This window comes from Anabrus simplex, chromosome 5 (assembly GCF_040414725.1).
Source record: "Anabrus simplex isolate iqAnaSimp1 chromosome 5, ASM4041472v1, whole genome shotgun sequence".
Taxonomy (NCBI): Eukaryota; Metazoa; Arthropoda; class Insecta; order Orthoptera; family Tettigoniidae; genus Anabrus; species Anabrus simplex.
The window spans coordinates 174,631,449-174,703,537 of NC_090269.1; the positions used below are offsets into that span (position 1 = coordinate 174,631,449).

Genomic DNA, 72,089 nt, shown 5'->3' on the forward strand with positions numbered 1-72,089 from the left:
CTCGAATTCTCCACGAGGGTATAAAAACTGCTGATTTTCTTGTCTCGGGGCCACTAGTATAACATCTAACTCAGTGTGTGAGTATGTAGCAGGGGGCGGGAAGTGCCTCTTTCTTCAAGCAGCAGCTCTTCTACAAGGTAATGGCCGTTTAACATCTTCATTTCTTGCTAGCTCAGCAGTTTAACTCTCTGGGAGGGTTCGAGACCTTTAGTATGTAAACTACCTTTTAAAATGTAAATTCCTTTTCTGTCTATGTAAAATCTACAAATCTCTTTTACTGTAAAGCGGGGATAGAGAGTGCTTTACCCTCTCGAACTCCCCTTCATTTTGAAACTGAGGTGACTACGTTTTTATAACCGTTTCTTCTCTTTCTTAATATATTAAAGTTTTCTCACACGGGTCACCTCCTTAGCTTGGGATTAGCCCCTGTGTTTCGGCCTCGCGCCACATAGGTTTTAAAATTTAAAAAAAACTTTAGTGGAGGAGTGCAAGTAATCGCCTCCATTCAAGTTTGTATTTTGGGCCATTTATTTAACTCGTTTGGTTTTCCTTCCTGAGAAGGCCCAGTAGATTGGGTACGAGGTACCCCTGTACCATTATATGTGTGCCTTGAGGGCAGTTAGGAGTGAAGTTTGTCGTGGCCTTTGATAGGCTTGTAAAATTGAGAGCGGGTCTGCTCTTTCCTAAATTTGATCTCTGCGTGCCTCTAGGAGGCTTAACATTGTAATTAGGGGCAAGTGCTCCTTGGCATGATGGGTTTTCTGCCCCTTTGTTTAATTTTGTACCTTGGTAAAGTTGGGCTAATAGCTCAAGGATTGTAATTGTGGGGCTCGAAGCCCAGACCTTGTAATTGTCCCCTAACACGTATAATTTCTTTGTACCTGATTTTGGCTTGTTGTTGACTTGTTACGTTTTCAAATTCTATGTCACCACTGTTAAGTTTTGAAAATATAACCTTTGTTGAAATTTTAATTCATTTTTAAGACTTGTAGTTAGACCCATTCCAGCCCGCACCTTCTTTCACCTCTGCCTTCCGCGGATAACTCCGTAACATATAACATCCTATATTTATCGTTTCACGTTTAAAGAGCATAACACTGCAACAACATGTTATTTCTTACGTTCATCTCACCTCTACATCAACAGCACGACTCTTCATTAGGAACAACACAGCTGATAATAACGCCGTGGATAAGTGAAGAACTACTCTCCCGACTTTCGATAGTTCAGTCTGTTGTTAACAGGTATAAGGGATAGTACAAGAGCTGCCATCACCAGAATATATCTTAAACTACTTAAATAACTACTAACGTTCCTTACTTCGAAGGAGCGCCAACATGATAATGACAAATATTGCGAAATAAGGAATGCGATACTACGAATTAAAGAACGTAGTGAGGTGGTGTTCCCAAACGGATAGAGTTTGCCGTATATTTACCAATTTGTCGTAACTCATATCTTCCCACCACGACCTCCAGCTGCTAACATACAACATACGCACCACGTTTGAAATACTACAGTTTGGAATATTGATTTTTCTCCCATTAAAATTATTGATCGTTGACAACAAGTACCCCGCTAAATTGAACTGATTTAACACTGCTGTGTTAGCGAATGAAACCTATAAAGCTCTGTCTGTCGATTTCTCCGTTTTTTAATAATTCCACGGAAATTGGGAGAATAATGCTCCATTAATCCTTCAAATATACAACCTGTGATAATAAAGTTCGGTGAATGAAATCAGAACGGTCGATCCGGCAACACTGGCGACACACAACGCTGCACCTGCGTAGCAGCAGGTTTTGATCACCTGCTCCCAACGTTGTTCAATTGAGCATCGTGTGTGTGTCGTGTAAGAACTCTTTGACACAGTGCGTTGGTTCTGAACTATGAACAGGAACATGAACGACTAAAAGATCAGTGTACAGTTTTGTTTTAAGCTTGGCAAGACACCGAGAGAAACGCATGCGATGATGGTACGTGTTTATGAAGATCAAGCACTGTCCTTGAAGTGTGTGTACGAGTGGTACGCCCGTTTTCGAGGAGGCCAAGAAAGTGTTTCTGACAACCTCCTAAGCGGAAGACCGGCGACCGCCGTCAGTGACGAAAACATTCAGGTGAGGATATTAATCACGAACGATCGGCGATTAACTGTGCTCATGATAGCGGATGAACTGCACATTAACCGTGAATCCGTGTGACAAATCGTTACCCAGAGGTTAGGCAATAGGAAAACGTGTTCTCGTCTTGTGCCACATCACTTGACTGACAATCAGAAGCAGGCACGTTTAGAGGCTTCACAGGATTTTGTCGAAACGGCGGATGCGACACCAAATTTCCTGAACTGTATTGTCACCGAGGATGAAACCTGGTGTCTCAGATACGGCCCCAAAACGAAACGGCAAAGCATGGAATTGCGTTCTCCGGGATCCCCTCGTCGGAAAAAGGTCAGAGCCGAAAAGTCAGGTATCAAACTCACTTGGAAAGGAAAGAGATTTGACGATATTCCTGACATCCAACGAAACGTGACGAGGCTTTTGAACACCACCCCAAAGGAAGCCTCCAGAACATGTATCGCCGTCCTCAGCAGCGCATAGCAAGGTCACTGTCGTGCGTTCTTCATCTATGTTGATAGATTCACCGAACTTTATTGTCACAGGTTGTGTTTGGAAAAATTAAAAAAGAATAGCAATACCTTGAACGGTTCTGGAGATATTTGACGTGGACGTTCTTACTGACTCACTCTATACAGTAATGCATTCATCCGCTGTGTTCCAACAACAGCAAGCCGTGTGGGTAAACTTGGGGTTACAATAACATTTCCTTTATCTTCGTAATAATACTTTATTTATATTGGCACAGAAGAATACATTTCAAAGAAATATATAGTTTAGAACTGAAGAGCCTACTTTATTTATGCACTGATGTCATTTTTCAACATGACAACATAATTTAAAGAGATATATCTAATGAAGAAATAGGAACGCTCACAACATCCAGACATTTTTGTGTAGACATAACTTACACAAATTCTAATTTATAACATCTCTGATCACCGGCATTTTTTCTCTGATTTGATTAAAGATTTCTGCTGTCGGTAATCTACTGCTTTTCTTAGCTCGTGCAAACATTTAAAGTTTCGTTTTTCAGTTACAAATTGTTGATAACATTTTTCATTTTTAGTTAATGTTATCAGAAGTTCGTACCATTTACAGAAAATAAGTTGCAAATCTGACAGTTTCTTGGAACTATATATTCTTGGAATGTGACTTAAAATTGTACTTATTAATGGATTGTGTTCATAAGAATGGCACATGGTTTCCTCGCGCACTGCTAACACTCAACACTCACGCTACCTCCTGTATCGCAAGTAATGTCTCTTGTTAAGGACGGACGCTGGAACACTCAGTACATCAGACGAAGAGCTGATCACGTCGATTGCTGCTGCGCAACTTGGGCTGGGGTGGGTCCGTCACGTACGTCAGTTCATTCAAGTAGTACCTAGGAGGAAGAAAATTCTGCGTGAACTTCACCATACTCAGGCATAACAACAAGGCACAGATTATTTCAAAATAGAACTATGTTCTCTCTACAACGTTCTTCCAGTTTGCAACTAATATCAGAATGGAAATTAATTAATTAATTAATTATTAATGACATATGCCTGTAACAGAGCTGTACTCCAGTTATAAGAGGCATAGGATAGTGTGTTAATACAATAATAAAAATTAGAAAACATATGACAAAGTATTTTAAAAATTGATGTATGTATCAAGGGGATTCTATCTAAGTTTGCAATTACTAGCTACAATTCTATAGGTAAGAATCATCTAATATTTATGTTCAGGCATGGGAATATTCTGACAGATAAGATGCCATGATTATTTCTAAAATAAAGTACTGAAGTTTACAGACAGTTGAAGTTCATTTTGATTATTTGCAAGACTATTGCATACTCCATTAATTAACCAGGAGAGGAGAGGGAAATTCCATGACCGGTTAAATTGTTTATTTATTTTACTAATGATGATTTGCTCTAACACATATGTTACATTTACTATTCGTTATTATCAAGATCTGTGAATGTTTAAATCCAGCTGTTTATTACAACAACGGGTAACCAAGGAGACAACTACTGATCTTCCACAACATTATTGGTAATAATGTTTAATTTGGTTAAAGACGGTAATACAGCAGTACGTTCGGTTCTCGCGCTTCTGAAAGCCCGAGCATTCACCAATGCGACGTCACCACGACGACACGGTACTCGCCTCTCGCTTTGAAACCTCGGTTATATTCAGTTCTGCGGTACCTGTATTAATTACGTTTTGGTGGAAATATTTAATTACCCGTTCAATGGTTGATGTATTTCCTAAGCACTCTGAATATTTATCAAAAATATGGTTAATTGTAACAACGAGCCACAAAGAAGTAACTGGTTAATTCCGTTCAAACAAACGGACAAACCAAGAATATATTTCGAACAATTTGTTCCAGAGGACTATGTACCGGATTTTAAAAATAAGCTACTGATTGTCCCAATCAGGAATATTTATATCGGACACTGCTCTGTCTCTGTAAATAAAGAGGAAAGTGTGGTTATTCTACGACATTCCTCACTGCTGAAACTGTCACGAAATCACGTCTTGATGAAGGAACCACTGTTACAAAAAATCTAGTAGAAAATCTCTTAAAGCACCAGAAAAACGTCCGTTGTTCAATGTCGTGCTCTATATTAGACGCTCATCTGAGTGTTACTTTACATGTTGTTCGAAAAGTCGAAATGACTGAACACAATTTTCTCGTCCTTCTCCTCAAGCTATGAAATATGTTGTAAACAAAGATCCTGAGGGAAATATTATTGAACTAACAGGCGATGTATTCCTAAGGAGTAAAAAGCTTCCCTTAGAAGTGCTAGGGTTCAACTTTTGAAGTAAGAAGAACCCTTAAAAAGGGTTTAACACCTGTGTTGAATTATGCAGATGGGAAAATGGGCAGTCTCCTTCCATTTCAGGAAGAAATTTTTAAGTCCATTTACTCAATTTTGGACTCTTCGGAGATATGAAAAGCGCTGAAGCAAACTATTTTATGACTTCGAGACTGCCTGGAAAGTAGTTGGTTGTTATTTTCGCTCTTAGAATTAACTGCTACCTCTATCTTGTTTAGCCTTAGTTGCTCAGGACAGAAGTCAACCTTCTGCCTCCTCTGATTTCGAAACACATTCGGATTAAACCGAAAAAGAATTCAAACATTTCCGTACCAGTACCAGTGGTTCACTCAGCGTGTTTTCTATCCATTATCTTTCCCCCTGTGGGTAGGGGAGAAGAACATCCACGATGGTGGTGGTTGTTACTGTTTTAGTAACCATCCTTATTGCCCATTATGTTGTTTTTCATCAGATAAAACATGGATAAGTTCAGTAAATACCTGCATGTTAATGGCCCCCGTTTTGAAATTGTTACTTCAGTACTGAACAATCAAAACATGCGTTGCGCTGAATATCTGAAATATATCCATACCAAATTTGAACGCAATTATTTTCGTAGTTACGGCGTGATGGAGCGAGAAAGAAACAGACACCCACTCATTTTAAGCTACTACACGGCTTCCTTGCAAATACAGTAAGAATAAAATGAAATAATTTGTTAATAATTTGAAATAAAACATAGTTCATCACGCGACAGTTCCTTCTGAGAATGTTAGCGCGAAAAGTTTAATTCTGTCCAGCGTTTTAGACGTGATGTCGTTTTAGAAGACGGACAGAGAGACTTAATTTCATTTTTATGTCATATAGACTTTAAAATACTCCTTCTTTAATAGTCTGATGGGCTTGTTATTTTCTAATTCACGGATGAGGATGCGTCTGGCATGGAGTATAAAAGGTGACATGAACTTCTCCACAGAAATTAATAGCACATAGTGTACTAAGTGGTGCCGCACTGGACTATGATTTCAGCAACTTTCGGCCCTGGGAGAATATTCCATTCAATTCTATTGTATACTGGAACAACTTATTTCCTTGTAAATCTCTCTCCAAAAATTGACGCCTAGTCGTGCGACTACGTACATCGGATGTGTTCATTAAAGTAGTCCACCTCTCCACTAAGTGGAAATAATAACGTTAAATGAGCAAAATATATCGTATAATAATAAATGCATCATTTCTCTTTTAAAATGGCAACTTCATCCAGTGCGTGTGCCGTACGAACAGGATGCAGGGGAAAACCTCAAGAAAGTGTGAGAATACTTTTCCACAAGTTGGTCATTCAGTAGTCATTCTATTGTCGTGGCATGCACATTTCTGCTTCTACCTTTCTTAGTCCGTTTATCCTCCACCTCTACCGCCTCAGGGCCAGTGTCCTGGAGCGTGAGACTTTGGGTCGGGAATACAACTGGAGAGGAGATCCAATACCTCGCCCAGGCAGTCTCACCTGCTATGCAGAGCAGGGGCCCTGTGGAGGGATGGGAAGTTTGGAAGGGATGCACAAGGAAGAGGGAAGGAAGCGGCCATAGCCTTTGCTTAGATATCCTCCCGGCATTTGCCTCAACTCAGTTGATCTCCTCAGGCTGAGTGAACCAAGTTCCAGCCCTCGTACGACTTTTCAAATTTCGTGGCAGAGCCGAGAATCGAACCCGAGCTTCCGGGAATGGCAGCTAATCACGCTAAACACTACATCACAGAGGCATACATTATTATTATTATTATTATTATTATTATTATTATTATTATTATTATTATTATTATTATTATTATTATTATTATTATTATTATATGAATGTTGGATATGTCAATGTAAAATACCCTATTGCATAAATATGCCAAATTATAAAAATACTAACAGGATTACACTGAACTCGCAGACTGCGATTTCCAACATCTTGAACATTTGTGACGAAAGTAGGCTTTTGTTTAAATTGTCTTTAGAGTTAAAAGAGCAATCTGAATTAATAGAATTGTCAATCAGTTAGTAGTTTTGTACCTTTCAAACAGAGCGAGTTGGCCGTGCGGTTAGAGGAGTGCAACTCTGTGATTACATTCGGGAGATTTCGTCGCCATAAGACCTATCTGTGTCGGTGCGACGTAAAGCCCCTAGCAAAAAAAAAAAAAAAAAAAAAAAAAAAAAAAAAAAAAAAACATTCGGGAGATAGTGGGGGTCGAATCCCACTGTCGGCAGCCCTGAAGATGATTTTACGTGGTTTCTTATTTTCACACCAGGCGAATGCTGGGACTTTACCTTAATTAAGGCTACGGCCGCTTCCTGTTTACTCTAAGCTCTTACCTATCCCATCGTCGTCATAAGACCTATCTGTGCCAGTGTGACCTAAAGGAAATTGTAGTAATTTTTCAAGTTTCACCATTCCTCACACAATATAAATACTTTCCCTGCGCATCATGCTTATTCGTAACCGTCTCGGCACAGACAATATCCTCGTACAAAAAAAAAAAAAAAAAAAAAAACACTATTAAGCTACAGCCCTGATAGGGATTGGCGTACCAAGCAACCGCTGCTAGGTAAGAAGACCTTCAGCGTACCAGGTGAAGCGTGAAAAGCGCGACGAATAGTCTCGGCCGTCATTCTTGGCTTTCAAGACTAGGGCGGCTCTTCAAATGTTCTCTATTAATGGAACTCAAACCAGCCGACATATTCAGGTTAAAATCCTTGACTTATCCTAAAATCAAACAAGGGTCTTCCGGGCAACACCCCTGTAAGTGGAGGTAGTAGAATATATTGAAGATATCCCGTGCCAGTCGCAAAAGGAAACTATAAAGAGTATCTTAGCTGGCAACCACGAGCCTCCTAGGTGATTTTTCACCTTCCTTGTGCCACCATCTTTACTATCCGACCTTCTTTGGCCAACTCTTATTCTAACCCCGATTAATTAGGTTTGCGACGCCTGTGGACCGATACCTTCATACTTCGAAGTGTCTGACCTCTTGGTCATTTTCTCTCTAATATGTTTTAACAGGGGAGTATGTCTCCTTGGCTGAGTGGTCAGTTTACCAGCCTTCTGTTCAGAAGACCCTGGATGTGATTCAGGGTCGGTGCAGGGATTTTAATTGCATGTTGCGGCTAATTCCTCTGATGCGGGAACTGGCTGTTGGTGCTCGTCTTAATACACTGTTCGTCATCACACCACCAACCACAACGAAAACACGCGTTTAGTGAATATATCCACCCAAGTAAGTTTGGCGTCAGGAAGGGCATCCGGCGGAAAACTAGACCAAAGGGTAATATTAATTATAATAATAATCATCATCATCATTATCATCAACATCAAGTGCCTATCCCAAGAAATAGAAAGAGGCCAGGAAGAAGAATTGGTGATAAGAGAGGACATTGTTCAGTTGTACTTCTTCTTTAATAAAACAGCACGACCATCCACACTTCCGCTACCCCTAGACTTCTGGTCCGTCTCCTTGTATAAGATCCGTATAAGATTGAAGTAAGACATCTAAGAAAATAATAAATGGATGTGAATGTTCGTCAGTTGACTTATTTAAGCATTTCTGCTATAGAAAGAAGTAAAGCGTTTGAATATCTTTTTGAACGTGAGATGGAGAGGATCTCTACACAAGCACTGCGTATACAGCACCAGACACGACTAGCCGACAAGAGACTTTACTTCTCCCCTTACCTGAATTCGTTCCAATTATCCTAGTATAGTTCAGTGGCTCAGTCGCAGTTGTGGCCGGTCGAGTTTCTCTTCAGAGGGGGCAGAGTACAATCTTCGTGAATCGTAAAGATTCCTTAGAGTTTGCCTCGTTCATACAAATAAATTGAGGATAACATGGCAATTAACAAAAGCAAGAACCATGTTTTAGCGTATTCCTCTTCGGCTGCTTCTTGACCTTTTCTCAATGATTTGAGATCAGCACTGCATGTGGGTCAAACTTAGTTTTGCGACCAGATCCCTTACTTGACGCCAGGGATGTGTTCACTTTTGAATGTTTCTGTGGTGGTTGGTTGTGTGGTGTGGTGTGTTGTGTTGTGTTGTGTGGTGTGGTGTGGTGTGTTGTGTTGTGTGGTGTGGTGTGGTGTGTTGTGTGGTGTGGTGTGGTGTGTTGTGTTGTGTTGTGTGAAAATGAAGACGTGCATTGAGATGAACACAAACACTCAGCTTCGAGCAACAGGAATTAACCAGATGCAGCTGAAATCTCCGATTTAAGCGGCAATCGAACGTGAAACGCTCTGAACAAAGGCCACTTCGCTGATCACTCATCCGAGGAGAACAAAAGTAATTTAGCTATGATACAAGTATTTTGACTACAAATGTCAATAGTATATTCATTGCTCACGATCCTTTAAGTCTACCGGTTTTCCCAATTGCTTTTGATCTTAGTTTTGGAATGATTGTTGGCCTATTACTATTCCTAAAATATTAAAAAGAGCTTCAAATTATATCTTTAACCAGTTTTGAACACGACCTTCCCAGGTTCATATGGGGTCGGTGGAGCACAGAGGATCTGATGGGGTCTTAAGAGCGGATGGCAAGTGTAACTCACCATTGAGGGGTCTCCTGGCACTCGAAGTTGTAGTCCCAGTCGCAGATACGGTACTGCTGGTTGAACGAGGTGTCGTTCGCGCAGATGTATGGAATTCGCCGGCCGTCTTCGTCGCACATGTGGAAGATCTGGCAGTGATGCTCCACATCAGCGTAGAAGCCTACCGCTCGGTCGGAGCAGTCAAAGGTGAAGGTGACGTTGGGAAATTCCTCCCATCTCTTAGCCTGCAGGGACGAGGTCAACAAACAATTAAAATACGACTTATAACGGTATCGTTGATAGTTGATAATACTATTAATACTGTAATACTTTAATACTGGTTTTCAAAGAGCAGCTTTGTGAATACCAACTGCAATGGGAATATTTACTAAACAGTCTTGAAAATATATTACTTGTTCCAGTCTTGTATTTGTAAGGTGAACGCTGTTCACAAACATGTGATGTAATACAACATTTCACCTGTAAATTACAAACTCAAATACGTGTTACATATTGCAGAAGATCGCTTAAAGTGAGTTGGATAGATTGTATTGCAAGTGAAGAGATACTGAATGCAGTTGGTGACCGCAAGAAGAGAATTACATTACGCACTTCCACAAACATCCAGAACTTTTTCACTTCCTTTTGAAGGAGGACAGGGGTGGTAAGTAATAACAGTAAGGATAGACCAATGCATGAATGTGGCAAATATATGGCAAAAAGTACATTAAATATGGAGCAGTTATGTAAAAGTTGAAAATGTTAGAGCAGGATAGAGTAGGATGGAGGAACTGTATCAAACCAGTCTATGGATTAATAATCCATAAGAAAACAACGGAAACTTTTTTATTTCAGCTCTTGTGTCTTCACTTTTCGTTCATTTTATAAATAATATTTGACTGACTGGAAAGCGTTTTCAAATTCTCATCATTAACAAGCTGAAACTGAAAAAGACGGCGTGTAAACTATCCGAAGCTGTCAAGTATTATTTACACGTGGTACTGATTTTCGTATGTTGAAATATCAACAATGAAGCATGCATGAGATAAAGGATAAGTTCTTATTCCTGGCCTTTTTCCAGTTATGTGGGGTTGGCACTTTGTATTGGATCAGTTTAGTTTTACGTTCAGTGCCTTTCCCGACTTCAAGCTAACATTGCAGTAGCGGTGGTGGTTTCTAGTGCGAGATGTTGTGTGTAGATGAAGATGTGCACAAACACCTAGTCCCAGAAACAGGGGAATTACCTATACGCAATTAAAATCCCTGACTCTGCCGTGAATTGAACCCGGGGGTCTGTGAATCAAAGACCAGTACGCTGACCGTTCATCCAAGGAGCCGGACAAGATAACAAAGAACAATAACGGATATAACGATATTTACAACGGGGTGAAACCAAGTTCAGACAATACTTGGACTATAACAACGCTCAAGTACAAGCACATCACTAATGCAACGTATATACGTAACTACACTACCGCTCATTAAGTGCAATACACCTAATAATTTACATGATATTGCTAGTAAATCCTGTATAAAAACCACTAGTTATGGTGAATAAGTGAAAGAACAGTAAAACATTTGTAAAAATGTCTGATTTACGTGTCAGTTGGAATGTTATGCAAAACATATAGTGTTTGCGCCTAGAAAACCCGCTGTGTGATAAAATTTCAACATAGAACTCTGACCTGAAAGGTTCAGTAGGCCTACTGCATGTGCTCCTCTCCTCAACATTGTCACGATCATGTGTTGTAGACATAAGCAATAGCAAACTGAACTGGTATGGTTATTTTTACCTAGCTGAAGGCTGAAAGCACATTAAATACACCTCTGTTGCTCGTTGTAGTTATTTGAAATTCAAGGTGTTCATCAAGCATTCAAAATATGCAGCACTTTGTTCACTGCGCTTCAGTCTGTTAGTGACACTTCCAAGGAATGTCTCATTAGAATGGCTCCAAAAGCGGAGATATCCACAGACAACTGTAACGAAATTATACCACTCAGAGAAGCAGGTTTATTAGTCTGTCAAACTGTGAAACAATTTGGCGGTTATATAGGGAGAGTACAATACACCCTCCACCACCAGAAGACAATAAGGCTTACGACGGACAGGATCGTACAAGAACTACCAGTAATTATAATTTAATCACAATTACTAGTAAAGGTAGATTCAAAACTGCGCCACAAATACGCGCAAACTTAGTAGAAATTAAGTACATCATATCTGATGCAAAGGACACTCAAGCTTTCTTGAAAGGACGCGTAGCAGCCAGGAAACCCTTTCTGAAGCCGATAAAAAGGAACCGAAGACTCGGATGGGCTAGGAAACGCCGTAATAGGTCATCAGAAGATAGGAAGGAAGTCCTATTAACAGATGAATTTAAATTCTAATTCTTTGATACCGGAAGGATAATGTTAGTTCGACTATATGAATGAGAAAGGGTGGCCTAGCAGTGAACAGTCCAACATGTCGGGGTTCAATTATGGTTTGAGGATGTTTTTTCGGTTGTAGAGTTGAAGAAAATGTTAGACTAATACTACGTATGGACCAGAAGTCATACCACAACTTACTTCAGTGTCTTTGCACCTAATGGGGAAAGAGTTTACCTAGCAACAGGAAAATGATCGGAAACAGCGGTCAGTGTATTGTACAAAGCAGTGAGATGGCTGACGGACGTATCCGGGGAATTCATACATCAAGCAAGGAACAGTTCTTTAACGTTGGTAACGATGTGTAGAACCGAAATACCAACAAGAACCGCACGCCTCCAGTTTGCGAGATAATCATTCAACCCAACGGAAGAAATCGAAGAAATTCGAAGAATTCGAAATGTATTTTTTCTGTATGTACTGAATATACTTTGACTGTATTTTTGTTAAATAAATGTATTTTCGTGTTCATATTTGAAATGCCAGATAAATGTTATATGGCGTATTGAAAATAACATATATTACCCCTGTGCTCTCCTACACTTCCACACTTCTTATCATCAAATCATTAAATATTGAGTCCGCCAATGTCACCTTTGTCTGCCAAGTTTTATCTCCTCCACCATCACCACAGCGGGCTTATTCCTACAATTTCATCCATCGAGTTAATTCCTTACTTAGCCTTTTTCTCCTCACCTCAATTAACCTCCTGCCACTCTTTATATCTACCTGTACCAGCAATCATTCTCGCTATGTTAGGTCTGTTATTTCCATGTTATGAATGAGATATCCTGAGTATACTCTGCTTCCACTCCCATACAGCTAAGTCGGCCTGAAAGTGAACTCGTGTCCTCGCGCTGCTCTTTGCTATGGATGTGAGCTACATGTAACCACATATCAGCCCTCATTTTCTTTCTTTCCTTCTTTCTTTCGTTCTTAATAAGTTTAAACTCCAGGGTTGGTTTCTTCCACGGACTGAGAGAGGGATCCCACCTCTACTGCCTCAAGGGCAGTGTCCTGGAAGCGTGATACTTTGGGTCGGGTGAATACAACTGGGCAGGAGGACCAATACCTCACCCAGGCGTCCTCACCTGCTATGCAGAACAGGGGGGGAATGTTAAGATTGGAAGGGATAGACAGGAAAGACGGGAGGAAGCTACCGTGGCCTTTAGTTGGGTAGCATCACGGCATTTGCCTGGAGGATAAGTGGGAGACCACGGAAAACCACTTAGAGGCTGGCTGAGGTGGGTAACGAACCCCCTTCCCCCCTTCTACTCAGTTGACCTCCCGAGGCTGAGTGGACCCCGTTCCAGCCCTCGTAGTACTTTTCAAATTTCGTGGCAGATCCGGGGGCGCCAGCTAATCACACAAACCACTACACCACTGAGGCGGACATCAGCCCTCCTGCCATTCTTAAATCTTTATCAGTGCCGGGAATCTCGAACCCGGCCCACTGAGGACGACAGCTAATAGTGATAACTGTTGCGCTACTGAGGCGGACGAAGTCGGCCTGGAAACAGACAAATGTAAAGGTAGTTTACTGTAATGTTGTAGAAATAAGTAAATTCAGAACAATTTGTGCGTGAAATTCGTGAGGATGATGGATTATTATCATCATCATCAATATCAAGAACTAAAATCAAGGCTAGCCTAGGAAGAGAATGTTATAAAACCCCTCGTTCGGAACACCTATACCTGCCCGTAGTCAGTAATTGTAAACCCCTGAAATATTTCAGTTGCCTGGTATATTATGAATAGGGGCTGCCTGGCCGAGGCGGTAAAGGCGTGCTCGGTTCGCCTGGAAGGACGTGGGTTCGAATCCCCGTCAGGAAGTCGTAAAATTTAAGAGACGATGTTTCCACTTCCGGAGGTGCATATGGCCCTGAGGTTCACTCATCCTACACCAAAAATGAGTATCAGGTTAATTCCTGGGGGCAAAGGCGGCCGAGCGTAGAGCTAAACACTCTACCCCATCACGTGCCGCGGTTAACAATGGTGGAAGCCTTTACCTTCCACTCCTCCAAGGGCCTTCATGGCCTGTACGGAGGTGTCTTTGTCTTTGTCTTTGGTATATTATGAGCACGAAACACAGTCTGAAACCAGTTAAAATGTATTCTTGTTCCTCATTTATGGAAAGAAAAAATGATCACCAACATCATGTGTTATTACTCACTCTGTGCAGGACGGGTAGTGGCACACAGCACACATAGGCGAGCGCTGGAATCAAAGAGAAGAATAGTAAATATCAGCAAACATATGAACACAACTATTCTGAAATACAGGTACTATTTATAGGAACTCACCTGCTAGCAGGAAGCCGACAATAACGTGACGTAACATGTTGAGATCTGGAACAAGAAAACACACATCGTAAGTCTTTACTGCTGAAACCTTGTATGAGGAAGATTAAATAAGTTGTATTCTCATTTCTGTAATCATGCGTTAATAATTTATATGTGTATGTTCGGAGGCTTTAATGTCACATCGGATGGGAATCCAAAATATGAACAACGAGATTGTTAAATTTTAAGAGTTCCTTCACTAATTTGAATTTTAGCTCATAAATTAAAATCACATTTAATATTAAATTATAGTTTAATTGTGGATGAATGTCCAATGTACAAAATTGTAAGCTATCAAAACGACCTGTGAAAATCGACAGCCTATTTCCAGTCACTCGACCGGGTCAGGAATGGAATGAATGAAGCCTCATCAGCGGCGAGGATAGTAATTGTGCTCCTCTGGGAGAATGCTTAATGAATGCAGATGAAATGAAATGATATTCGAGAGCGTTTCTTGAAAGAATTATTACAGGGAAAACCGGAATACCCGGAAAAAACCTGTCCCGCCTCCGCTTTGTCCAGCACAAATCTCACATGGAGTGACCGCAATTTGAACCACGGAACCCAGCGGTGAGAGGCCGGCGCGCTGCCGCCTGAGCCACGGAGGCTCTATCAGAACCACCCATTCCTGCTTTTTGAATTCAAGTTTCGAAAGAAGCTAATTTGTGATCTTACGTGATCGACTTCACTTCGAAGTTTCACCATAAGAATGGTATTGAAAATTAGTCCTAATGAAAAGGCATGGCGCATAGAGCAAATATTTTCAAGAAAGTGTACCTTTGCGTGGGAAATACAATTTACACTTACTCTCTTAATATACGAACATGAAATGCTTTCACTTCGGTTAGATTTATTAGTGAAAGTATTACTTATTAGGCAGGAATTCCAAATGCACTGCTTCCGTCTAATATGACAAAGTAAACACTATAACATGAACAGCCCACCTACATCTCACAGAATTTAAGCAACGCTGCGAAAGGCAAGAAGCGGTATCACTTTCGATTGTATGCTCAAGGATAAGATCCTGTTTGATACATCCACACTTGGTCTCTATTGTAACATAGATTCACAATGTAGAGTTTAAATACATTCAGCGGTGAATGGCAAGACTTTTGGCAAGCTGAATTTCAACATCCTCTGGGACGAAGAGAAGTAGGGAACGGACGAAGAACTGAGAATCTTATTTAAATAACACATATGTGACGACATAAATCAAGAACAAGATAATTAATTAGTTGGGATATGCCAAACCAATGGAAGAGGAAAAAGGAGTGAAGGAAATATTTGAAGAAAGAGAGGATGGCCAAGGAACAAAAGCTTATCGGAATGGAAGAAGAGGAAGGAGGGAGTAACAAGATGGAGGCCGAAAGATTAAAACAGAGAAGGATAATCAAGGAGGCTAAGGTTTTTCAAGGACTGCGGTGCCAATGACTAATTAATATACATTTACAGTAATTCCTTCCCTTCCCCTATATTTATTTGTACTTATTTCAGCGAGTAAATAGTCAACGCGACTTCTTATGACGGCACTTACACTAAGATGTATACTTAATGAGTTATAATTAGGTCTAATTATCTCTAGATTTCGTGGTAGAGGTTCTCTACTTTTTATTTCCACTCAGCTTCGTTCTCGTGTAACACCGTGACCTGAGACAGAGCGTGCAGCCATCCTCCTTATCAGACTGTGACACTATAACGCACATAAAAAACACCGACTTCCTGAGGACGGAATCACTTTACAATGTCGAGTAGAATAAAATATCGTAACCGGGAATTATTATTTGAAGGAAACAGTTTAGTGGTTGGCTCTATGGTGTCGGTCGTGTATCAGTAGCTCGTGGGTTCGAACTAGAACTCGACAGTCCTAAGAATGTTCTTGCAAGTTTCCCAATTTATATCCCTAACTGTATTCACAGCTTCCATCAACATTGGGCACAAAGAATAAGTAAAAGGGACATGGTTTCAACGGAATTCCTCAACTATATCCAAACGGACGATAGACACTCCAGTGTCTCGGAAGAACCGGTCAGTTCCTACTTCACTGCAGTTGCGCATGGAGTGGTACATTTCCTATTCATGAGATATTCTGCCTGATATTCTGGTATTAGGCATATGAGAGACATGATCGTAGAACATGAGACGGTTCCCGCTCATACAGCTTTGTCAAATTTAGAGTACAACTCAGGATATTTGGCCTGAGCTGATATTCGCTCACAGAATTTTGACTGGGCACAGTAGCCTATCTTTCGTAACAATGTACTCCCTCTTTTTCTCTATCCTTTCTATCATCCGTGGTGAGTGATGATCAAGCGCTTAACGGTATATAGCAGCTTCAGGACATACTGCCGTGATGTAGCCCTAGCATTTGTTCTGACTGAGATCGACTAGGACTGATGAGTGGATTTACGGAGGTGAAAAGCTGTTTCGATGTATTTGGTTCGATATTTCTCTGTTGTTTTATTACTGTTATTATTATTGTTATTATTGTTACGGGATTTCCGTGCTTTAAAGAGGTGTAAGACGGTGCCTGGGTGAATGGATGGACAGAGAAAAGATCAAAGTCTAAGTTGAAACACTAAATATGAAATGTTATTTTATTTTGAACGATGAAGTCGACAGCTCTGATAACAACGATGACTTGAAGTCAAAAATCAGGTAAAATGGAGAAGATTATCAATAAAATAGTTTACAAATGAATGAGAATGATTGCTCTGAAGGTACATAACTACAAAAAGCATATTAGCTCCACTCACTTACAGCATACAGTACTTTGAGCTTCAAGCATTAATACAATCCAGCCTCTTCGAGGCACCAATTTCTTATCAGAATTCACACTAGGTGAACTTCAAAATCTGTCTTTATTGTCATTTCAACTCGATATTTAAGTAATTAGAATTTAACTGGAGCAATAAGTGCCCATTCTAAATGGCTTAAGGTTTAGGACGATCGGCCATAAACAAAATGCTAGGAGTCGAAACACTTGCACTCCTTTTGTAATACACTAAAAATCCTACAGCGACTTATGGCTCGAAGTTATAGCGGGGTGACTAGATGGCGACATATTAAGTACCAAAATAGTTTAGAAGAATTTAGAGGTTTAGATGGATGGGAATTAATAGAGGGTGAATTCTCTTTATTCTCTAAGTTACATATTTCCCAGCAGCGATTGAACAAAGTCTTCAGACTTGCCTGAAAATTTACACTTAAAAGGCGATATTAACCTTTAGAATTTTACATTAAGAAGAAGTTTGAAATCTTCCCCTAACGTTGTTGGGTAATCCGACGACGGCAAGCCTTCCCCTGCCGCCTACTATGCCGTACACACACTTAGACCGGAGCAATGAAGATGACAATACGTTCCTAAAGCGCCCAGCTTTCATAGGAACTCAGGGGGAAGATTCCCCAACTCTCTTGAACTAGGCAGAATGCCTGTATACACCCCTAATTTTAATTGGCTACAAAAAAGTTATACGAAACTGTCTGACTGGTTCATAACCTAAGGAAGAAGGAAGCCGTAGTAGTGCTGACAACCTCAGCAAATAAAAGAACAATTTACAAACACTTAAGCTTTACCAACTCAGACAATAGCAGATTCCTTAAAGAAATGAATTGTCCGTCCTCCCATCAAAGGGGGCATATAGGCCGATAGTAGAGACATCTGAAGATTAAAGGTACAAGTATCTCCAGATACGTAGTTCAGGGTTCACAGCACAGATGGCCTTCTAGAAGGCGAGCAGTTCAAATGGACGGAGAAGTTGTACCTCCGGTAATTATTATTATTATTATTATTATTATTATTATTATTATTATTATTATTATTATTATTATTATTATTATTATTATTATTGTCCTACTCCCTAGATGAATGGTCAACGTTGAGGTCCCGGGTTTGATTTCCAGCAAGGTCGGGGATTTTAATCGCGCCTCATTAATTTTTCTGGCTCGGGGACTGGTTGTTTATGTTTGTCTGCTCTTCAAATTCAGACAACACACCATACTACGAACCAAAACAGAGACATGCAATACTAATTACATCCCTCTACATGGGGTTGGCGTCAGGAAGAGCATCCGGACGCAAAACAGGGCCAAATCTACATGCCAGACACAGTTCGAGCCCGCGTCCCCACAGGTGTGGTAAAGTCGGTATTATTATTATTATTATTATTATTATTATTATTATTATTATTACGATTATTATAGATGTTAAAACCAACAAATAAGGTAAATGAAGCCGTCATTATGATAGAGTTTTGCTCACAAAGTGGATGCTGTAAGTCTAGATGTAAAAGGGGCACCGCACACTATGTCATGTAGTCGGTGTCAACTGAATGATGTGTAGGTAAGGTCGCGGGTCCTGGAGAGCTGTTGACCTCTAAAACCCACCGGAGAGTCACGACAGTACTACGGTATAGTTAGTGAATACAAAATACATATCACGTTGTTTCCTTTCTAAGTCAAAAAGTGCATAAATTAAGTACCGGTTCTAGGAAATTAAGTCCTTGGCATTTCAGACTCACCACTTGCTACTGGATTTGACAGACACTTTAGTGGTTAACCTGAAGGTCTTTGTATCTAGCATGTGGTCATCTTCAGGGTATCTGCAATTTATCGTGCTAAAATATATTCCGACCTGCGTTTCACCCACTAACGGCCTGTACCTAACACTTCCTTACATTTCGAAATATATATATCGTATGGCTTTACAAGTACACAAACAAATCTAATATCAAATGGAAATGTCCAAATTTGACAACCAATCTAGAGCACTCGGAGTCACTTGGTGTAGAAGCCTCAGATTACCGTTAAATGCTCGAAGTGGGCACTCCTTAACAATGTGTTCCATTGTCTGCTCCTCCGCTCCACAGTCGCAGTCAGCAGACGAACGGAAACCCCATTTCTTCAACATGTAGCCACACCTCCCTTGACCCGTCCTAATTCGGTTCAGCTTCGACCAGGTTTGACGCGGCACTTGGAATCCTTCAACCTTCTTTGTTGGATCTTGAACCAAGTGAGCGTTGTTGGGTGGATGTTCATGCCAACGTTGCCCCCACTCAGAGGTCATATCGAAAGAACTGATACTTTTAAAATCAGTCCAGGGTGGTTTGCGTGATTTCAGACGAGTTGTTGGTGGGTGTTGTAGGGCATCGTACAAGGGAGAGTTCTTATGAGAAGAGATCTTCTTGAGCAAGTTTACCCTAGCTGCTTTCCTCCTTAGATCTGACGGGGCAATATTAGCTAAGACAGGTAACCACTGAATGGGAGTAGATCTGACAGTACCAGTGATAACTCTCATGGCTTCATTAAGCTGTACATCAATCTTTGTTGTGTGAATGCTGTTTTGCCATACAGGAGCACAGTATTCACCAGCAGAATACACAAGAGCGAGTGCAGCACTGCGTAGGGTATTGGCGTCCGCACCCCAGCTACTTCCGGCAATCTTGCGGAGTAGATTCATTCTCGAGCCTAGTTTCTTAGATAATGTGATGCACTGTTGTTTGAATGTCAAGGACCGATCCAGAGTGATTCCTAGATGTTTGGGATTTCGAAATATGACAAGCTAACAAGCTTCTAGTTTTACGTGGTCACAACCATGGGGCCTATAGGGACGTGATGCACTGTATACATGTATGTGTGTATGTTTGTTTGTTTGTTTGCTTGTTTGTTTGTATGTTTGTTTAGTCCTCAGCCCGAACGTGAGTTTGATCCTCAACAACTCCACCATTTGCTGTCATAGATGGCCTAGGCATCACTGAAGGACCGTACTAGGGGGGAAAAATAGTGATGTAGTTTCCCGTTGCTTTCCTCACTGAGCCACAAATTTTCCATTGCATATGTCTGCCAAGCCCACTGAAATGCGTACACCAACCCAACCTTTGAGCAAATTTTTCACACCATTCAGAGCAGGGACTGGCTGCATTAGGATTGGCATTACTAGCATCGCTCATACCTCAGTCACTTTTATATTGACAAAGGCAAAGATAAGACATATTTAATTTATAAAATCCCACATGCCTTGGACTCCACCCACTATTGCCTTGCTGAAAACATCATATGGAGACATTCATTTTTATATTTCTGATATCGATTTGGTTGTTCTTGTCGCTACATTTTAACGCTAACCACTCATTATACTGGAATCGCACATATATCCAGACTTACCACAGTGGCCATGAACTTTATTTTTTGTTGTGCCTCCCTCTAAGTGTCTCCCTCCCGCTGTGGTGTTATCGACTAACTTGATAAATTATATCATATCCTAGAAGTTATTCGTAAATGGATTAGCCTAGATGTCTATAGTGCTGACTTTATAGTGCTACCTCGTGTTATGTACTGTAATTAACTTATTGAAAATGTTTATGTTTGGAGGTTTGCTAGCCTCGTTACTCTTCGGTTGTGCATTTGTTAGTTTGGAGTTGTCACCACTGTTCTTAGGTTTATTAGCCAAGTAGAATCTGCCTTATGATATTAGATTCCACCACTAGGAAAATACATTGCGTCGTTGTTCTTGAACTGTCTCCTAGCCGCAAAACAAATACTGTGAAGTTAGGACCTATGTTGTCAATCCTCATCGCGACTGTAAAGATTGCAACGTAACTGAGGAGACCCCCTCGGGAGATGTTGGACTATAGAGATGGCGTAAGGTGAGGGCATAAACTTTTGTCTAATCTTGTGAAGTTGTCCTACGTTTAATGAAGGGAATTTACAGAGTTCTTTCTTGGCATGTAACGGTTAGATCGATCTGCGTTTACTTGGATTTTAATTTAATATGCGGTTTTCCTTAATTTAAATGTAATATGTAGGTTTTCTTGGCAGTCTTCCGACTTTAGGTAATCCCCTTGTTAAGGTGTAAGGGCGCATGAGTGCGTACCCTCGTTTTTAATGCTACTTCTCGTTTGCTGGTGGCTAAGTTTTCAAGTTTTAAATTTCTAAATTTCCCTGCTTCCCCTTTTTACTCTATTCGTTTTTCTTAGTCACCAAATTGTATGACTTATCCACTGCGTCTATGAGCCATGTGCCCTATTAGCTATTATGTTCGGTACTGTACTCCGAGTGCTTAGAGTTTTCAGCCTCCGCTGTCCATAATTTCCTTTCGACTTTTTGTTAACCATTGTCTCACATTTCCTGTTTATGATCGTGTAGTATGGGCTTCGACTCCTGTAGAGATTTCTAGATCTTTCGATCCACGCCTCGGAAGTAGCTTCCCTATCAGATAAGTGTAGCGAAGGTGTTAGCTGCTTAAATTTATAATTCAGAATGTATTTGATGCTTCTAGTGTCAGAGGTGTTTGACTATAAATATGAATGTAATCTGCTGGCCCCAAAGACCTAAAGGTAGTTTGTAATGTACAAATTGCAATCTGTGCTTCAGGTTTCGAGACCCGTAATATGTAACTTTCTTCCAGAAGCTATGGCTTCCTTTCCTGTACTGAATTGACTCTATTTTCTCTCTGCAATTGTACGGACCAGCCTCTTTCCGAAAATTGTATGAGTCTCGAATAAAAGACAAGATGATATGAAATTAGAGAAGAATTTATGAGTGCCACATATGCAAGAAAACTAGGATGAATATTGAAAATTGAATACGTGTTGAATACGTGTTGATCGTTGGAATATTAGCGACGTTAGAATGAACGAAACCACTGTATCGTCAAGAAGTGACCGATTGACTAACTGAACAGACACAGATTTAGTGCGCTACTCTACCTGTCAACAGAAACGAATAACAGAGACCCAGATGTAAACAATCAATTGTTCCTGTATTTTAAACACGTAGTACTTCCCATTAAAATAATAATAACCAGCATCATACCGGGCAGGCTGGTATCACGAGGCTACCTGAACTTTGTTCCAGTATTCAGAAAATAATTAACATCCTTAGAGTAGCCTGGAATTGAAACCAGGGCATCCAGCTAAGAGTCCTACACTACGCAGATGGCCCATGGTTTCTCAATAAAAACCGCTATGTGATGCCACTACTACTACTACTAAACGTTTTAATTCCTCCCCTGAAGGGGGAGGCGAGCTTCTTAGACCGTGACGCCGTCTCTCAGGCCGGGAGATTTGTTAGGCGAAGGAGCTGTATGGAGAATGTGGGGGGATTTGCGGCCGTGGCCTATACTACGAACTGTCCCGGCATTCGCCTTCGTGCAGGAGAATGGAAAAACACGGAAAACCATTCTCAGAACAGCCGACGGTTGGGGCCAGCCGTGACGTCCCGCCCTGTCCCGTCTCCCGAATGTAGAGGCGTAGAGCCACGGCAGAGCCGTGGCCACCTCTCCTCTGCTCGGTTGGTCGGTCAGAGTACAGATCTGTTGGACCACGGACCAACCGAGGCCACTTAAGGGACGAAACCCAAGGGCCGAAACCCACTATGTACGTACCGACCGTGATGCCACACACCTAAGGGAGGTGACCTGCACACATCAACCCTCCAAGGACGATAGTTACTAGCACTAGAGAGGTGGACAGTCCCCTAAATTGTGGTAAATGTTGAGGACTTTCTTCTTTCTTCCTCCACTGGAGAAGACACGGCGTGATGAGGGAGGACACGGATATTTTCAGCTTCTCAACCTAATCAAACACAATTATTCACGACTTAACACGATTAACGGGAAGATACTTTCTCTTTAGTACTTCGTCCTTGAGGTAGTGATGGTCAATTAGCGCTGCTCACCAGACCTTGGCGGTTGACCCATAGGTCACGGTCCCATTACGATACACCGTGAACCGCCGACAGCAGGTAAAACGAAGTTTGTGCACGTCAAATTTGTGGTGGAGAGATAAAGAAACTTCTTAAATTAAGGAGATAATCTGTTTTATCATCGAATATAAGTCAAGAATTTTTCCAAGGTAAGTTAACATTCCACATCATTTGCTATGAATGTTTCTTATCAAATTTCGAGTAATTGTTTCCTGTAATGTCTTGGTTTAGCCTAATATACTAAGAATGTAGGAGGTAGAAATATTATACCGATATTGTACAATACATGATATCACAGATTACGATTTTTATTATTATTATTATTATTTTAGAGACTTACACCCTTGAGTATTCAGTATGAAATTCCTTGTGATTGTACAAACGTATCCTTGTACGTGTCTCAACATTCGCTCACTAAATACCCCGCCCCCTCCAAGAAACGCGCCATATCTCATCCCCATGGCTTCGTATCAGAAGAAATGGAGGTTAGTTTACCAGGGACCAATAGTGGAATAATTTGATACACGAGCTTGAGTAAAATTGGTATATATCTAACTCGTTACGCTACCTAGAAACTTTTCATATGAGAAGCTCAGACGATGGAGTGTCGGCCTTCACACCTCAAGTTGCTCAGTCAAGTGATTAGAGACGTCTAATCCATGGCAGGTAAGAGAACTCCTATGGGATAAAATGATGAATCCTCGGCGTCTCCGAAAACCGTGAAAAAGCAGCTTGTGCGACGTAAAACCAATAACATTATTATTATAATTGTAATTTCTCCGTGCATTTGAACTGAGTGCCTTTTAGAAGGCCATCTGTGATGTAAACCCTGAACTGTGTAATGGAAGAAGTTTGGAACTTTAATCTTCAGATGTCTCTACTCTCGACTTATGTGTCCCTCTGGTGAGAGGACGGACAATTCATTTTACAAGGAATTTTATATTATCTAAGCTGGTTAAACTGAAGTGTTTGTAGATTGTGTTTTGTGTGCTAAGGTCGACCTAAAAAGAACTTTTGCCCCTACTTGCACCATACGTGGGGAACCTGCGTGTATTTTGTAAAGTGTTGAATGTGAGGAAAGGAGCGTTAAGGATGATGCAAACACCCAGTCCCCTGGCCAGGGATATTAATCGTTTACAATTAAAAACCCCTGACTCGGCCGGGAATCGAACCCAGTGCCGCCAGGTGGCAGGCGGACGCGTTGCCCCTACACCGCGAGGCCGAACGTGTGCTATGATTATTAGCACTTCTATCAAAATTGAGGGTGTGTACAGGCCATCGGCCTAGAGGGTTCTGAAGCCCTGCCCCCTGCTATAAAAGCTGGGAGCTTTTGGGCCTTGTTGTCTTCTTCTTCGCTCCAGTCTAGAGTGCAAATGTTAGTGAAGGCAGGCGAAAACTTCGCAAGCCGTCGGAAGGCCCACCAGCTCAAGGTTATGGCATACATCTTTTAACTATGTGATAGTTCCAGAAAGCTGACTTGAGGAGAATATTTCAAAATTCATTCTTAATGTAAATTTCTAAAGTTTAACATCACCGTTTAAATGTAATTTTCAAGCAAGTCTAAGGACTCTATTCAAATCGCTTCTGGGAAAGATCTAACTTAGTGGATAAAGAGTGAACACTCTCTTTTAATTCCCATTCATCTTAGTATGGGGGTGACTATCATTTTCTAAAACACTTCGAAACATTTTTGGAAATTAAAATTGTTGCCATCTAGTCACCCTCTGTAGCATAGGCTCAACACCTGTAACTTAGGGCCATAAGCCCGTACAGGATTTTGTAGTGTTTTCTAGTGTATTTCAAAAGGAATGCAAGAGTTTCGCCTCCTAGCAGTTTGTTTACGGCCGATATCTTAAAAATATATTCTTTGGATCACTAATGCCATTTAGAATGGGCACTTATCGCCTCTGTTTTAATTATAATTAATTATGGATGAGTGTGAAATGACAGTGAACTCTGTTTTCTAGGTTTATCTAGTGTTTTAATAAGAAAGCTGTGCCTTTGACAGGTTAGATTGTAGTGAGTTTTGGAGCTCAGTCTCCTAGAATGGAAATTGAGTGGAGAAAAGGTGCTCTTTGAAAATAGTGTAACTTTGGAGCTACAAGCACATTTTGTAAATTATTATAACTAAATTTTGACTTTAAGTCAATGCTGTGATCAGAGCTGACGATCCCACCCGTTGTCTATTCAACTGTTATTTGTTGTTGTTCATCAAAGTTTAAAGTCAGAAAAAAGGGAAAGAAATACAATTTTAAATTTTAGAGTTTTAAATTATGCTCTCATATTTTCTCTTTCCACCCATTCAAGCCCACGCCTTCTTATGCCTCTGAAACCTACTGAAACACGGTGACGAAGGAATTAACTTTATTGGAGAAATTTTGTATTCATAAGTTTTGTCTTTACTAAATTTTGTTCTTTCATTTGAGTGTTGACAATATTAAGCTTCCTTTCCGCCTGTTTTGAATTTAACCAATCCTAAATTTCTGTAATTAATTTCTCACCAATAAGGTGTTTGTGTGTAACTTTTGCTGTTAGCCAATAAACTTTTGTGGGCGGGTCTTAATAATTCATGAAAGGTCTCGAAGTTTCCGCGAGGGTATAAAAACTGCTGATTTTCTTGTATCCGGGCCACTTCAATAACATCTAGCTTAGCGTGTGGATATGTAGCAGGGGGCAGGAAGCGCCTCTTTCTTCGGGCAACAGATCTTCAACAAGGTAATGGCCATTTAATATCTTTTCTTGCTAGCTCATCAGTTAAACTCGCGGGGAAGGTTCGAAAACCTTTAGTATGTAACCAACCTTTTTAAAATGTAAATCCCATTTCAGTCTAGGTACAAACTACAAATCTCTTTAACTGTAAAGCGGGGATAGAGAGTGCTTTTCCCTCTCGAGTTCCTTTTCATTTTGAAGTTTAGGGGATACGTTTTCATAACCGTTTCTTCTCTTCCTTAATGTATTAAAGTTTTCTCATACGAGTCACCTCCCTAGCTTGGGATTAGCCCCTGTGTAATCGGCCTAGCACCACTTAGGTTTTAAAATGTGTATTTAGGAGTGCAAATTCACGCCTCCATCCCTTTTGCGTTTTGGGCCATTTAATTTAACCTAGTATTTGCCCACTACGGCCCAGTAAATTGGGTACGAGATACCCCTGTTTCTTTATAAGTTGTGCCTTGATGGCAGTTTAATGTAATAGTCTGTTATTGCCTTTATAGGTTCGAAAGATTGAGAGCGGGTCAGCTCTTTATGGTGTTGTGGTAAAAGTGCCTTAGAGAGGCTTGAGATGTGAAGTTGGGAGCAAGTGCTCCATGTAATGAGGGGTTTTCTGCCCTTTGGTAATTTGTGGTTGTGAGCTGAGAGCTCAGACTTTGGGGCTCGTAGCCCAGAATTTGTAATATCCTCTTAACTTGTGCTTTCGTTTGTAAAGTTGCATTGTACCTGATTTTTCTTTGTTATTTCACCTAGTGAAAATTGTTAAATCCTGTTATCAGTTGAAAATATAACTTTTATTTAAATTTTAAAATTCATCTTTCGGACTTGTAGTTAGACCCATTCCAGCCCGCACCTTCTTTCACCTCTGCCTTCCACGGATAACTCCGTAACAATTATTATTATTATATTATTATTATTATTATTATTATTATTATTATTATTATTATTATTATTATTATTATTTTACTATTATTACACCGTCTAGTTCGATACGCACTAAAAATGAGAGTCAGTGTTTGTTGAGTGTTTGCTTGCTTGTTCCACAGTGCACGCTACTGGTCTTGGACATTGTTTTATAGCCGCTCACGTGATATATAAACCTCTCACTGGACTGGCACTAAAGTACCTCTGATTACCATAAACAACTGGTAACCACGTGGTGTCGTCATTACTCTAACAATAGTGTACGAGCGAAGCTCGGGAGTAGTCGCATCTCTCGCCACGCCAGTTGTAAGACGGCCGTTTCAATTTAATGCACTAAAAAGCTTTTGATTATATTTAGGTAGTAATAAGAGGAATAAGAAGAAGAATAATTGTTCCGGTGATTCTGTGGAACACAGAGGTGAACGAAGGTGCGGGCATGAATGGGTGCGTACAGAAAAGATAGAAGATTAATTTAAAACTTTAAAAGTTTGTAGTTATACTTCTTCCTTTGATCTTTTGTTACTTTTCAAATTTTAAACATTAAGTTTTGCTAAGAAAATAACCATTAATCATGTACAAGGTCTAGCTCGTGAGCTTGAGTAACAATATTAGAAAAATCAACAAGAATTTAACAACATGAGCTTTAAGCTCACTAGTTACCAATTTAACAAGAGCAGCATTGCTCCCTTCAATACGTACTCCAGGAGATTTAGCTCCAAATTTTACACCAGTAGCACGAGTGTCTTTGCTCAACACAATTACTTCCTAGGAGACTATCCTCCAAAACTACAAGTTCCAGGCCTTTAAAGGCACCTACCTACATTTAACAACACCAAGCAGTAGACACTGTCCTAATCACTCAACAGTCTCATTTTCCAAGACACAAAATGGAAAATTTAGAAGTTGACTTTAACAGGGGTAAGAAGTACCCATTCTACGTGGCCTTATTTAAAAACAAAACGTTAAAGTTATTGGCCGAAAAGCAAAATGTTAGGGGGCGAACTCTTGCACTCCCTTGGAATTCACCACAACATCATTAAAACCCTATGTGGGCTTATGGTCCAACGTTACAGCGGCTAAGCTTATACTACGGAGGTGACTAGAAGGAGAGAAAGTTTTAATTTTAATTATAATTTAAAGGTTACAAAATCATATTCACCTCAATATCAAGTTGAAAGGGAATACAAGAGGGTACCACTCTTTATTCCCGAAGTTCGATTAAGATCTTTAGACTATTTTGAGAATTTACATTGAGAAAAATAAGTTACAATACAAAGGAATTTGAAACCTTCCCCTCGAACTAGCTTTCAAAGAATATTACTCTTGATTAGACGGTGTCTGTTATTACTAGGGCCCGGATGTATATGCAGTAATAGGTTAGAATGCAAACTTACTGAAGCGAATCATCATCATTCGGTGTCCGGTCAGCGAATAATAAGTAGTGTCTACCCGCACGACGGCACTGTTCTGAGGTTTGCATAAACATTAGGGGTTGGGCCCATTAGAACCACTAGAGTTTATGTTACTCCAACTACACTACGTTAGAGCGGGCTAGTCGACATTTCTTACTAACAAAATTATTTATTAACAAAATTACTTAGTAGAAAATGTCGACCAGCCCGCTCTAACGTAGTGTAGTGGGAGTAATATACATTCTAGGGGTTCTAATGGGCCGAACCCTTAATGTTTATGCAAACCTCATAGCATTATCGTCATGGGGGTAGACTCTACTTATTACTTGCTTCAGTAAGTTTGCATTCTAACCTATTACTGCATAAACATCCGGGCCCTAGTTATTACCTTGAGCTGGTGGACCTTCCGGCGATGGACGAGGAAGCCCTTTCCCCTGCCCCCGCTACGAGCACACTCTAAACCTCTTGACCAGAGCGATCACAAGGACAATATGGCCCGAATGGTCCAAACTTTATAGCGGAGGGTAACGTTCCAGATTATTCTGGACCGAAACCCTGACACACCCCCAATTTTCATTGGACAATCAAATAAATATTAGAAATATCTGTTTGCTTACTTAAATAAATGTACACAATTTCTTGTTGGGTGAACTATTAAGTTGACGGGAAGAGATAGAAGTGTTGATAACCTTACAACACCAAAAACAAACTATAAACAATTCAGTTCAGGAAACCTTAACACACAATATTACTTTGAAAATTAATAGTTCATCCTCACCCTAGCGGGCGCACATAAGTAGATAGTTGCGACATCTGCCGCTAAATGTTCAAACTATTTCTGAAATGAATTTCAGAGTTTCTGTTATACATGGCCTTCTAAAGGGCATTTATTTTAAATGCGCGGGGCGGGTGTACTTCCGGTACAATAATAATAACAATAATAATAATAATAATAATAATAATAATAATAATAATAATAATACGGAGGTAATAACATTTATTTTTTTGCCGGACTGAGTGGCTCAGACGGTTGAGGCGCTGGCCTTGTAACCCCAACTTGGCAGGTTCGATCCTGGCTCAGTTCGGTGGTATTTGAAGGTGCTCAAATACGACAGCTTCGTGTCGGTAGATTTACCGGCACGTAAAAGAACTCCTGCGGGACTAAATTCTGGCACCTCGGCGTCTCCGAAAACCATAAAAGTAGTTAGTGGGACGTAAAGCAAATAACATTATTATTATTATTATTATTATTATTATTATTATTATTATTATTATTATTATTATTAACATTTATTTTTAAGTTGTGATTTCGTGCACAATAGAGGACGTGATTTACGTTTTATTCATTTAATGTAATCATAGGATGACAAGATAAAGGACGAAATATAGTATTTGATACATATGTAAGCATATGCAGCATTTAAATTAACATTTTATATTTGAACACCGCCAACGTAAACCGGACCTGCTTCACTGCAGTGCTTGCTCTCTACTCACTGAACCTTCTATTCACGCGTGCACTGCATGCGTTCTGGTGGCATTTTAGTATGCCGTAGCTGAAGGAGTCGATCCTTATATACCTAGCAGATGTACATTCCTAAAAATGGCATTACTTAAGAAAATATCTCATGATGTGGTGCTTCCTTTACGGGAAAAACAACGTGATTACCAGTCTCTCTCTTAAATGAAGACAAAAAGATTTAACATCAAAATGTGTATTCCAAGAATGATTAACTTTTTGCAAACAATTTGCTTTAGGTCGTAGCGATACAGGTAGTTCTTTTGGCGACGATGAGATAGGAAAGGGCTAGGAGTGGAAAGGGACGACCTAGTGTGAAAATGGGAAACCGTGGAAGACCACCTTCAGAGCTGTCGACAGTGGCATTCGAACCCATTATCCCTCGAGCGCAAGCTGATAGCTACGTGACTCAAACCGTGCAGCCACATGCTCAGTCAAGAATGTATTAAGGAGCTAATTAAATACACAAACAATTTCAAGAAACTGAAATAGAAACCACATAGGAAGAGGTGTGTTCCTTCTGCGAAGGTGCTTCAAAAAGAGGAGCTCGCATGCGGTTAGCGAAATGAGAATCAGCAGCACTGGGAATGTATAACTCTTATTCTGGAACTTCTCCTACTAGTTTCTGCTTCTTCTCTGCAATTGTTCGACAGATATCTATAGTGTTAAGATGTGGCAGTTCCACGCCATTGGCTCCTTGGAAGTGAAGAAATTTCCATCAGTTCAAAAATCTGACATTCTATAGTTCACTGAGGTCTTTACTGCTATTTGCTCTCACAGATTAAATCAGTGCACTTGCTGGGCTGACTCGGCCATCGAATGCAGTCACTCATTATGTGCATTAATACTAATTTACAGATTATAATTATACAGTGTCTAATTCAATTTTTCGTTTTGTCAGTCACTAATCCCTGGATTCTTCCGGCTGGAGAACGTGTGATAAAGTGAAAAACTCCTTGCCAAGGACCTTCCTTACATTGTGGCAGTTATTCGGTAGAACAATCTTCTCAAGTTCTATATAAGTGTATGACTTTTGATCGAGTGTGAGAATCTTGGGAATGAGGCCTATTATTATTATTATTATTATTATTATTATTATTATTATTATTATTATGGACTAGGAGGAGTGGTAAATTCTCATCCATTCTTAGTTCTGCACCAGGCGCTTGATATTTAAGGGTGACGTACTGTTTTACTAGCTGCGTAGGGTACTCCACCAGCTACTTGTTTGTAATTTCAGCTGTCTACAGCCGCTGGTAACATGAACCCCATGTTGCCGCTCCACAGGGGCCGGCTTGTTCCCCGTCTTCTCACGCACCGCGGATTATGTAATGGAGCATCTCTCACTTTCAGATCGCTTCCATTTGTCGAGATTCCGAGGTCGGTCACTTACATAAGCTGAGCACGGCAGATGCCGCTAAAGGTCAACTTTCTCCACACATGTACGAGCTTTCTCCGCGTTATGAAATCCTACACATGCACCCCAACTTCCTCGGGTTCTCATCTCCCTGCCCACCCTCTTATCTGAGATCCTACCAGCCTCTAGAACCACCAGAGTGTCCCGAGGAGGCAGAAACTCCAAACGAGCTGTACATGGAAAAACTTTTGGATGAAAATCATGTATAAATGTACGAAACGCTTTTCTACTATTGTTGAAAATGTTACCATTGAATTCTCTGGAAGTAAAATCTTCGTGGCAATCATTTTCACAATTTCCCGTTCGGAATCATGAAAAAATTGATTCCTCTCCATTTTTTAAATATTACAACCACTTCTCATCCATCACCGTGCTGCAGTCTCTTTAAGGTTCATAGGATGAGAAAAATAATCATTTTCCTCAGTTGTTTTCTGCAGGAAAAGATCGCAATTTTAAATCTAGATATAGAGAGACTACATCAATATACACTAGGTCATAATTTACTATTAAATGAAAACAAAACCTTAGCTATTTTTCCTAGGATATCGAAGAAATGTATCGAATATTTTCAAGAGGCATATTCCTCCAGTAATTGTAAACGGTTCTGTAGTCAAGTATCAGGAATATGTCAAGAATTTAGGTATTCTAATGGATAACACTCTCTCCTGGACCTTCCATGCCAAGCATTTGGGAAAGAAAGTGTCTGGTATATTGCATTAGTTTCGACGAAAATTGCCGTATCTTTCTTTTTCGGCGAAAAAGATGTTGATCCAAACTATGGTATTTCCTATTTTAGATTACGGCCCTGTAATTTACAGCTATATCTCAGAGAAATATAATAACGAACTCCAGCGAGTTCAGAATGCCCGTGTGCGATTCGTCTTCAATATTCATAAATACTGTCATGTAACATCTTACTACAAAGTCGCGGAGTGGTTGAAACTCAGGGTTAGACGATCATACTCAGCTGCTTGCTTCCTGCTGCTGAGAATTTCAAAATCTAATGCTCCCTCATAATTGACGAAATCCTTTGTCCAGATTAGTAAAGTTCATGATCGGGACAATAGGTTTACAGCTAACACCCTTCAGGTTCCACAGCATCGTACGGTAAAGTGCAGTTAGTCGTTCACTGTCACTGCCTCTCAATTATACAATGACTTTAAACTATATGAAATATTGCAGTGTCGGAACTCAGAGAAAATGTCTTAAATACCACCACCTTTCTACTTATTAAGCTATGTAAGTGAATTTTCACCAAATTAATTAAATAGTAAGAAATATCATAATCCCCTAGATACATTTTAGGTGCTCAGTTTTATTCTTAATTCATCCTCGGCATTCAAATTATTCGGTTCCTCTTCTGTCTTCTCTCCGTTGCTAGTGTAGACTATGTTTATGAAATGATAAAAGTAATATTGTAATATCCTAGATGTTTAGTTCTTAGTCTTTTTCCTTTACAGTAGAAAAATGTATATAAGGCTTTTATTTATTTTGTAATTATATTTTGAATATTAATTGATACATTTAAGTTAAAGTGGCAGTTGGTTACAGCCAAAGGGACCTCTGGTCCTACTTGTAATTAACTTTAAATATACTTCTATTTCTAATCTACTGATAAGGAGACCTTGCATACTCGTAATGTGCCGGGGGTTCGATCTCGCAAATTCTTCCTCTTCTTTTCTTACCGCCTTTTCCCACACCTGTTGGATCGTGGATGCGAACTGCGTCGTACATGTGGATTTGGTCCCGTTTTACGGCCCGATGTCCTTCCTGACGCCAACCCTATATGGAGGGATATAATCACTATCGCGTGCTTCTGTGATGGTTGGGAGTGTTGTTTGTTGCGTGAATATGAAGAGGAGAGTGTTGGGATGGACACAAACATCCAGTCTCAGAGCCAGAAGAATTAATCAGAAGCGATTAAAATCACCGACCCGGCCGGGAATCGAACCCTGGACCCTCTGAACCGAAGGCCGGTACACTGACCATTCAACCAACGAGTAGGACAGGGGATTCGATCTCGCAACCGCGAACACAAAAGGTGAACGTCTAAGCACCTGGTCGGTTGTAATTTCAAACTCAGGACACCTTAGGACACCACCTATACAACCGCGAAAACCATGATGACCCATATTGAACTCGCAACCGGTCCCTTCGTAGTTCTGTCGGGGCGGCTGGATGCGTAACGCAGGTCCGAGCGTGTACAGCGAAGGAATGCGATATTCCTAATTGGTGGGCGTCCAATGACCTCCTTGAGACCGGTCCACGTTATGTAATGGGATGACACGGGAAAGTGAACTATCAATGGACCAGTACTTTATCTCTGATCTTCTTCCACAAAGCGACCGAACACCTTGAAACTGTTACGTAAGAAACATGAAAATGTCAAGACCCGTACACGTTTATCAAAGAGTTAAAGTCACGTTACGCACGCAGTCAGGGTCGTTGGACAGGTTTCTGGGGTTTAATCTTCAGTGAAAGATTAGTAGCCATCCTTCCTCCAACAGATTCAATTTCAGATCTCGACAGCCCTATAATTAGGCTAAAAAGAGTTTAAAAATGCAAATTCTCCCAATTATTTACGAATCATTCATGCTGCCGTACAGAATTTAAATAGTCAACACACGCTTCTTAAATAATCACTACCTCCGTAAGATTTAATAATGAATTATAATTACTTCGCTTTTCCCTCCTCGACATTTTTTACAGATATTTGTGGTGGCTGTGGTAGAGTAACTCAACATCAAAACTGACCCTCAGACAGGCTGATGACGTCAAATCAAAGTATTTGCATTAATAATAATAATGATAATAATAATAATAATAATAATCGTATGGCTTCAAATACCATATTACAGAAAAGTGAAGCCATTTACGGGGCGTGCTCACCAATTATAACATTTCACTTTTCCTTCAGACTAGCAACGGAAACAGAGTTCTAGTCGAGGGTTTCTGTGGCTGAGTTAATGTTTGTCGCACGTTGCGGAGTGTACCACATTTAACATGTAACAGCAATCACATGAACCTTCAATAATCTACTACTTTAGCAGGGATCTAAACTGTGAACGTAGGTTCACAAGTCGGACACTCAGCCACTGATCTATCGAGACAATTGTTATTGTTGTCCGTCTCCTTACCGAAATTGTCAGCGTCGAGGTCTTCAATTCAAAGGGTCCCGGGATCAATTTCTGGTCAGGCCGAGGATTTTAACCACCTCCGGTAAATTTCTCTGACTTTAGAACTTGAAGTTTGCCCAAATACACTCCTCATTTGCACAAAACACATCACACCACTAACCACCAGAGAAGCCCACAGAAGAACAAAATGTAATACATCCCTCCACACAAGGCTGACGTTAGGAAGGGCAACCGGTCGCTAAAATATCACCAAATTAACATGTGTGACCCAGTTCTCACTAGCAGACCCACTAGTGTGTGGAATAATTGTCTGAAGAGGGTGGTTATTATTATTATTATTATTATTATTATTACGATTTTTTATTATTATTAGTAGTAGTATTTGCCATCTTTCGTCTCCACATATTCCATCTGCAGTGGAAAGCGACTACTGTACGCTGTAAATATTGTTCGGCGCACGGTGCCACACTGGACCTGATACACGAACATTTTACTTTCCAGGAATGATTGAAATAATAGGACATATTCCCACTTAGTCAAATGTTTTAGCCAAATTGAAAGGTCTGAAACCAAAGTAGCGGATCATTTACATGGGTCAGTGAAGATTTGAATTATGCATATCGGCTGAGCACTAATTTAAGCTAAAACTTGTATCATTCCTGGCTGTTGTGAAAAAATGGCAATTTATGGAGCCACTTCGTGTCTGATGATAGCAACTTTCTCTTCGATGTTACGAAACGTAGGTCACATTCCTTGTATAGCCTGTGTCAACTGAAAGATCTCCAGCAGATGATTCGCGTGTTAGTGGCACACCTCCTCAACACGTGGGTGTATTTTACTACCATTATGTCCTCGTGTGGCCCTGCTAAGTAGTGTGTAGGTTTACCATTCTAATTTCATTAGCGGTAAATTAAAGAGAAGGAAAATTGCATGTATTAGTACTTTTTTCTTTTTACAATTTGATTCACGTCACACCGATATAGATCGGTCTTACGGCGAGGGTGGGTCAGGAAGGGGATAGGAGTGGCCTTAATTAGGCACAACCCCAACATTTTCCTGGTGTGAAAATGAGAAAATACGGAAAACCATCTTCATGACTGCCGACAGTGGGCTTTGAACCCACTATCTCCCGAATACTGGATACTGGCCGCTTTTAAGCGACTGCAGCTATCCAGCTCGGTTGACATAGATACGTTTTATTGTGACGATAGGACAGGAAAAGGCTTGGAGTGTAAAGGAAGCTACCGTTTCAGCCAGCTGATGGTTAGGCTCACGAGGCTTAGTGATCACTGTTTCAGCTCACTGTCCGCACTAGCTACTGTACCTCTACAGATCAGTGGTACTGTAGTAGTATGCCCATTGATTTGTTTGTTTTCGTAATTGTATATGGATCTTACTGAACTGTCACGATAAATCATAAGCTGAATTTTATTAAGCATATAGTGAAATGTTCATTGGCTCCGAAACACAAGTATCTCTAGACCATTAACAACTTTGTCCCTCTGTCAAAAGTTAAGAACGTTCTATAATAGCACCACTTTTACCTGAGTTATCATAAGTTGCAGACTGATAGACTCTTCTGATGGGTTACATCACACTCTTGTTGTCTTAATACTCCCCACAATTCTATTTCAAAATGTTACTAATAACTCTTCACCAACTAATGCGTATTAAGACCCACATTGTTTTAACTTCACTTAGAGTCATAGGAATTGTAGCTTACAAACCTTAGATTAAAACATTTTATTGTTCCATCAATCCTTTGTAGCTCTTCGATGAATTATTCTGTTACCGCTAAATCGTCTCCTAATGTTTAAGTAGTAACTCCATTTCCTGAATACACTTGTGCGTTTCTTGTTATGAGATTACTGTGAAAATATTGTGCAAATTACCGTCTGATAACTAAGGCTTTTAAAGGACTTGCATATAAAGGCTGTTTGTTTTTCGGTATGAAATAATTCAACTAATATCTCTCAAAATGGTCCATGATCTCTTACGTCCATGAAGTAACAGACTTGACCCCAAAAGACTAGGCAAAGCCCTTGACAGAAGATGTGAATGTGTTGCATAAACAGCAGGCATGAGTATGCCAAGTGGTGACGCTTTTACTTGCTTTCTCGCGATATATGTCAAGAGGACTGCGGCGACGGATGACATGAATAATGATTACCTATACATTCCAGCGAGTCTCGTCCTGTCACTTATTCTTTGATAATATTTCACGCCTACGCTGCCCACTCTTCATAACCTAGCCTACTTGGTGCTGGACGCACTGGTCACTTTTCAGGAAATGAATCTCTCTCGTTTCAAATATGGAACATTATTAATTGAACACGACAGAAGAAGTTTTTCGATGTGTATGGCATAAAAATCAGTATGGCATGGTTGTCTTGGTGAAGCAAGGAAGATTTTACATGTGATATTACGAATTGTCTGAAGATTATGGTGATAATGATGATGGGGGTGTTGTATCGGAATGATGTGATGGTGGTGAATATTTTTGTATTAATAATGGTCTATGGCGTTGGATATTGTTGTATTAGGAATGGTCTTATAGTTCTGGATATTGTTGCATTATTGGTCTTAATGTGGTGGATATTCTTCTATTAGGAATGGTCCGATGGTTATGGATATTGTTGTATTAAGAATGGTCTGATAGTTATGGATATTTTGGTATTGAGAAGGGTCTAATGATTGTTGATATTGTTATACTAAGAAGCAACCTAATGTGGGATTATCAACCATTCTTAACACAAGAGCAGAAAAAAGAATAAAACGCGTATTAAATTTAATTTTATCATTAAATTTAGAAAAGGAAAACAATAAAAATAATATCTTAAATATTGAATGCAGCAAAACGAAACGAGTATTTCCTGAGTAAACCGACACTGAGAACAAAAATACAGATTACATCTCTTACTCTACTCCGAAAATAAAAATAGGTCAGTATTCTCTTTGGCTTTCTACCTTTATAATTATATCTTTATTTCATAATTAGGAAACTTAACAGTCTAGTTTCTAATAATATATCGTGTTCAGGTAACAAAATAGTCTTCTTCAATTATGTTATATCTAATGATATTGTCCGACTCGTTGACTGAACGGTCAGCCTTCGGGTCAGAGGGTCCCGGGTTCGGTTTCTGGCCGGGTCGGGGATTTTAACCTAAATTGTTTAATTCCAATGGCACTGGGGCTGGGCGTATGTGTTGTCTTCATTATCATTTCATCCTCATCATGACGCGCAGGTCGCCTACGGGAGTCAAATAGAAAGACCTGCACGTGGCGAGCCGAACCCGTCCTGGGATATCCCGGCACTAAAGGCCATACGACATTTCATTTCTTTTTTTTTTTTTACTAATAATATTCAGGGCTACCCAACGGAAGCGATAAAAGTGTGTGGCTCACCAGAAAGGACACGGGTTCCATTTTCAGTTAAGATATTAAAAGCAAGACTTCCATTTCAGTGAAAAATTTAGATCGTTTTAGGGCTGCAAATGATTATATTTAATTTCGAACACATAATAACCCCTCATATTATTCACCAGGCAGACAGTTTGGTAGAGTTGCCTGCTCACATCATTATATGACTTCGGGATGCGCATTGACCAAATTATCATGTCAGACAGTCTTAGTGCTCGTGACAGCATACAGCCCAACAAGAGCCTTCCTCTGCCAGGTCGTCTGTTGTCCACAAAGACGACTTTCGGAGAATGAAATTTCACGCAATATGAGAGTCGCAAATCAAACCCAGAGCCTACGGGTAACAGGAAGACACGGTTCCTAAATCCATTCATGCAGTAAGCGAAAATGAAACATTGCAGTAAAATATATATATTTGGTAAATTTGAAACGAAAAGTACGAATTGGGATGCAGGGGAGATAAATACGTTTTATCAAACGTAAATGGAAGAAAAAGTGACAAGTATAACATAATGACGTATTTTACAGCTTTGACGAAACGAAGTGAGATGTCCACATAAAAGTATTAGAAAGAATGACCTTATTTCAAGGCAACCAACCTTGGAGTTTTCTGTGAATGCTGATATCATGACTATAGACACAGAAACTTTACTTTAACGTACGATCACAACCTTATGGATTACACTTCTCGTTTCAAAACACCCACACAAGCATTGCCTGGAATTTGAACAACGGCTTCCACGATAAGAAAAGCCACGATAACTGATTGATGTCGTCAATGCAAATCTTTTGATGGAAGAAGTAGTGAATTTCACGTAAAATTGTATATTCTTTCACTAATAGTAATCCTGTGGCCTCAGCTGCCTTTAACGTGACGCATCTGGTTGACTGCTCGGCAACTTGGATGTTCTGTTTTACTCTAGGCAGATTAAACCGGACTCTCACGTGCATCTATGGCTGATCTTCAATTAATTTTGTCAGGTGAACAGTAAATGTGTAACCAGAGATCTTTTACATGCCGACATCATACAACATGGAGTGTGGAACGGATATTTTTTCCATCTATCAAATATCCGACTACCTCTGTCGGGTTTGAAACCGCTATCCTGAGATCCGGAGGCCGATAGTCTAACATTGATCCACGCGATATGACGCTTGATTGCTTGTATATATTGCCATTAATGACCTAATTTAGCCTTAATATTTCTTTGCAATGTTCCTTGAGGTCGTGAACGGGGCCATACATGTATATCATTGTGAAAAACATCTTAGTGATTCAAGGTAACAGTGCTAACACGGAGAACTGAGAAACTGCAAGTCACAATTATGTTAATATTTATGGTGAGATGAAGGAAACAAACTGGACATATGCATTGGAAATGCATTGTTCTACCGCCAGTAGAGACCTCACTGTTCTGAGAAAATACGTGACTTGGCGACTGTTCCCTTTCAGCCGCAGTCCATATTCGTTAACCTTGACACATATGAGCTGAATGTAAACTACGGGCCAACACAGCGCCACAGAACCTATTGACAATCTAATTCCTCCAATTTTACTTCATAATGCTTCGATATTACTCGTTGATGAGAGGGAATCTTGTTGATATTGTTCAATAGAATTAAATTATAAGGACTGTCTGCGTAGAGCAGTTCGTCAAAACACTCGATCTTTATGCTCAAGATTGAGGGACCGAATCCTAACTTAGTCGGTAGCATATAATAATACTTGAATGCGAGGGACTCATTTCAGTAGATGTCCCCAAGTCTTTGGTAATTGAAAGGACGTCAAACACATAGACCTATTAGTATTACTCGAAAAGTAATTACTAGATGCAGAAAAATATAATCTCTTGATGTTCTAATTATTTGTACAAAAGAGGTATTCCCCTCATCTAATAATATCCAGTGGTATCGGGACCATGCTCTGAGGAGTCTCGAATGTCATCAGTGTTGAGTGCTTTGCAATTTATTCAATTACATTTATCAAGATAACATTTATAAACATGAGACATTATATATCATGTTTTGTATTGAGTATCAACATAGCGAGTTACGTTAAATGTAATGTCTAATTTACTCTACTGTTTCTAGAGAGTGTTTTGTCTTTTTCGCTAATTCAATCTCGAAATTCGTTCAGAGATCGAATGGGAAATCACAGAACATCTAATCTGAAATGAAATAATAAGTAACAAGAACTCAATTCTCTTCTGAAATGTCCTCATCAGACTGAGTGCAGTCGTTTCATGACTTAATACCTCACATCCTTCTGACGCCCAGAGATTGGACACGCGTCACTTTGCTTCGTTCTATGACAGGCCAGGAGTCATCCTCTCTAAACTGATGGTTCTTATTTCGTCTGCCTCAAAGTCTTCTATCTTGAGGGCTCCAGTCTACAGCTTAGTGTCGCGTATCATTCCGAATCTTTCACCTCCTCATTTCTTTAATCCTGAGATCCATTTTTTCTGCCACGTTCTAATAACTGCTAATAATTGCAGTTTTTGAAGATGCCATAGTGCCGAAATTTGGTCATTCATTGGCATTCTTGGACATTCTCGTTCCCTCCAGTAAATCTTTGGACATGAGGGCTGGCGTATTTGAGCACGTTCAAATACGAAACCACCGAACTGAGCCGGGATCGCAGCCACTAACTTGGGCTTGAATGCCAATGATGTACCATATGAACCTTTCAGCCCAGCTTTCCAAGTTCTGTTCCAAAGGTCCTCATTAGAATTGACATGAAGCCTAAAAATAGTTCTTAGACACTTCTTATATTTAAAACTCTTAAGTTGTTCTAGTCCGCCTCTATAGTGTGGTGGTTAGTGTAATTAGCTGCCACCCCCGGAGGTCCGGGTTCGATTCCCGGCTCTTCCACGAAATTTGAAATGTGGTATGAGGGCTCGAAAGGATTCCACTCAGCCTCGGGAGGTCAAGTGAGTAGAGGTGGGCTCGATTCCCACCTCAGCCACCCTGGAAGTGGTTTTCGGTGGTTTCCCAATTTTCCTCCAGGCAAATGCGGGATGTTACCTAACTTAAGGCCGCGGCCGCTTCCTACCTTTTTGTCTATCCCTTCCAATCTTCCTCTCCCCCCGCAAGGCCCCTGTTCAGCATAGCCGTCTCGGCGAAGTACTGGTCATCCTCCCCAGTTGTATCCCCAACCCAGAGTCTGAATCTCCAGGACACTGCCCTTGAGGCGGTAAAGGTGGGATCCCTCGCTGAGTCCAAGGGAAAAACCTACCCTGGACGGTAACCAGATAAAAAGAAGAAGAAGAAGTTGTTCTATCAGTGGCTTTCCATGTTCCAAATCTTATACTGAAATTTAAATACTTCATTGTGGAACTTACACTCAAACTTGGAAACTACAGTACTAAGTGTAGACTATGGTCTTGATGAAGTATCGAGTTTGAGGTCTGTACGAATCACAAGCTACGCGCGCAACGCACGGCTCCGTATCTAATGTAAGCAAGTGATGCAGTAAGACAGCTGAAACGAATCGATTGTATGCATGTCCTCTCAGAAATCATTACCGTACGTGGCTTACTACCGCGTCGAACACACTCGGAAGGAGGAGAAATGTCCTTGTAAGCAACAAACGAATGCTACAGGTAAACAGACGAATAATTAACGCGCCGGGCTGAGTGGCTCAGATGGTTGAGGCGCTGGCCTCTTGACCCCAACTTGGCAGTCTGAGTCAGTCCCGTGGTATTTGAAGGTGCTCAAATACGTCAGCCCCGTGTCGGTATATTTACTGGCACGTAAAAGAACTCCTGCGTGACTAAATTAGTTGGACATAAAGCCAACTTATTATTATTATTATTATTATTATTATTATTATTATTATTATTATTATTATCATTATTATTATCATCGCTTCATGGTACTTGAAAAGTATCATCTTAATTTGAAAAGCTCGGTCAGTCTTGCTCTATGTAATTCATTGTGGTTTATGAAGAGCCTGTACTCCGCATTAAATACGGGTTAATTGCACAACAAGGGACTATAAATATGATATGTCAAAATTTATTTGAAATTTCTTAATAAAAATAAGATAAAATTTATATTAAAATTGGCATTATTTTTTTTGTGTTTTGTCCTTATAATCAGAAATACCTACTCTACATTATACAAAAATTAAGCTCGTGTTTACGTCAAAAATGTTCTGAAGTATTAACTAACTTAAATATATGGAAAAATGCGAGAATCATACCAATCACAAAACCAGGGAAAGAGAAGCTTCAGGATCCATCCAAATTCCGACCAATAAGCCTGCTAAATGTGGCGGGAAAAGTACTAGAGAAACTTCTAACAAATAGAATTAATCACTACCTTCATACCAGTAAACTACTGAACGAAAATCAATATGGCTTCACAGCTCAAAAATGTACTACCGATGCAGCTATGGCACTTAAGGAATTTATAACTGAAGCGTTCAAAAATGGTCAAATAACCATCATTGTTAGTCTTGATGTAAAAGGAGCTTTTGACTCTGCGTGGTGGCCATGTATCCTAAAGGCCCTAAAAGACTTTAAATGCCCGAGAAATTTGTACTACCTTACTAAGAGCTACTTTAAGGATCGAACAGGATTCATGAATTCCAATAGTATCCAAGTCGAAACAGTAGTTAATAAAGGATGTCCTCAAGGTTCATGTTGTGGACCGGGGTACTGGAATGTACAGTATAATGCACTGCTTAGTTTGGAATACGGGAAAAACATCAAAGCTATAGCATTTTCTGATGTCTTTATAATTGCAGTCAGGGCTGAAACTGAAATTGAAGCAGAAAATATTGTGAATATGGAATTACGGAAAGTTACTAAGTGGTCATCAGACAACAAAATCCGTTTCAATGAAAGTAACTCAAAAGTTATGTTAATTTCAAGAAGAAGAAAAGCAAAGAAGACAATTGACATCTTTGTGAATTGGAAACGTCTTGAACAAGTAGACAAGATGGAATATCTAGGAATAACTATAGACTCTCGCTTCAAGTTCAATGACCATATCAATAAAGTCAGTGAAAAATGTATTAAATTAATAAACGCATTATCAAAATCGGCAAGAATAAGATGGGGTCTAAAACACCAGGCTTTGGAAATAATATATAAAGGAGCAATATTACCAATGCTGATGTATGCTGCACCGATCTGGATAGAATCGCTGGAAAAGAAATGCAATCTGATTAAATACGTGAGAGTGCAAAAACTTACTCTATCGAGAATAGCAAGATCGTACCGCACAGTATCTCATGAGGCACTGTGCATCATCACAGGAATTACTCCAATAGATATCAAGGCGAGAGAGGTTGTTTACTCTATACAGCATCAAATCAGGCAAAACAACTATGAATTATGTCCTTGATCACTCAGAAAAACCTATGAGATGGCTCCACCTAGCCAAGTTTCCTGGTACCGAAGATCCAAGAATAGCATTAAATGAATATTTCCCATGGAGAATTTACACAGATGGAAGCAAAAGTGAAGAAGGACTGGGAGCTGGCATAGCTATATATAGATCTCATGAATTAATAGATCAATTGAAATTTAAATTGCAAGACAACTGTTCGAATAATCAGGCGGAGCAATTAGCCATATTAAAATCTCTGGAATTCTTAGTAACTACTAGGACAGAGGATGATGAAGATAAGAAAGCAATTATTTACACAGATAGTAAGATAGCAATTGACTCCATTGCGGACTTCAGAAATCATAACCAACTGATTGAGAATATAAGAAAGACTACAGCTATTCTAAAAAGAAATAATTGGGGAATAAAATTTGAATGGGTTAAGGCACATATAGGAGTTGAAGGCAATGAACTGGCTGATAAAATTGCAAAGGAGGCTGCAAAATTAAGTGAAATCTGTTTCGATAGAATACCCATCTCTACATTAAAGAAAAATCTCAGAGAAGAATCAATTCATGAATGGCAGCAAAAATGGGAACAAACTTCAAAAGGCACACTTACAAAGGAATTCTTTCCAACAGTTGCAGGCAGATTAAAATCCAAAATCAACTTAACACCAAATATGACTACAATACTGACTGGACATGGAAATATTGCTTCGTACTTATGCAGACTTAAAATTATACGTAACTCCGAGTGTTCCTGTAACAGCAGCCCTCAGACAATAGATCATATAATTTTCGAGTGCAGTGAAGTGAAAAATATTAGGTAATTCTTGATAAATCGTGTTAATAGGGGTGATAATTGGCCAATGCAGAAATCTGTGCTATTAAAAAAGTATTTCAAGGAATTTTCCAAATTTGTTAATGCTCTGGACTTTCAAGCTCTCAGGAAAAAGGAAGACTGATATTGATTGATATTGGTAAGATTAACAGTCATCTAGAAATGTAATTATTCAAATGTAATTTATGTTTGTGCATTTGTAAGGAAATGTATTGTAAGTGCATGTAGTACTAATGTAGTGGAGCATCCAGAGAGTATTTACAGTAAATGAAAAAAATACACAGTTTTAAAAATATTTACATTTTTAAAAATTTCCTCCTTACACGCTTCAGTACAATCCCTCATACGTAAAGGAACCCTAATGCATTTTAGACAATCTAATTATTCTTTCTTAAATTATGAGAATTCGTGGTAGAATAAGTACCGGTATCTAATTCAATAACTATTCAGTTTAGAACCCCTAGTAGATATACAATGGAATCATAGCAAAGAATCTCTCTTAACTCCACAGTCAAATAATTTTTGAATTATATTTTGAATGATTATTTCACCATCCAGAACTTCTGAATTAGATTCTTCTTCTGCCAAGAGTCCCCTATTAGGTTTATTCTCTCTCAATAATTGCCTATCCAATTCTTCATTTGCCCTAGATTCTGAGTTTGATCCATTCTCTCGCTTCTTAATGATTTTGTAATATTTTGTCTCGTTATACTTATTTTCCAGGTCCGAGAATTTCACTTTTGAATTATTTTTCGTGATTATCAAGTGCGACAACCACATACTTCTCCTTGACATTGATCATCATCTTCATTATTATGACTCTGGGTTTCAGGAACTTATACAGGTCATGATGATACCACCCTGAGCTTTTGGTAAGGATAGAAAATTCCTGTCCTAGAGTTTCCGAAATAGATCCTCAGTTTCGCACAAATTTGACTGAGATTTTATGATCTCTATTAGGTCTACGATGGACAATATTGAAGATGATCCTACAAACTAGTATGAAATGAGATGGAATTCATAATTAACAATCCTGCATGAAGGAAGCAAGCCTTTAGTGAATAGGTCAGAATCCATAGATCACGAACGCTATACAGTCAATGGTCAGGGCCATCTCCCAATAAATGAGAGACTCGGAGGTCTGTTCTCCTGATATTCTTGTGTAATACGGTGTCTTTAAATCGTCTGACACATTTGCTGAATGGTCAGCGTTGAGGCCTTTGGTTCAGAGGGTCCCGGTTCGATTCCCGGCCGAGTCTGGGATTTTAATCGTGTTTGATTAATTTTTCTGGCTCGGGGGCTGGGTGTTTGTGTTCATTCCAACACGTTGCTCATCATATTCAGACAACACACTATACTACCAAACATCACAGAAACCCGCAATAGTGATTACATCCTTCCTTATAAAGTTGGCGTCAGGAAGGGCATTCGGACGTAAAAAAGGGCCAACTCCATATGTGCAACACAGTTCGAACTCGCGACTCCACAGATGTGGGAAAATCGGTAGAAAAATAACAAGAAGAAGACGATGTCTTTAAATTACCGTCATGCCATTTAATTAACTGTGCGAAATTTCATCAAAATAGCAAGTCACTCTGCACTCTATCGCATGTGAATTCCAACTCAGCGTGTAAGATACATGACTGTATGATTTTAACTAGGAAGGAGTGAGGGTTTCCACCGTAGACTGGGTAAACGGCGATCAGTAACCAGCCAGTGATTACAAGGAATCACAAAATTCGCTGTGGAGCGTCGTTGGTTAGACGTTCGCCTTCTGTACTGAAGATGACAGAGCCTAGGCTGAAATAAGAGTACTTAACGCCATCCTGTAAAACATCACAAACCCATACATTACACATACCTTATTCTTTCTGGAATTCTCCCAACCACTTGGGGTCAGCACTATATGAAGATTAAGTCCAGTTTTACTTCCGGATGACCTTGCTGACGCTAATCCTACTGTATGTGGAAGAATGTATTCACTATTGTATTTCTGTAATGACGTGTAGTGCGATGTGTTGTACCTAAATGAAGATGTGTATTAATACGAACACAAAAACCCAGACCCGAGCTAGAGGAATTAACCAGATGTGGTTAAAATTCTCGAACCGGCCGGGAATCGAACGCTCTGCAGCGAAGCCCACCGCACTGACCTTTCAGCTAAGGAGCCGCTAGGACTACATTCAATAAAATGAGTAACCTCTTCAAAAGCCGTGAGACAAAAATGAACACAAAGGTGAGACTTCCTCACTGTTGTCTACTCGCTGTAGGGCCGATGACCTTCGATGTTAGGCCCCTTAAAACAACAAGCAAGCTACTCGCTGTTCTTCTTTATGGTGTTGAAACGTGGCCTTTGACAGAGGCAATTTTCAAGAAGTTAGAGGCTTTTGAGATGAGGCTGTATAGAAAGATGTTGAGGGTATCAACGAGAGACCGTGCGACAAAAACCGACATTCTATGGAAATTAAAGGAAGACAAGTAATTACTGAACACTGTGAAAACAAGGAAGCTCTAATACGTCTGTCACGTTATGAGGAACAGAAATATACGTCAGCAATCCATTCTGCAAGGGGAGATACCAGGAAAGGGAATGTTGGGAGGAGAAGGATCTTCTGGTAAGAATATCTAAGGACCTGGACATCGAAAACGACTACAGATCTACTTCGAGCAGAAGTCGTCAGTAAAGGCACAGTTATGTCGGTTGCCAGCATCTGGTATGGATAGATACTGTACGAAGAAAATTAAGTACACCGTTAGTACTGATAATGCACAATGGTTTTAAATGAATTAACTTGTCTAAAATTGGGGCTCCGAACTTCATATATGGCAATAAGGAGATAGTAGTTATCTTCCTTGAAGGAAGAAGGATTGGGAAATCATCAATCTTAAAATTTCAAAACCTCATTGAATTAAAATGGACAAAATTTCAGTTATGGCTCTATCTAAAGAGGCAAAACAATAGGATCATCAGCCCTAGTACAAAAATGCCAAACGTAATCAATAATCGTTTGAGCTGATTGTAACGCAGTTGAAATAAAATAAAATCTTTCTTTATAAAGTTCAAGTTTTTACTACAGTTCAGCTGAAGCAACTGTCAGTGTAATGTAAACTGAAAAATTGAACTAAATAAGAATGCCCTTTGAATGGAGAACCACAAAACATTTATCAATAGGCATTAATTGAATGTTTTACAGGTAGCAGAGGAGTAACTTCTTCGCTGACTTCTCACCAATGTGGCCAATGTTTGAATCCTAGCAGTGCATGGGGATCGCATGTTCCTGTGGTCACGTCGCAATGATTGCGATACCAACAGCGACGATGATATAAGAAAGGGTGGGGTGGCTAAAATCCGTTCGGCACCCGATGTTGTACTTGCCAAGGTGAACGCTGTCCAGCCCGATCGCCTGCTCGAGACAACATTTTCAGGCTTTTGTCACTGGACCCGCTGCCTCTCGTATCGTGCACCTCTTCAGGCCTTAATAGGATGAGCATTAAAATAATTGGCCTAGCCGGTAATCTAACCCTGCACCTTCGAGCTTCCTAGCCCAAGCATGTCAGTATATTTACCAACATGTTACTCAATGGCTCCTTCGTAATCTAGTGTACTGTATGGCTGAATGGGCCTTAAACACACAGTGCTGGTTACGTAAGTGATGAAGTCAAATTTCGCAGTTCCCTTAAAATCTGGGAAGTGATTTCTCTTCTGTCGCGATACAGGTCAACAGAAGTTCAGTGAAGCCGGGAAAAGGTCAATCTACCTCTTTGGATTCGAAACTTGTTTCGGTGTTGAATTCCCATAGCAGAGAGAGTTGTCTTACGAGGACTAGATAAGAGCTTCATGCCTGTAGTGGGAGGAACGTAGGTGGTAGCCGATGAGTGTCAGAGTTCAGGAGGTGCTGACCTTGCTTGAATTTCAGAGTTACACACCGTGTTCAATAGAACGTTCTACAACGGAAGAAAATGATTACATGCATATCCTCTTGATGAGTCAGCTCGAGAAAGAACAGGTATGAGAACTCTAAATTGTATCTCACATACCTGGAGACTCACAATTTAAGCATTACGTCACATGAAATGAAAAAAACCTGAGCTTTATAACGGGCTTATTCTGAATACTCTAACAACGTAGTTCATCCCTCATTTAATAATAATAATAATAATAATAATAATAATAATAATAATAATAATAATAATAATAATAATAATAATTTGTTGCAAATATGTGTAGATCGCAAATTTTTGGGCAATCAATTTCTATGAAAATCGTATTATTATTATTATTATTATTATTATTATTATTATTATTATTATTATTATGAGACTTGTACGATCAGTTGTATCAGTCTGTAGGTCTATGTGTCACTTCCGAAGATGAGATTGAAATAGGCTGCTTTTATGCTTTTTATGAATGTTATGCACACGACGGAGCATCTCCTCAATGGTGACCTGCTCCGATACATCCATATGTCAAAAGCTTACTATTATAGACGTATCGTTTAAAAATAATTATTTGCTGTAGAAAACAAATCATTCTGGGAATTTCACTCTGTAATAACTAACCACCTTTCCGTAGTGATATCACGTACCGGTAACATTCCTGAGGTATTCCGAGTTCCTCTGTCACACACAATCTATGTATACAATATAGATCTTCAAAAGGCTGTTCCCCCGAATACCTGCCATATTAAGAAGATTATAAATAAAAATCCTCCACTTCATTAGGACATCTTCCCAGCATACGTATACAGTGATTAGTTACACTGAATCAGATACTAAATTACATGGTGAAATATCTTGGTAGTGAGTCCAAAGAAAAAAATAGAAGGAGGTAAAGAATTGCATATAACTATTAAACAGAGAGTGAATCGCACAGGGTAGGAAAACAGAAATGGTTTGTATATTAAAATACGTAGTGAAAGAAAATAATAGAATATAAAATAAGCACTAATTCAACTAATGAAGTTTAGGAGACAAGTCGTCCTAAATTATTTAACAGTGTTTAACATCCAAGACCAAAATATGATAATTTGTAGAATGGACGTAAACCTTTATTAGGACTAATTATAATGTTTAATGTAGCAATAGAAAAACTAAATGTAGTAAGGAAATTCAAATGCGTGTATCAGTAAAAGATTGAATTGCAATATGTGATTACTCCCGCCCCAGTTTGAGGAGATTCGGAACGGCGGTATGAGAGCATTCTATTCTATTCTGTCCTATCCTCTTCTATCCTATCCTAAGTGTTTATATATCTATGGGGGTAATTACATCACTCTTGAAACATAACATTTCAGGAGAGCGTTTTAAACATTTAAATACATCCCATATATATGGGATTAAAATCTGAACATACCTAATGTAAAAAGAAGATATGGAAACTACTTTTCTCTTTACGAAAATCAAGTGATCATAAAAAGAGGTCTCAGTCTTGGGCTTCCATCAAAGGCTGCTAATTTCAAATGATCACCATCCTGTACGGTTGCTAGGTAACATTGGCCATCCAGTCATACCTTACATCACAGCCTGCACTTCCGTCACACATTTTGTGATGCTAACTTCCGTTAGATGATCCCATCCGTAAGACATATTTATGTCAATAAATGATTAGCAATGGATATATAACAATGGCATACGTTGGCCTATATCTGTTTTGACGTGTTATCGTCATTTAAAACATTCCAATAGGCTCCCTACATCGACTCTAGTAGCGTTACGAAAACAGGCTTAAATTCGAATGCTTCTAGCACCGTTATTTGCACAAATATAGACGACGATAATCGTTAGTCCGCAACTTTGAAACTCTATAACTTCTGAAGTTGTAAACATGAAGAAGAAAAAACACTCCCCCATGGAGCTACAGCCCGAAAGCCTGCAGATTATGGGACGTCATGTGGTCCATTTTATAGTTATACCTACTTTATAAGAATGTAGTACAACACATATAAAAGAATGTGCTTCATTTAAACACAACACACTATTCTACCAACCAGCACAGAAATACGTATAGTATATCCCCAATTTTAGGGCCGGATAACTTCCTGCCATCAACCCCATGAGAAGGATATATTATACGTGTTTCTGTGCTGGTTGGTAGAATATTGTGTTGTGTGTACATGAAGGGGATAATCCCCCAACTGACCGGGAACTGAACCCAGGATCCATTTTGTATCAAACACGCTACATACAGTAGTATCCGAGAATGCGCTACACTCCCTTATGATTTGCGAAGAATGTACATTGAGCGTGTAACGATACAAAATAGTTGAAGTGCGTATGTAGCACGATGTAGATGGAATTGAGATTCTGCCACTACCTGCTTATAACAATGTAGTACAGCACTTTTTTAAGTTATCTCTTCACAGAAAGAAAGACAGGAAGAGAAGGGGTTGCACAGATACAATTATTAAGTGACTGGAACATGATGCAGATTTGAACAGACAATTTAGAAAAGAGATTTATGGAAGAGAATAAAATCCTGTATATAGATACTTTAAGCCGGATAATTTACATTCTTAATCAAATCTTCAATCATATATAGGTCTATATCTTATTTCCACTTACAGTATAACATATTACGAAAAATCTGAGAATTTTTATAGGTATTTACTATATTGAGGACATCAAATTACTACTAGATCTGCTAAGAGAAAGTTCCAGCACAACAGATAAACCTGATCTCTTGCTGATCATGTTTAAACGTAGTCGTAACTCATGGCAACTTCGGAGATTTCTTGATTTACAATTGGATTCGGAAGATAGCATCTCTCTCAGGAGATTGACTTTCTAATTATTTAAATATGTCGATGTAGCAATACGTAAAGGAAACTTCCAGCGAATAGTTCAGAGAATTCTCACCGTCAGTGAGGAAACATTAATTTTTTCCAATCTAATGTCCCAAATATGAACTTGTTTACTTCGACAAATCAATGCAAATGCTGCACGTAATAAATTATCTCGTTTGTACAACAACCAGTTGCTCTAACGTCTGTCAATACAAAAATAATTCAAAGTCTACCAGGCATAGAAAGCCTACGTACACTCTAAACTGAAAGGACGCATGCATTCGCGTTGACCAAATATCCTCCAAAGGGCTCCAAAAGAGAGAGTCTTCTGCAAAATTTTTGAAATTGTACAAAGAGTCCTTTATTTTGTGGCAAAGAGTTCGTACTTTTTAATTTATTTCATTTTGAGTAGTTTGGAATCAAGAATGTTTATAGGCATGAAATGGGGGAGTTCCAAGAAATGAGCATTAGGAAGCTAACAATTCTCATGTTGGTAGCTCATAAACCGTAACAGTGTTAGAATTTTTAGTGATGTTAGAATTTTTTGTGACCTGGGAGGTCTTAGAAAGAGAGGGTTTACTTATGAAATCTGAAAATTCATACGCGAAGTTTTTTGCAACGTCTCAAAGATTTCATACTTAATATTCATCGACTCCTTTTTTGTTGTTGTTGTTGTTGTGAAAATCTATCTAGGAAATTTGAATTTAAGAATTCGTTAGCGATGCGGAATAGGAGACAGGGTCAGAAATTGAACAACGGTCTAGATAGTTGCAATTTTAGATGTAGCCTTCCTATAAACCGCACGGATGCGGACTGAAAATGCCTATGAATCCCAACAAAGAGTGTCTTCCAAAAAATCTGAAATTGCAGAAGAAAAACTCTTTCCATTGTCTTAAATATTAATGATGAATTAAACACACTGTGTACTTTTAACAATTAGTAGTTATAAGGTCCCTTGAAAGTTATCGTTTGCATAGAAGTTCAGGGAATTTTTCCTCTCCTTACAATCGATCAAGTGGTACTGAGGGCAATACAGAAGTTAATATTTTGTCTGAGGAGGTTGACACAAGCGAGATGAAGTACCACTAGGCTCACTCACAATGCGGATACTTCCTACTGCTTAACTTCTATGACACACATCAACGCGTTCGCCTGAGACGAACTCAATTGGAGTCCGCTGGTGGGCTGCTAAACAAGACTGTTGACTTTGCAACGCATATTATCTTATTTAAAGCAAAGTAAATGATGGAAAATCACAGACGCCTAATTATCAATAGATGTAGCAAGAACCACTGAATAGTATACTGTCTTATGAAGATATGCCAACCAAATAATGAGAACACTGGAGAGGGACACTGTATTTCTATACTGAGAAGACAGCATTATTTAATGTGTGATATCTATTTTGTATTTAATCCTTCATAGCCTTAGTTTGTTAGGTTTGTTTGTTGCCTCCTAAGCGAATAGAATCGAATTCCTCTATGGCAGATTAGCCGCGGGACATCACAATTTGCTTACCAACATCATGGCGTCGGTTTGACTTTGTCAATGAATGTACGATATTTGAAATAGACACCTATGACACTTCATTACAATGATTGAAATCCACATAATACTTGAGGTCACATGAATATACAGGCCGCTTACCTGGTGAGTGTTTACAGCCGGCACCAGTTCCCTCTCCCTACGGCGAGAATCATCGTACGCATCACGTGCATGAGAATGGTACCGTGGGATAACTCTTAGGTTGTGTCAACAATTCTTAATGTCATTGCCACTATCTTCCCAATCTTCTCGATCGTCGTATCGAGGCTATTCTGACCAGACTGGTAGGGCGTGTTGGGTACAGTGGATGCGTGAGGGGACGCATTTTACAACAGTGCCTTTGACTGATCTCCAAGAGAGATTATCGTCTTATCATCCGACAAGTACCAGCAGATCCGCAGTCTAGACACATATAGTACCGTCTTTTACAGAGTTCTCTGTCTTCCCTAGTCATTCCCAGCGACTGACGAAAGGAAATTTAGTCTCACTGTGCCCATTGCGTGTCCTGTCATTGACACCTACCCACCGTTGTCTATTGGTACCGAAAAGGACAAACCTGAAGTTGGATTGTCCTTAATGATGAATTTAGGTTTCTTTTGTGCACTAACCATGGCCGTGTTCGTGTCTGGAGGCCTAGTGGTGTGATACATCGCCCCCAGTGCTAATGTGCAGGTATAGGTGGTCTTCGCGGACGACAGTGAGATTGACAGCACAGAAATGCGTGAAAGACATCCTGACAGGACTTACCAGCAGAATAATGCTAGATCGCACAATGCACGGATATCGCAAAAATGCCTCTGCTACATTTTTACACTACCGTAGCCTGTCCGTTCGCCAGATTTTTCGCCCATCGAACATGTCTGTGACCGCTTGTAGCACCAGCTTCAGGTGCCTAGGAGTTAACGCGATCTAGAGGACTAGTAGCATCTAATATAGGTAGATGTGCAGCAGGGCACCGTGCGAAACCTGTGTGCTTCCATGTCTGTATTCAGCTAGAGGCGTACCTACAGGGTGGTAGAGTCGTCTATCAAAATATCTCTTTTCCCTGATATTGTAATCACTAAAGTCAGGAGTTTCATGCAGTAAAAGTTTACAATACAAGTAAAGTATCATCTTGCCGTCTCTACAGTTCTGTAAGGGGAGTTATAACAGGTCGTACCTCAAATGCAAATCTCCTAGCAAAACCTTCGTGCTCGCAAGAGATACTCGTTTGCAGTCCAACCTAGTCCTAGTAATCGCTTCCTTGCATCAAAGTTACTATCACCCGTATCAAGTTTCATGCGTTTCCGGAAATTTTGTCAATGAGTATAAATTTTTACTCAAACTCCAGTACACTGCGTCATTTCATACCCTCAGCAAGTGCAAATTTATATTTCCCTTAAACTCAAGATGTTTTTAACTGAAACGCTAGTTATGCCAATTCTTGATTACTATGATACAGTTTACAATGTCTGAACTGATTAATCAGTACAGAGGTGACAGCATTCGCCAAAAGCATGTGTGAGTTTCATCCGCAACTGAAAATACACAGACCATGTGTTACCGTACTACACCAGGCTACACGACAAGCGTAATATTGACTGCCTAACCTTACTGCAACGAACTTTAAATTCCCTTCCTTATCCTAAAGAACGTTTCTATAATCTCTCCTTACACCATGAAAAAACACAAGAGCATACAACATGCATATTTTTACCATACACAATCACAAGTCCACAGCATGTGGCAATTCCTTCACAGTTACTGCAATTCATAAATGGAACAATCTGCTTCAAGACGTCAGAGGGATATCGGTGTCCAAGAAATTTGAACATGAATCCACACAATATATCTGATGGAAAGACAAATATTTCTTTTGTTAGTTGCTTTACATCCCACTGACACAAACAGGCCTTATGGCGACGAGGGACACAAAGAAAAAGCAAGATAGCAATACATAAACACTTCCATACTTACTTGTCCTTTTTTCTCTTGAACAATCTTCCTCCAGGCTACTTTATCCTTCTCCTGTACCTTTCTCAACTTAGGTGGAAACTCATAGTACAGTACAAGAGTAACTTATAATTCTACTTTGTTTCGTAATTCGATCTTTATTTTAAAAATTTTCTTATTTATGATGGGTTACTTTTTAATGATTTGTAAGTTATTTATCAATATAATTCTGTTACTGGTTAAGTGTAAGACAGGGAGAGCTGTCTATAACTTTGCCAGGAAAAATACATTATCTATCTATGTATCTAAACGAATGCTCAATACAATGAATGCGGGTTTTTAATGAAATGCTATTCAATATTAAACTAGTAGTCTTGTTTTTGGTCAATGCTTTCAGCAGGTTCCTCTCTACCGAGGGAGTTGGCCTTGCGGTTAAGGTCGAGTAGGGTCGACTTTGCATTACGGTGATGGTTGGTTCAAATCCCACCGTCAGCAGCCCTGAAGATGTTTTCCCATGGTTTCCCATTCTTAAAGCAGGCACATAAGAAAGTGAGCAGTTTCTCCTTAGGGTGAACTGGAGGTGGTAATTGGTTTCCAAAGGGGACAAAATAGCGATATGATCAATGTTCTACTTCCCTCCCCCAGACAGTTATTGGTAGTTTCCTCAGTCACCATTCATTCTATCTATTATCGATAAATATAATGTTTTAAATAATTCGGTTTTTAATAATCCAAATAATGTACAACTCAACACGCGAACGCAATTTGGCTGTATACAAATTTTTCTTCTTAAAAAAATAATACTGAAGCTAGGCGGTGATCTTTGATCACCTAACTGACAATATATTTTGAAAATGTATTGATATATCAATGTATGATAATAACATGATAATAACGATAATAACATGACCGAAACATAGAAAACCGGGCGAGTTGGCCGTGCGAGTAGAGGCGCGAGGCTGTGAGCTTGCATCCGGGAGATAGTAGGTTCGAATCCCACTATCGGCAGCCCTGAAGATGGTTTTCCGTGGTTTCCCATTTTCACACCAGGCAAATGCTGGGGCTGTACCTCAATTAAGGCCACGGCCGCTTCCTTCCAACTCCTAGGCCTTTCCCATCCCATCGTCGCCATAAGACCTATCTGTGTCGGTGCGACGTAAAGCCCCTAGCAAAAAAACAAAACAAAAAAGAAACATAGAAATAAGCTCACCGAAGGTATGATATACTGAGATATAATCAAATAAGACGTTTTGAAATAACTTTTGTAGTATCGGAGAGTTAAGAAGGCCTTGGGTTAGTTTTACGGTTCTCTTGGAAGTTATTTCTCAGACTTTTTGTTCTTCAGTTATTCACAATGAATAGAACATTGCTTGCGGATTCAGATAATAATTATTTCATGTCTATAACTGGGTCGCGATAGCCGAGTGGCATCGCCACTGGCTTCTCAGTCGCGGTTCAAATAAACATGAGGACTTTAAATGGAAATTCACATCCTTGTGGTTTGTATTCTACTTAAGAATACAATTGGCTTTACGTCGCACCGACACAGATAGGTCTTATGGCGACGATGGGATAGGAAAAGGCTAGGAGTGGGAATAAAGTGGCCGTGGCTGTAATTAAGGTACAGCTCCAGCATTTGTCCGGTGTGAAAATGGGAAACCACGGAAAACCATCTTCAGGGCTGTCGACAGTTGGATTCGAAGCCACTATATCCCGGATACAAGCTGATTGTTGCGCGCCTTTAACTGCACGGATAACTCGCCCGGTCCACATAAAAATAGAGCTAGTGGTTTCGTATTCATTCTTCAGAGAAGTAATTCATGTCATGGTACGGGACCACTCCTATCTGACGGCTGCTATGTACTGTGCTACCGATACAGGAATTTCAAACTTCAGTAAGTATTCATGCACATATTCACATATTGGTAGCTTGGGAATGACATTATAGTGATTATATGAGTGAGTTATTTTTATATGCATTCGAATCCTCGTCACTAGATTTTTATCAACAGTGTCACGCTTCAAATACTGAACAATAATTGTGAGATTTTCCTAATGAAAGATCATATTTGCAAGATTTTAATTCCACGTAAAACTATAAGTTCCATGGCTGCGGAAATTTAAAAAAGCACTTAAACCCGAGCATTTTCCTTTTCATATGCGAATTCTATTTAGAGCAAAGCGATCATTGTAGCGTTTTTAATTTTATACTGTAAAATTAACGTATATCCGAATAAGTTTACTTGATTTCTGTTTCATATTCAAGTAAATTTAACTACCGTATACCCTTTACGCAGAAACGAAAACTCTATTAATACCCGATAGCCTGCACCTTCATAAATGTTAATCCATTTGAAACAATTGTATCGATATTAATAAGCTAGTATGAATCATTACTTACATAATGGGCTGTCTATTGGAGGTGGTCTAGGCGTGTTCGTTTCACCTGGAAGGACGTGGTTCGATTCCGCATCAGAAAGTCTAAAAATTTAAGGAACGAATTTTCCACTTCTGGAAATGCATATGACCCTGAGGCTCACTCTACATCAAAATGAGTTCCAGGTTAAATCCTCGGGAGAAAAAGGTGGCCGGGCGTAGAACTAACCACACTATCCAACTTAAAGCTGAAGACAGGGATAATGGAATCCTTTACCATTCACTGCTTCATGGGCCTTCATGACCGACATGGAGATGACTCTGCTTTGATATTCCTCAAATAATTCCTATTGTTTACTTTGAAATAAGCTTGAAATGTTATAAGTTAGTGTGAAAACAAAATTGTTTGAAATATTCAACCTGAATTTCTATAAACAATAATTGAAAACAATTGTGTGAAATAAGACTGAGCCATTATTAATTTGAATATGACCTCCATTGCACTACAGTCCTGATGAACCTTGGCCTACCAAGTGACCACTGATCAGCCTGAAGACCTGCAGGTTCCGAGGTGAGGCATGGTCAGTTATTCTTGGCATTCGAGAACTGGGTCGCCGTCTCACCGCCGGATAGCTCCTCAACATTTTTACGTAGGCTGAGCGTACCTCGAACAAGCCCTCAGGTGCAGGTAGAAATCCCTGACCTGGTCGGGAATCGAACCCGGTGCCTCTGGGTGAAAGGCAAGCACGCTACCCCTAGACTAACGGGCCGGCTGTTTGAACATTCTAGAACTGTAAAAATTAGCCTATATTGGCATTTGCGCCAAAAGCGAGCAGTCTCTTATATTTCTGCACTTGCAGATTATGAAAGGTAATGTTACACGGTAGATAATTGAATCAATTATCTATCGATAACATAGAACATAGCCCGTGTGACATCTGACTGCTCCATCATCTGAGTCCTCATAAATCTCATTGCGTCTTCTCGAGTTTGTGGTACTGTATAATATAAACCTAACACCAATGTCGTGTACATCCCACCAGTCTAGTAATATGATGCACTGGAGCGTTGAGTAGGTTGATGGACGGATGCATGTATCACTGTCAGCGAGTTAGGAACTGGTTATCATGGTTTCCTCAAGAAATTAATGAACGACTTTTTTTATAATGGATGCACAAGAAATTCAAGGGTTACCGGGCAGGCTTTAACAGTATGTACAATGTAACAATGTCCATTATTCTAAGGTAGTAAAGAGAAAAGGTGTGATGTAGTTCTTTGATCAATAAAAGTTTCCAGTCAAACACTACGAAAGGATGCAACCGTTTCCCTTCTCAGCCTCATTTCCAATATCTAATTCTCGTATTATTTATCTAATTATTCCCACAAACATATTTCCATTATCTTAGTTTTTTGTTATGCTTTATCCCGTATTGATGGAAAGCTCTGGAAACAAATAAACAAACCGTCATCGAAAATCTAAAACGCAAAAAGATGTTTGTCAGAAAAGAAACAAGCTGGAAGTTTTACGTGGCTTTTAATATCATAATCATGGCCACGTGACCTATAGGAATATTAACCTCAGTTCAGATATCTCGCATGCGTTTCAAACAGTGGCCCCCTTGATGAGAAACCGGTGAAAACGCCACTCAGCTATTACGTCCTCTCAAATATTTTAAATATTTTAAATGCAAGTGGTAATACTGTATCTCATTCTTAGAGCACATGAAAATGAAAAATCTAATTCTTAAAAGCTGAAGCTAAGTCTCGACATTTTTAGTTACCGTGACAGCATTAACTTGGTTGAATTAAATTAAATTTCCTACACCATATTTCGTAAAACAAGCTTTACTTCGGTACCAATGAGTTTATTCTTAGTAAATACAAACGCAGTTAAATCATTTGTACATTTGAAATGAGTATTACCTTCCATCTACAGCAATAGATAATTTAAGAAAACAACATTGCATAAATGCACCCCTAAATATCTATCATGCTGAATGGACCAAACACTGAAGACTTCTCGAAAGCTTGTGATAAATAGTTGTAGAAGTAAATAGTTAACCAACATTTAAGCTGAATATGCGCGTGTTAAGTGACGCAAGGCGAGTACTCACCTGGTGTGTGGGGAAGGCTGGTCACCGTGGTCAGGCAAGGAACGTCTCCGCGAGCGGCCATGGACCAGTCACTTATATAGCAAGGCCCCCTCTCCCAGCCGCTATTGTTGAGCCAGGATTGTTACGTCCTCTGCTAACATGTTGACTCTTCGCAAATATAAGAGATGGTAGGCTGGCTTCCGGAAACGAGGACACACCTGGTGTAGACATTGCCAATAAGCTGAATAAAAATTCACGTAATATTCTACCTTAATTGGGCAGTTGACCTTGCATTGAAAGGACATAAAAATGTCATGTAATTCCTTATAATTTCATGGAAAGATATATTAGTTTTGGTGCTCTCGGTTATTTGGTCATTTAAAGTGAAATATATCCCCAAAGAGAAGAAATTACGGTCCATCGAAATCCAGAAGGTTAATAAGAAATGCATAAAGTGAATTAAGGAAAAATGAAACTCAAAGAATATTTTGGTAATAAACTTAACAAAACCCGTTGCGTTAGAGAACAGATTCTCCACTAACAGGTCATCGTCCTTAAGGGGCTTCAGAGACTTTATTTGAAAATCGTGAGGGTCTTGTTTATTAAATATCAAAATAAATATACATACATACATACATACATACATACACACATACATACATACATACATACATACATACATACATACATACAGTTAGTGCGAAACCAATATTGATTGAAATATTCAATGTAATAACAAACTGAAAACCTACAAACAATTGATTAACTAAATATATGAAGTAAGTTTAATTTCAGTATTACAGAACTAGGAAACCTAGTCGATATTAAAAAGGAAACTGTTCTCTATATTTCATCGAGACTGTAGAACATTAGTATAGTGTCGGATTGTGGATCCTAAGATCCTGGGTTTGAAACCGCAGAGGTACTCGGATTTTTGAAAGGTGATGTGAAGTATCCTAGTTGGCATGTACACTATCTCGGTGACACTTTTGCATAGTTATTCGTGAAAATTAATTTGAAACTCACCCACAGATCACACGAGGGTGTTCCAGTTTATCTGTCATCCGTTAGAGTAAACGGGATGTCGAAATTGACACACATGCAGTGTAAATGGCGTCAAATTTTTATGTCCATAACGAGTCATCGGTCCTATAACTGAACAAACATATTTTGTTAGAAGTGAATGGTGGAAGGTAGAAACACGAATGCCTTTCATCGCTCATCCTACAAGCCTTCACGAATAACTCAGCGCCACCATAAACCATTATTTTAAACGAGAACATTGACCTTATTTGCTTATCGGTCTTTCAACTTGAATATTTAAAACCCTGCCTAACAATCGACTAGTCCGCCTCTAAACCAGGTATTGCACATAAAACTAGAAATCCCGATGCTCTGAGCAGGATGTCAACAGTCACACAATACTAGAACCTCGTTTTGCTTTAATCGAATCAGCAGTCGATGTAATTTGATTTCTCTGAGTAAGAACACATCCCCCCGATGTATTTTACTTTGAGAGGGCCAATAATAATACGTCAGCCAAGTGCAGAAATGGTGACACTTATTGTCTGCATTATAAATTATGCGTTACCATCTGCTTGGAAAACGAAAACAATCTGTATGGCATACAACGTTCGAGTGCTACAGCAGAATGCATCGAGGATTACCGAAAAGACTAGTCTTTGGAGGAACTTTCTAAGTCAGAAGTTGTTGCGAAAACAAAAAAACTGTTAAAATTTCGAAATTTCGGAAAATTTCCACCCTTCCCTTACACTGTATTTCTTTACTTTTTATGTTAAGTAATGAAAGGGGAAAATGTCATTTCTATCAGTAATATGATACACCTCTAGATACAAAGCATGGCCTCTCTATATATAATTGATCAAAGGGGTAAAATCCTCCTTATTAGTCGTAAAATTGAACAAGATAAACGAATAAGACGGTTCCGTGATCAAACATCAAGGCTACACATCTTGAAAGAGGCTGTAAAGGTTGTAAATATCGCGAGGTTGCTGGTGACTATTTGTCTGACATCATCTTGGACAAGATGCTGGTGATAATGAGAGTTTCACATTCAAGCCATGAGACTTGTTCGCTGAAACTTACTACTGGTTTTCATATACATATAAGCTCGAGCTATATATCAGCCACGTAACGTGAAGATTAAACTCTTATATAAGGAGTATTTCCTATTGCTGGTGGCTTTAATGCCACACTGACACATCGAAGGTTTTCGGCAATGCGAGATGGGAAAAGGCAAGGATTGGGGTAGAGTCGCCATGTTATTAATTAAGTTATACATCTTCAGCACTTGTCCGCTGTAAAAGTGGAAAACTACTGAAAATCATCTTTAGGACTTCGGACGGTGGTATCCGAACGCATTGTCTTCCAAATGCAAGCTCAAAGCTATGCAACCATAGCCGAGCAGTCAATTTGGTCGGTATATAATTAAGAATAAATGACTGCTGTTATTTTCTTTTTTTTTTTTTTTTTTTTTTTTTTTTTTTTTTTTTTTTTTTTTGCAGGACATCCAGGTAAAGAGGCTCGTGTATTTATTGACTGGGAGATTTTTACTGGTGTGTACTCGTAATAAAATAGGCCAGAACTGAGAAATAAGAGGACATATGGGACCAACCCGGCTTTCGTGTGTATTTGAAATGAAGAAAACACTTTTAACGTGGTTAAGAGTAGCTGTTTTTAGCCGATTTCTCCTTTTAATTACGTTGTTTGCTCTACGTACCAACGTATCAAGCTAGTCAAAAAATTCGTGGTAGAGTCGAGAACTGAACCTAGACACATGGGGGGGGGGGGTGCAGTGCTAATACATAACCCATGGTGGTGAGTTCAAGAAAAATATGTGTTAATAAACAGATAATTCTGGAGTTGCAATGCGGGAAATACAGTTACGTAGGGAAGCTGTTTTTAAATGTAATGTATCAGATAAACTGTACAACATGTCGCTACTGAGCTACTTGTTCATCCAATGCAGGATATATTGTGTCTCTGCAGTGCGTGAATATTGACATAAATGTTTTCCATTTGATAGACGAAAGCCGCTGTTTGCTAGGTGATACTGTCAAAAGTCGTAGTGACAAAATGGAGGTACTATATAAGAAAAATGTGGTTTCAGAAAGTGTACTTTTATTCATGTTGACGCCATTCCGCACTCAGCAACGATCACATACGATCCCTTAACGGGGGGCGAGGACTTTTCCTCTCAATATATCAGTACTCCTTAATACAAAAACCATCCCAACTTGCTTCAGGTAAGAGCGTACGCACAGAGTAAAAGTCTTATTCCTTAGGACACACAATATCAGTTCAGGAATTAACATGACATATTTTCTGTCACTGCTCACCGAAAATCCCACCCAATGTTACCGACCTTCGAAATCAGGACACTCAAGTTCAGAATCGAATAAAAAGACAGCTGCGCTGGAATAAATCGATCTTCTCATACTATTACCACGACTACAACTACTACTACCAATAATGAAATGAAATATCGTATGGCTTTTAGTGCCGGGATATCCCAGGACGAGTTCGCCTGTACGCGACCTGCGCGTCGTGATGAGGATGAAATGATGATGAAGACAACACATACACCCAGCCCCCGTGCCATTGGAATTAACCTTTTAAGGTTAAAATCCCCGACCCGGCAGGCAGTCGAACCCGGGAACCTCTGAACCGAAGGCCAGTACGCTGACCGTTCAGCCAACGAGTCGGACACTACGAATAATAATGGTAATAATAATAATAATAATAATAATAATAATAATAATAATAATAATAATAATAATAATAATAATTGTACCGGAGGTACACACACTCCGCTGATTTCAAGTGAGCGCCTTTTAGTAGGCCATCTGTTATATGAACAGTGAAACTCATTTCCGAAGAAGCTTTGAATTTTGTCTTCAGATGTCCCTACTGTCGACTTACGTGGCCCCTCTGGTGGGAAGATGAACAATTCATTTTCGATGAAATTTATAGTTTCTATGTTTGTAAAACCGTAATATTTGTAGATTCTTTCCTGTATTCTTAGATTTCTAACCCTGCCATCTCTTCCTCATTTTTCAAAATTGTCTACCAATCGGGAATTTAGGATTTTTATTAAATTAACCAATACAAGTTGTGGGTGTATACAGGGCTTCAGCACGGAGAGATCTGGAACCTTCGTCTATGCTATTAAAGGTGTGATATTTTGGGTCATATTATTTCCTTCGCTCCAATCAAGAGGTTTAGAGCGTGTTCATAGAGGAGGCAGAGGGAAGCCTCCCCCATCGTCGGGAGGCCTTCCAGGTCAAGGTAATGGCAGACATCTTTTAATCATGTGATAGTCTCAGAAAGCTAACTTGAGGGGAATGTTTCAAGATTCTTTCGTAATGTAAAATTTCAAAATTTCAATTTAAATTTTCAAATAAGTTTAAGGACTTTATTCTAACTTGTGGAGTAAAGAGCGTGAACCCTCTTTGAATTCCCATTCAACTTGGTATTGGGGTGACGATGATTTTGTAACATTTAAAATTTATCTCTTCTTTTGGCCTTAATATGTTTCTTCCTCTAGTTACCTCTGTAATTTCTGGCCATAAGCCCACATAGGGTTTTGAGAATTTTCAAGTAAATTTCAAAGGAGTGCAAGTCTACGCCTCCGAACATTTTGTTTCACGGCCAATAACTGTAGACTGTCGATCGGGTAAGACAGTAAAAACTGTTTGTATTTGACCTAATTTAAAATTGAGATTGTGCCTTGGAGAAGCTAGATTGGAATATGGCTTGTGTGGAGCAAATACGCACTCTCGAATGTTGTAAATTTTTGGTGTCCAGTCTCCTTACTTGTAACTGATCGGAGCAGTAGTGTTCTTTGTAATAGTGTAACGTTTGAGTTACCTATCTCATTTTTAAAAATCCTTATGCCTATTGTACCTGATATTTCTTAGGTTTACAAACAACTATTGTAATAAGAGCTGAAGTGCTCCCCTTCTGTCTATCCAATTGTTATTTTTTATTGTTTAACATAGTTTAAAATCTAAAAAAGCCAAGGAAGAAAACAAAATTTCAAATTTTAGAGTTTTAAATTAAGATTTGATGTTTTCTCTGTTCACCCATTCATGCCCGCACCTCCTAACACCTCTCTGTTCCACACAAATACGGTAACAATAACAATAAATAATAATAACATATAACTTACATATGCATGCTGAGATCGCCTGTTGCTATTTCTTGGTGAATGCAGTACTATTGCATCTGTCTATAGGCACAGGCCAGAGCAAAATGTAACTTCCAATGATGTCTTAGTCTCATCCATGGCTGTGACGTTATGAGAGCTGCTGATGTATGGGCAGTGTTGAGTAATGACATTCGGAGCACGGCCAATGCGTCTCATTGTTATGAAAAGTCTTGCTCATAGGGTTAGTTGCGTTGGAGTAGCACTTTCTGGCCCAGTGAGGAAAGCAATGGCAAACTACCTCACTCCTCTTCTTGCCTCGTACGCCTCATTTTGGCGCCACCATCGGTTTTTCATGATTTCCCCGTAACAGCGTTACCTTTGGTTGTGCTATTTGAGGATCCAACAACCCTCTGGGCCGATGACCTAACAGACAGTACATTGAGTGCTCACGCCGAGGGTTGTCTGGATCCTCTACAGATCCGCTGCCAAATAGACGGTCTTGACATCACACTTGGCAAAAGAGTGAGCCAGTTGCTTTCCTCACGGAACCAGAAGTTGGTATTGCATATCAGCTTTCGAAGTCGACTGAAACGCTCAAAGCATCTGACAGTATGAGCGACATCTTCACATACCAGAGTCAGGCTGCATAAGGAATGACATTCCTAGCATCGCCCATACCTCAGTCATACTTATGTTGCCTAACCCAAAGCAAACTCACAGTTGCGCTCCCGTAACCGCACGGCCAACTCGGCTGGCCATTGCGCACACATACACACACAGACAAACACTTCCTTTTATTAATATATTGATTATACATAATTATAGCGTAATCATTTCTCAGTCATAGTAGGAATTACACAGAAATGAACATCATACCGTGTGGCTATGCTTTTGTTGCTGGTAGTGGTACGATTCTACGACAAACAAAGGAATTACTTGAAGGAACAGCTTAACTCACGCAGAAAGGACCAAACATGAACCGACTCGACCGGATCTTTCACACTCGGTTGTAATAGTCTATACAATACTGCACCACAGAAATGTTTGGAGGGATCTTCGAGTGAGACCCTGGGGCATGACACACGGCTAGACTTCAAAGTCTGTTCGCTTGTACAACTTCGAGCACCGTGTTCGTTCTATGCTTCCTCAACTACACAACCTTCAACATCTGTGTGATACATTGCATGCAACATTATCCCGTATACCTTCAAGAGCCAACCAGCAACTTACTGAATCATAATAACGTGACACGTATGTGCATGTCCCGTAATCTATGAGGCAAAGGAATACAACTCTATCTTTCATATCACACCAGTGTTGTGTACTTCTAGTTCGCTAGTTCGAGAAGAAACTAGCATCCTACACTTTGGTAAATAAATGCAAATTCCGGAGTTAAAGATGTTATTTATAATCCAAGAGAAAAAGAATTGCACACCTATGAAGAGAAGAGAAGAGAAGAGAAGAGAAGAGAAGAGAAGAGAAGAGAAGAGAAGAGAAGAGAATACTCGCTTCCCCTAGTTCCGGATTTCCAGAAACTAAGGAGAGAGTAGCAGTTCACTGTAATCTAAATTGTTCGATATATTCATTTTATTTTATAATTGTTACGGTGTTTCCGTGGTTCACAGAGGTGTAAGAAGATTCTGGGGTGAGTGGGTGGACAGGGTAATGATATAAGTTAAAGCACGAAATTTTGAAAATTTCTTTCTTTCCTTTCTTTAATTTTAATATTTCGTAGTTATAAAATCTCGATGAACAACAATAATAGAAATATGAGCTCGTCAGCTCCCACAATAACAAAGACTTAAAGTAAAAAATCAGGTACAAATGAGAAGATTATCGACACAATAGTTTACAAGGAATGAGCATTGTAGGTCTAAAGGTACATTATGTTACAAGACCATATTTGCTCCACTCACTTACATTCTAGGAGACAGACCTCAAACAGCCTCTCATAGGCACAAGCTTCTTGCCAAATTTACACTAGATAAACTTCTAAAACTGTGTTTACTCTCATTTCTGCTCGATAGCCTATTACACACTCGTCTAGAAATAATGACATGAGTTCCCATTCTAAATGGCCTTAATGTACAAAACGAAATGTATAAGAGGATCGGCCATGAGCAAAAGGCTAGCAGGTGAAACACTTGCACCCTTTTTGAAAAACACTTAAAATTCTAAGTGGGCTTATGGACAGAAGTTGCAGAGGGGTGACTAGATGCGATGCAATGTGAAGAATGTAGAGTTTTAGAAAACCTTAGTCACTCCCATACCAAGCTGAATGGGAATTAATAGAGGAGGAACACTCTCTGTTCCCTAAATTTACATATTTACCAGCAAGGATTTGAACAGAGACCTGCCGAAAATTTACATTTAAACAGAGAATATACGACTTTGCATAAATAAGAGAAGTTTGAAACCATCCCCTCAAGTGATTTGCTTCGAGCTATCATATATTAATAGATCTCTGCCATTTCCTTGAGTTGTTGGGCCTTCCGAATGAGGGTCTCATTACGCCTTACGCACATTAGACCGAAGCATGAAGATGACAATTCGGCCCTAATATGCCCAGATTTTATAGCATCTCAGAGGGGAATGTTCCAGAACTCTCTTTACCCACACAGAATGCCTGTACACACTTCCCCTATTTTAATTGGCTAGAGAAATATACACAAAATTCCTGATTGGTTAATAGCTAAGGAAGAAGGAAGCCGTAGAAGTGCTCATAACCTTATCACATAAAAGAACAATCTACAAACACGTAAGGTTTACAAACATTTAATTGAAAATTCACTTAAAAATTAATTGTCCGTAATTCCGCCAGAGGAGGCACATAGGCCGATAGTAGAGACATCTAAAAGTTAAAGGTCGAAGTATCTTCAATTATGTTAGTTCTGGATTCACCACACAGATGTCCTTCAAGAAGGTGCGCAGATTCAACGGGACGGAGAACGGGTATCGCCGGTACAATAATAGTCCATACAATTATTCTTCCTGCCTATTAAGATACTTTAAATTAAAACTCAGTAGTTCCTTACATGCATATTACTTGCACAAGCTATGTTAAACAGAGTTATGTATCAACATCGTAACCTCAATTTTTACAAAAATGTCGCTTTGCTTATTAGTGATTAAGTTTCTCTAACTTTTAAATTCTGTCTTTTATTTCGTTCTTATACTTTTCTTTCTTGTCGTAGTAACCAACGTAGTGCACTGTGGCTTATCCTCTGCATCACCGGGACTTCTGCCCCATTAATAATAAGTTTCCTAATGCGGATTCTTGGCCTGTTCGGCCATTGAAAGTTGGAAGTGAATTGAGGGTTCGGATCCCCTCTGATGTTTTGGAAGACTTGACTTCTTTCCTCCTTATTCATAGTGTATCACTGTTTAAGGTTATACTTTGATTTGAAGGGAAACAATTGTTAGTAAACGCCCAAGCAACTATATCGAACCAAAGATAGTCTAAGACTAGCAAATCTTTTCTTGAAAAAAGGGAGCTACTTATCCCCTTTTAAAAATTGTCGATTTTGCTTTAAAGCTTATAATATTGTTCATATCCCTTTCTAAATGGTTTTCACTTGTTAATAATTTGTTAAATGGTTGTTGTTTTCTGAAAAGAATATATAAATATTAATGAAATAAAAGTAAAGATCATTTAGGAAATATGTTCAGAATAAAATATTCTTTTGGCCCTTTATTCAGCTGTCTATGCCCTGCCGATTTTTCCCCTCTCATGTCCTTGTTTGCACAGCAGTAATTATAGGATACTGGAATTATTGTTGTGATATTTTTGAATTGTGTGCCTCGACTATGGGTTCTTAATAAGACAATCTCTGCAACAACGCTGGTATACAAATCTACCAAAAGTCCTTTGTTATTTATAGAACTTCTTGTCTGATTTTTCCTTAATTTTTATGATCTCTTTTATTCGATCCGTGCCTTTGTCGTGTTGTTATAAATCCCGCCTTCCATCAAGGACAATACGTCAACACATCGCCTATTCAGCTGCCTCTGCCGATTAGTGGTAGAGTATCCGCCTCCAGATCCCAAGACAGCGGGTTCAAACCCGGCAGAGGTAGTCGGATTTTTGAAGGGCGGAAAAGCCTATTAGAATATCTATGTCTTTGGATGATGAAATGTGAAAGATATCTTGGGACACATTTGGTGGTTACCCCACAAAATTATTTAAAACTCAGCCACAGATGCCCAAGAGAGATTCGATTTACTTTGCCATCTAGTGGGCCTAGTGTAAAATGGAACGTCGAAATTGATGAGTAACAGGCATATGGCGTCAAATCAAAATGTCTGCAGACTCTTGCTGAGGCCATGCGGTTATTATTACATCTCTTCTTCCTCCGTTAGGGTCTTGTAGCGAACCACGAAACAGCTCCATCCTTTGTTGTTCCTTCTTCCTCCTCCTATACTCCTTCATCTGCTTACTATGCCACCATTCCTATCCTCGGACCAGTCTGAGACTGTTTTCTTTCCCTCGCGACCTTTGAATCCTTCCATGCTTAACACCTTCAGTCCTACATCACCATTACCACCGAGTGAGTTGGCTATGTGGTTCGAGGTAGTTTGCGTTCTGGACATAGTGAGTTTGAATCCCAGTGTCGAAAGCTCTGATAGATGATTTTCGGTGGTTCCTATTTTCACGTCAGGAAAATGCTGGGGCTTCTGCACTGACAATCAATCGATTTGTTTAGTTGCTGGCCATACTTCCTCAGTCAAGCCTGTCCTCCCGTTCTGCCATTCTTCTGCTGTCAATCAACATGCGATAGGTCCGCCAGCAGACTTTGCCTTATTATTCAAGTGTTGAGACAATTATAAAACCTGTACTAGAGCAATGACCGAAACAGTCGGACGCATCTCACAATTCCTCCATCGCTGGCGATAATATGCAAATTACAAGATTCTAACTCAGGCACCTGGTGCTTACAATAACCAGGTGTTCTCTATATTACTTATGGTCTTTTTGTACGTTACTTTTACCCTGCAGATTAATTTGGCACTTACGATACGATACTTTGCCAGACGGGTGCAGCGGAATCCGATCGATGTATCAACATCGTAACCTCAATTTTTACAAAAATGTCGCTTACGATAATTTTTCTTTCCAGGGACGATTTAGTACATGTCGAAGAGATGTTCAAAACAAAACTTGCCAACCACATAGCAGTGGTATCCAAACCCACAACCTTCTTATTACATGTTGGATGCTACATCCAACTGAGATGTCTAGCACTACTGCCCTCATAGCTGCAGAGTCGTGCACGTCACTCGTTGTGGAGTCAATTCAATGAATATCACGATCGCATTATACTCGAAATAAACTTTCAACTTGTTAAGTGAACCAAAGCGACACCGTACTCGGTAGTGGGTACGCTTACTCTAGGGCATCATTTCTCTTTCCAGACGACTGTTTACCCAAACACGCAGACAGCTAAAAGTAGGTCTTTCCGGACCCTATGCAACACAACTAAATGTTTACATTCCTTTCACTCTTCCCAAGTTGTTGCGGCTCAGTATCTTGTCTTGCATCATCAGGGCACGTATGAAGACAAAATTGGATTAGACACGAAATCATTAATAATCCTATTGAAATGTTTCAGAAAGTTTTAAAAATGTATCTCAGTAAATAATTAATTCATTTACTGAACATTAAACAGTTCCATACAATAGCTTCCGCCCGGAATAAATAAAAATATCACCAACATTCAAAACACTACAATGCATTAAAATAACAATAACAGTTGATTTAAGAATTAGATATAAAATGATCAGTTTGAAAAAATAAGTCCTGTACAAAAAAATGTTCTTCAATTACCCATATTAAAATTGCTTCACATCAAGGCAGTCAATAATGGAATTTCATAGATTGACCAACGACCATTTGCTAAGTTATTTCTTAAAAGATTGATGGAAGATTTAGAAATTCATATTATATTTTATTAAAAAGTATTAATCCTGAGAAGGTATAAGAAATCTGATCTCTGTGTAGTCTACAACTGGGTAACTCGCTCCGAAAACGATGTCTGGTTTTATATGAATGTATGATATTCCGATAGGTTAAATCATTAATAGACTTACGTTTATACTGATAAACTGATTAAATTTGTAATGGAAAATTCAATAATAAAAATAATTGTACCGGGCGGTACACCTCCACGCCGCGAATTCAAATATTGCGCCAGTTGGAATCCCTCTACTGGAGGAAGCCTGAATTTTAACAATCTGTATTAAATCAAAAGTTTCTCGGAAGATGTCTCTACTGTAAATTTTGAAGTGTTCTGAACTATGTCTATTTCGATTCGTATTTGTTTGCCCTGTAGCAAGAAGTGTGGACATTCTCTTCTAGATGGCACTACTTAAGAACTATAATTGTGCACCCTAGTGCGAAGTGAAGGAACTGTTTTTTTGAAGAAGTTTTGTGTTCATAAGTTTTGACTTTACTAAATTTGGTTCTGTGGTTTGTGGGTTGGCAACATTAATCATTTCTACCCGCTTGTTTTGAATTTAGCCAATCCCGAATTTCTCTAATTAATTTTTAACCAATAACGTATGTCTTCTCCGATATGGATATGTTGCTTTTAGCTATCCAATAAAGTTGTGGGGGGTATGTGTACTCATTCTTGAAAGGTATCGAATATTCCACGCGGGTATATAAACTGCTGATTTTCTTGTCTCGGTGCCACTTCATCGACATCTTGCTTAGTGTGTGATTATGTAGCAGGGGGCGGGAATCGCCTCTTGCTTCGGGCAGCAGTTCATCCACAAGGTAATGGCCGTTTAATAACTTTGTTTCTTGCTAGCTCAGCAGTTTAACCCTCGGAGCAGGTTCGAAACTTTTCTCATGTAACCTATCTTAAAAATGTAATAGACATTTGGTAAAATTCAGTCTCTTTAACTACAAATTGGGATAGAGAGTGCCTAACCCTCTCGAGCTCCCACTCATATTGTTTTGGGATGACTACGTTTTCATAACCTTTTTTTTCTCTTCGTAATGTAATAAAGTTTTCTTATCGTGTCACCTCCTTAGTATGGGATTAGCCCTTGCATAAGCGGCCTAGTGCCAAGTAGGTTTCAAAAGTGTAGTAGGAGTGCAAGCTTCGCCTCCATTCTATTTTGTATTATGGGCCAGTAACTTAACCTGATGTTTTATTTTCCTCATGTAAGGCCCTGTAGGTTGGGTATCAAATACCCCTGTTTCACTGTATGTGTGCCTTAAGGGCAGTTAGGAATGAAGGTTGTTGTAGCCTTTGATAGGCTTGTAAATTTGAGAGCGGGTCTGCTCTTTTCCTCTTAACTTGGTAATTAGGAGCAAGTGCCCCTCGTACTTAGGGGTTTTTCTGCCCTTTAGCTATTGTGGTGGTGAGCTGAGAGCTCAGAAATTCATCTTGGGGCTCTGCAAATTCTTAAATTGTTAACCTGCTACTTGGTACCTGTTACATCTTTGTTATTTCTTGGTATTTGTTGATTTTGAAAAGAAAATATAACCTTTGTTAAAGTTTTAAATTAACTTTAATTTCGTAAGTTGAGACGTTGAGACCTATTCCCGCCCGCACCTTCTTTCACCTCTAACTACCACGGATAACTCCGTAACAATAATAATAATAATAAAATTGTACCAGGCGGTACACCTCCACGCCGCTAATTCAAATATTGCGCCAGTTGAAACTCCTCTACAGGAGAACGCCTGAACTTTAACAAACTGTACTAATTCAAAGGTTTCTTGGAAGATGTCACTACCGTAAATTTTGAAGTGTTCTGAGCTGTGTCTATTTCGATTTGTGTTTGTTTGCTCCATATCAAGAAATTTAAACATTCTCTAACAGATGTCTCTACCAAAACTAATATCGCACTCTGGTGTAAAGGAATGTACCTTCCTGAAGAAATTTTGTATTCATAAGTTTTGTCTTACCTAAATTTTGTTCTGTCAGTTGTAGGTTGGCAATATAATCCTTTCGTTCCGCCTGTTTTGAATGTAGCCAATCAGGAATTTCTGTAATTAATTTTCCAGCAATAAGGTGTTTCTTCTTCGTCTGGTGTATTAGTTTTTACGATTATAGAATAAAATTTTGTGGGCTTGTTGTAATCATTCATGAAAAGCCTCGAATTTTCCGCGAGGGTATATAAACTGCTTATTTTTTGGTCTCCTCGCCACTTCAGTAACATCTCTCCTAGTGTGATTATGTAGCAGGGGGCGGGAAGCGCCTCGTTCTTCGGGCAGCAGTTCATCCATAAGGTAATGGCCATTTAATAACTTCATTTCTCGCTAGATCAGAAGTTTAACCCTCGGGGCAGGTTCGAAACTTTTCTCATGTAACCTATCTTTATGACTGGGCAGATTGTGGTATTGTTTGTTGGGGCCTTTGATAGGCTTGAACCTTGAGAGCGGGTTTGCTCTTTCTTAAATTTGATTTCTGTGTGCCTCGAGGAGGCTCAACATGGTAAACGAGAGCCAGTGCTCCTTGGCATGATTGGGGTTTTCTGCCCCTTTGTTTGAACTTGGTACATAGGTAA

General features: G+C 39.5%; 1 protein-coding gene across 1 annotated transcript; it reads right to left on the bottom strand.

Moving 5' to 3' along the window:
• Positions 1-2,839: 2,839 nt before the first annotated feature.
• ckd (cracked) lies at positions 2,840-58,441 on the bottom strand. The gene is made up of 5 exons (XM_067148407.2): positions 58,421-58,441; positions 14,215-14,259; positions 14,085-14,128; positions 9,506-9,729; positions 2,840-3,501 (listed from the first exon to the last, which is right to left on the bottom strand). The coding sequence occupies exons 2-5, from the start codon at positions 14,249-14,251 to the stop codon at positions 3,414-3,416; spliced, it is 393 nt and encodes a 130-aa protein (XP_067004508.1). The 5' UTR covers positions 14,252-14,259; positions 58,421-58,441; the 3' UTR covers positions 2,840-3,413.
• Between the last annotated feature and the right edge of the window lie 13,648 nt (positions 58,442-72,089).

Excerpts from the sequence above, each read along its gene's own strand:
- ckd (XM_067148407.2), bottom strand. The coding sequence starts at position 14,251 with ATGTTACGTCACGTTATTGTCGGCTTCCTGCTAGCAG. Across the intron at positions 9,730-14,084 it reads CACTACCCGTCCTGCACAGA|GCTAAGAGATGGGAGGAATT; the intron begins GTGAGTAATAAC and ends TCGTCCCTGCAG. Across the intron at positions 3,502-9,505 it reads TGCCAGGAGACCCCTCAATG|GTACTACTTGAATGAACTGA; the intron begins GTGAGTTACACT and ends TCTTCCTCCTAG.